This window comes from Panthera uncia (genome assembly GCF_023721935.1).
Source record: "Panthera uncia isolate 11264 chromosome A3 unlocalized genomic scaffold, Puncia_PCG_1.0 HiC_scaffold_11, whole genome shotgun sequence".
Lineage (NCBI taxonomy): Eukaryota > Metazoa > Chordata > Mammalia > Carnivora > Felidae > Panthera > Panthera uncia.
The window spans coordinates 64204437-64276525 of record NW_026057578.1 but is presented as its reverse complement, the minus strand read 5'-3'; the positions used below and the strand labels follow the sequence as shown (position 1 = coordinate 64276525).

At 45.7% G+C, this 72089-nt stretch overlaps 1 protein-coding gene across 1 annotated transcript; it reads right to left on the bottom strand.

Moving 5' to 3' along the window:
* Nucleotides 1-34666: 34666 nt before the first annotated feature.
* EPAS1 (endothelial PAS domain protein 1) lies at nucleotides 34667-70599 on the bottom strand (the record flags this gene model as incomplete). The annotated part of the gene is made up of 15 exons (XM_049649834.1): nucleotides 34667-36813; nucleotides 37370-37537; nucleotides 37852-37975; nucleotides 38186-38312; nucleotides 39196-39689; nucleotides 40679-40789; nucleotides 41305-41495; nucleotides 42618-42832; nucleotides 43499-43646; nucleotides 48767-48873; nucleotides 57601-57806; nucleotides 57901-58019; nucleotides 61409-61493; nucleotides 61913-62064; nucleotides 70389-70599. Coding segments are annotated over 15 exons (2610 nt in total), but the record flags the coding sequence as incomplete, so codon positions are not given.
* Nucleotides 70600-72089: the final 1490 nt, after the last annotated feature.

Below are 72089 nucleotides of genomic sequence, written 5' to 3'. Positions count from 1 at the left end.
CTGACGCGGGGCTCGAACTCACGGACCGCGAGATCGCGACCTGGCTGAAGTCGGACGCTTAACCAACTGCGCCACCCAGGCGCCCCATGATCACCATAATATGTCTAGTTACCATCTATCATCACACATACTTATTACAATATTAATTGGCTATGTTTTCTTTACATGCCCATGACTTATAACTGGACGTTTGTACCTCTTAACCCCCTTCACCTATTTTGCCCATCCCTCTACCACTTTCCCCTCTTGCAACCACTGGTGTGTTATCTATGTGACTCTGTTTCTGTTTTATTCATTTGTTTTGTTTTTTTTATATCCCCCATATAAGTGAAATCATATGGTGTTTGTCTTTCTCTGACTTATTTCACTTAGCATAATACCCTTCATGTCCATCCATGTTGTTGCAAATGGTAAAATTTTATTGTTTTATGGCTGAGTAATGTGTGTGTATGTATGCATATGTGTATATGTGTGTGTGTGTATATGTATATATATACATATACATGTATATATATAAAATAAATCTTTGTGTGTGTGTGTGTATAGCAAATCTTCTTTATCCATCCGTCAGTGGACACTTAAGTTACTTCCATATCTTGGTTATTGTAAATAATGCTGTAATGAATATAGGGGTGCATATATATCTTTTCCAATTGGTATTTTCACTTTGTTTTTTATTTTTATTTTTTTTAATGTTTACTTTGAGCGAGAGAGAGAGAGAGAGAGCGCGTGAGCAAGTGGGGAAGGGTCAGAGAGAGAAGGAGAAAGAAGACGGAATCCCAAGCATGTTCTATGCAATCAGCACAGAGCCTGAAGTGGGGCTCCATCTCACGAACCATGAGATCATGATCTGAGCCAAAATCAAGAGTCTGATGATGGACTGAGCCACCCTGGGGCCTCTTCACTTGACATAAATACCCAGAAGTGGAATTGTGGTGGTGTCATATGAGAGTTCCATTTTTAATTTTTTGAGGAACAGCCATACTGTTTTCACAGTGGCTGTGCCAATTTACATTCCCACTGACAGAGCACAAAGTTTCCCTTTACTCCTCATCCTCACCAACACTGGATATTTCTTGTCTTTTTGATGATAGCCATACCAACCGTGTACCGTGATATATCATTGTGATTTTCTTTTGCATTTCTCTGATGATGAGTGATGTTGGGCATCATTTCGTTATCTGTATGTCTCCTTTGGAAAATGTCTGTTCAGGCTCTCTGCCCAGTGTTTAAATTGTTTGTGGTTCTTTTGGTGTTGAGTTGTAGAAGTTCTTTATATAGTTTGCATATTAATTCCTTATTGAATGTATCATTTGCAAATATCTTCTTCCATTCAGTAGGCTGCATTTCATGTCGATGGTTTCCTTCATTGTACAAAAAGCTTTTTAGTTTAATCTAGTTCTATTTATTTATTTTTGCTTTTGCTCTTGCACGAGGAGATAGATCCAAAAAATTATTGCTAAGACTGACACTCAAGAGTTTACTGCCTATGTTTTCTTTGAGGAGTTTTATGGTTTCAGATCTTACATTCAGGTCTTTGGTCCATTTTGAGTTTATTTTTATATATGGTGTAAGAAAGTTGTCCTGTTTCATTCTTTTGCATGTACCTGTCCAGTTTTTCCAACACCATTTATTGAAGAGATGGTCTTTTCCCCATTGTATATGCTTGCCTCCTTTGTCATAGATAATTGACCATAGAAGTGTGGGTTTATTTCTGGGCTTTCTACTCTGTCCCATTGATCTATGTTTCTATTTTTGTGCCAGTATCATCCTATTTTGATTACTGTAGTTTGAGTGTAGTTTAAAATCAGGGTCCCTTGATACCTCCAGCTGTGTTCTTTTTTCTCAAGATTACTTTGGCTATTCAGAGTCTTTTGTGGTTCCATAGAAATTTTAGGATTATTTGTTATAGTTCTTTGGAGAGTGCTATTGGTATTTTGATAGGGATTTCATTGAATCTGTAGGTTGCTTTGGGTATATGGACATTTTAACAATACAAATTCTTCTACTCCATGAGCATGGAATATCTTTTCATTTATTTGTGTCATCTTCACTTTCTTTCATCAATGTCTTCTAGTTTTTAGAGTAGTGGTGTTTAACCTCCTGGATTAAATTTATTCCTAGGTATTGTATTCTTTTTGATGTAATTGAAAATGGGATTATTTTTTAATTTTAATTATTTTAATTTTAATTGTTTTTTAAATTTCTCTGTTATTGTATAACGATAATAGTAATTGTTGTATATAGAAACACAACAGATTTCTTTCTTTTTTTTTTACTGAAGTGTAGTTGATATACAAGATTACATTGGTTTCGGATGTACAACATAGTGGGTCAGCAAGTCTACACATTATGCTATGCTCACCACAAGTGCAGCTGCCATCTGTCCCCACACAATGGTATTACAGTACCATTAACTATATTCCCTATGCTGTATGTTATTCCATAACTGGAAGCCTGTATCTCCCACACCTATTTACTCATCTTGCCCATACCTGCACCCCCCGCCCCCTCTTTCTGGCAACTATCATTTGCTCTAGGTCTATTTCTGCTTTTGTTTGTTTTGCCTTTTAGATTCTACATATAAGTGAGATCATATGATACTTACCTTACTCTGTCTGACTTATGTCACTTAGCATAATACCGTTGACGTTCATTCCATGTTGTTGCAATGGCAAGATCTCATCCTTTTTTTTTAATGGTTGAATCATACTCCATTATAGAATATCTGTATATGTGTACACACACACACACACACACACACACACACACACACACTAAATCTTCATCCATTCATCTATTGAAGGATACTTGGACAGCTTCCATATCTTGATTATTGTAAATAATGTTGCAATAAACATGGGGGTGTATATATTTTTTAAATTAGTTTTGGTTTTCTTTGGATAAATCCCTAGTAGTGGCATTACTGAATCATATGCTATTTCTGTTTTGTATTTTTGAGGAAACTCCATACTGTTTCCCACATCAATTTACGCTCCCACCAACAGTGCATGCACAAGGGTTCCTTTTTCTCTACATCCTTACCAACAACTTGTTCTTTCTTGTCTTTTTGATTCTAGCTATTCTAACAGGTGTAAAGTGATATCTCTTTATGGTTTTGACTTGCATTTCCCTGATGAGTGACATTGAGCATCTTTTCATGTATCTGTTGGCCATCTGTATGTCTTCTTTGGAAAAATGTCTGTTAAATTCCTCTGCCTATTTTTTAATTGGATTATTATTATCATTATTATTTGTGTGTGTGTGTGTGTGTGTGTGTGTGTGTCTATGTGTGTGTTGAGTTGTATAAATTCTTCATATATTTTTGATATCAACCTTTTATTGGATATATCGTTTGCAATATCTTCTCTCATTCAGTAGGTTCCCTTTTCATTTTGTTGACATTCTCCTTTGCTGTGCAAAAGCTTTTATTTTGGTGTAGTCTCAGTATTTATTTTTGCTTTTGTTTGCCTCACCTGAGAAGATGTAGCCATAAATAAGTTGCGAAGGCTGATATTAAAGTGATTGCTACCTATGTTTTCTTCTAGGAATATTATGGTTTCAGGTCTTACGTTTAGGTCTTTTATCCATTCCAAGTTGACTTTTGTGTATGGTATAAGAAAGTATCCCACTTTCATTCTTTTGCATGTAGCTTACCAGTTTTTCCAAAGCCATTTGTTGAAGAACTGTCTTTTGCCCATTATATATTCTTGCCTCCTTTGTCCTAGATTAATTGACCATATAAGCTTGGATTTATTTCCAGGCTTTTTATTCTGTTCTAATGATTTAGGTATCTATTTTTGTGTTAGTAACATACTGTTTTGATATTATAGTTTTGTAGTATATCCTGAAATTTACAATTGTGATACCTTGAGCTTGTTCTTTCTCAAGATAGCTTTGGTTATTCAGGGTTTTTTGTGGTTCCATACAAATTTTAGTATTGTTTGTTCTCATTCTGTGTTTTGTATTTTTATAGGCATGACTTTGCTCTGGGTACTATGGACATTTTAGCAACAGTAATTCTTCTAATCAATGAACATAGAATATCTTTTCATTTGTTTGTGTTGTCTTCAATTTCTTTCATCAATGTTTAGAGTTATAGTTTTCAGAGTATAGGTCTCTCACCCCCTTGGTTAAGTTTACTGATAGATATTTTATTCTTTTTGGTTCATTTGTAAATTGAATTGTTTCTTATTTTCTCTTCTGATGGTTTGTTATTAGTGTATAGAAACACAACAGATTTCTGTATATTCACTGTGTATCTGGCAACTTGACTGAATTCATTTATTACTTTTAATAGTGTTTTTTGGTGGAGTCTTTAGGGTTTTCTATGTATAGTACTATTATGTTATCTATCAATAGTGACAGTTTAATTTCTTCATTGCCAATTTGGATGCTTTTTATTTCTTTTCTTTTTGTTCTCTGATTACTGTGGCTAGGACTTCCACGACTGTGTTGAATGAAAGTGGTGAGAGTAGACATCCTTGTCTTGTTCCTGATCTTAAAGGAAAAGCTCTCAGTTTTTTGCCATTGAGTATGGTGTTAGCTGTGGGTTTGTCATATAAAGCATTTATTATGTTCCTTTTATTTTCAACCATTTTGTTGAGAGTTTTTATCATGAGTGGATGTTGAATTTTGTCATGTGCTTTTTCTGCATCTATTGAGATGATCATAAGATTTTTATCCTTTATTTTTTAATGTGGTTTGATTTTTGGATATTGAAACATCTTTGCATCCCTGGAATAAATCCCACTTGATCATGGTGAGTGGTTTTTTAATGTACTGTTGAATTTGGCTTGGTGATAGTTGGTTGAGGGTTTTTGCATCTATGTTCATCAGGGATACTGACCTGTATTTCTCTTCTTTTCTTTTTTCTTCTTTTCTCTTCTTTCCTTTTCTTTCTTTCTTTCTTTCTTTCTTTCTTTCTTTCTTTCTTTCTTTCTTTTCTTCTTTCCTTCTTTCTTTCTTTCTTTCTTGTAGTATCTTTGTCTGGTTTTGGTATCCAGGGTAATGCTGGCCTCATAGAATGAGCTTGTAAGCATTCCTTTCTTTTCAGCGTTTTGGTATAGTTTGAGAAGGATAGGTGTTAATGCCTCTATAAATCTTTGATAGAATTCACCTGCAAAGCCATCTGGTCCTAGACTTTTGTTTGTTGGGAATTTTTTGATTACTGATTCAATTTTGTTAAAATAATTGGTCTGTTCAGATTTTCTAGGTCTTCCTCATTAATTTTTGGAAGATTGGATGTTTCTAGGAATTTATTAATTTCTTCTTCGAGGTTGTCCAATTTTTTGACATATAATTGTTCATAGTAGTCTCTTACAATCCTTTGTATTTCTGTGGTGTCAGTTGTTACTTCTACTCTTTCGTTTCTGATTTTATTTATTTGGGTCTTCTTTTTTTCTTTAAGTCTGGATATAGGTCTATAAATTTTGTTTATCTTTTCAAAGAACCAGCTTTTGGTTTTATTGATCTTTTGTTTTTTTAGTCTTTGTCATTTACTTCTGCTCTGAACCTTACTATTTCCTTCCTTCTAATCTTGGGCTTTGTTCTTTACTAGTTCCTTTAAGTGTAAGTTTAGATTGTTTATTCGAACTTTTTCTTGTTTCTTGAGGTAGGTCTGTATTGGTATAAATTTCCCTCTTAGAATTGTTTCTGCTGTTTTCCAAAGATTTTGGACTGTTGTGCTTTTATTTTCATTTTCATTTCATTTATTTCATTTTTTGATTTCATTGACCCATTGGTTGTTTAGTAGCATGTTGTTTAGCCTCCTTGTGTTTCCAGTTTTTTCTTGTGATTTCTAGTTTCATATCATTGTGGTTGGAAAAGATACATGATATGATTTTAGTCTTCTTAAATTTATTGAGACTTGTTTTGTAGCCTAACTTGTGATCTACCCTGGAGAATGTTCTATGTGCAGTTGGAAAGAATGTGCATTCTGTTCATGGATGGAATGTTCTATATTTACTTTTTGAGTCCATTTTGTCTAATGTGTCCTTTAAAAACACTGTGTCTGTATTGATTTTATGACTGGATGATCCATCTATTGATGTAAGTAAAGTGTTAAAGTTTCATTATTATTGTATTACTGTCAATTTCTCCTTTGATGTCTCTTAATATTTGCTTTGCATATTTAGGTGTTTCAATGTTGGGTGCATAGATATTTACAGTTGTTAATTCCTCTAATTGGATTGGTCCCTTTATCATTGTGTAGTGCCTTTCTTTGATTCTTATTTCAGTCTTTGTTTTAAAGTCTATTTTGTCTGATATAAGTATTGCTAAGCCGGCTTTTTTTCCCCCTACTTCCATTTGCATGGGATACCTTTTTCCATACTTTCATTTTACACTCTGCTTGTGCCTTTAAGTCAGAAATGAATCTCTTGCAGGCAGCATACAGATGAGTCTTGTTTTTTTTTCATCCATTCTGCCATCCTATGTCTTGTGACTAGAACATTCAGATCATTTACATTTAAAGTAATTATCAATAGGTATGTACTTATTGCCATTTTGTCATCTGTTTTCTGGTTGTTTTTGTAGTTCTATTTCTTCTCTTGCTCTTTTCCCTTGTGATTTGGTGGTATGCTTGGCTCTCCTTTTGTGTGTGCGTGTGTATGTGTGTATCTGTTATAGGTTTTGTGTTTGTGGTTACCATGAGATCATATATAATATCCTAAGTACATAGCGGTTTATATTAAGTTGATGGTCATTCTAAAAGAACCTTTTTATTCTCTGCCTCCACATTAAAATTTTTTAAATATTTATTTATTTTTGAGAGAGAGAGAGAGAGAGAGAGAGAGAGAGAGAGAGAGAGAGAATGTGAGCAGGAGAGGGGCAGAGAGAGAGGGAGACACAGAATCCGAAGCAGGCTCCAGGCTCTGAGCTGTCAGCACAGAGCCTGACGCAGGGTCTTATAAGACCAATGCAGTGGTGATGAACTCCTTTAACTTTTGTTTGCCTTGCAAACTCTTTACCTCTCCTTTATTCTGTCAGGGTTTTTTTGTTTTTGTTTTTGTTTTGGTTTTTTGTTTTTGTTTTTTTGTTGTTTGTTTGTTTGTTTGTTTTGGAGGAAGAGCGAGAGTGTGTGAGCAGGGAAGGACAGAGAGAAAATGTGGAGCCTGACTCAGGGCTCCATCTCAGGACTGGGATCATGACCTGAGCCAAAATCAAGTCAGATGCTTAACTGACTGAGCTACCCAGACACCCCTCTCCTTCATTCTGAATGATAATCTTGCTGCATAGAGTATTCTTGGTTGTAGAGTTTTTTCCTTTCTGCACTTGGAATATATCATGCCACTTCTGTATGGCCTGAAAAATTTCTGCTGAAAAAATTAGCTGATAATCTTATGGGGTTTCCTTTCTACCTAACTATTTGCTTATCTCTTGCTGCATTTAAAAATCTCTCTTTAGCTTTCTTGAGAAAAAAAAATTTTAATGTTACTTATTTTTGAGAGAGAAAGAGACAGACTGCAAGTGGGGGAGAGACAGAGAGAGAGGAAGACACAAAATCTGAAGCAGGCTCCAGGTTCTGAGGTGTCAGCACAGAGCCCGACACGGGGGCTCAAACCCATGAACTATGAGATCATGACCTGAGCCAAAGTGGGATGCTTCACCTACTGAACTACCGAGGTGCCCCTCTCTTTATCCTTAGTCTTTGGCATTTTAATTATCGTATGTTGTGGTGTGGAACTCTTTGGGTTCATCTTGTTTGGAACTCTCTGTGCTTCCTGAACCTGGATATCTGTTTCCTTCCCCAGGATAGGGACATTTTCAGCTATTATTTCTCTAAGATTTCTGTCCCTTTTTCTTTTCTCTTTCTGGGACCCCTATAATGTGAATGTTCTCTTGATGTTTTCCAAGAAATCCCTTAACCTATCCCCAGTTTTTCTTTTAGAAATTCTTTTTTTCTTTTTGATGTTCTGTGTGGGTGCTTTCCATTATCCTATGTTCCATATCACTCCATTCCTCTGCATCTGCTAATCTATTGTCAATTCTCTCTAGTGTATTTTTGTTTCATTGATTGTATTCTTCAACTCTGATTTTATTCTTTTTTAAGATTTTCTATCTCTTTGTTAAAATTCCCATTGAGTTCTTCCACTCTTCTGTTCAGTACAGTGAGCATCTTTATGGTCATTACTTTAAACTCTTTGTCAGGCACATTGCATATCTCCATTTCATGTAGTTCTTTTTCTGAGGTTTTGTCATGTTCTTTCATTTGAAACGTATTCCAATGTCTCCTCATTTTACTTGACTTTCTGTATTTGTTTCTATGAATTAGGCAGTGTTGCTACTTCTCCTAAACTTGGAAGAATAGTCTTGTGTATGGTTGTCCCCGGTAGACTGTGTATGCCCAGTGACTTTGGCTGACTGGCTGGCTTGAGCTATGGCTGGTGTAGGCTGGGGGTCCTGGGGCACTCTGTGCTGGGGATGCCCTGGTGGGTGGTTGGAGCTGAAATGGGCATAAGCCAGGGCACTCTTGGGGCTCTCCATGCAGAGTGCTCTGGCAGGACAGCTGAAGCTGAAGTAGGTACCAACCAGGGAGCCCCAAGGCTCTCTGTGCAGAGGGTGTCCTGGAAGGACAGCTAAAACTCAAGTGGGTGTGGGTTGGGTAGTGTCTGGGCTGTTCACACAGAGGGTGCCCTGGCAGGATAGCTGAGCCCAAAGTGGGTGCAAGCCAGGGTATCTTGGGGCTCTCTGCATAGGGGGCACCCTAGCAGGGCAGCTGGAGCTGACTCAGGCATAGGACAAGGGAGAATCTGTGTAGAGGGTGTCCTGGTTGGCAGCGGGGGCTGAGGTGGGGTATAGGTTCTAGGGGTCCTAGGGTGCTGCATATAGGAGGATAGCTGTAGCTATCCTGGTATAGATAGCTGGTAGGATACCTGGTAGGATAGCTGTAGCTGAAGTGGGCATGGGATGGGGTGGTCCCATGGTTCTCTTTCTGTAGGGTACCCTTGAAGGATGACTGAAGCTGAAGTGGGTGCAAGCTGAATGGTCCCGGGGTGTTTAGGCACAGGGAGCACCCTGGTGGGGTGTGGGCCAGGGGTCCCAGGGTTCTCAGTGCAGGGTTGCCCTGGTGGGGTGGTGGGAGCCAAGGTAGTGTGTAGGTCAGTGGGTTCCTGGGTGTTCCACATAAGGGGTACCCTGGTGGGATGGCCGAAACCAAGGCAGGCATGGGCCAAGTGTTCCTGTGGCCCTCTACGCAGGGGGTAGCCGGGTGCTGTGGCTGGAACTGAAGCAGGCATGAGCCAGGAGATCCTGGCGTTCCCTGCACCTGTTATGCCCCAGTAAGCCTTCTAGAGCCAAAGTGATGCAAGCCTGGAGTGTTCTGGTGTGTTTTGCACCTGTGTCACCTTGGTGAGCTGGCCAAAGCTATAGCGAATGCTGACCAGGGGTGTCCCATATGTGCCACACTGGCCCACCTTGGTGGCATCACGGGGGCTGGTGTGGGCTGGAGCCCTGAGGCTCATGAAGGTGGCAAGCCAGTGATGGGCATCGAGACCATGTTCCCGGCTGTTCTGTCAGGTTGGAGAGGGAACATGACCATGCTGCTGGCCAGTCCCTCCGATGTGGAGAGAGTTCCAACAGCTCCCCCACCTTTAGGCAGGGTTCTAAGGCTGGTTTCTTCCTATTCTAGTTGTCCTTTTAAACTGCAGCTTTTTTTTTTTTTTTCCTGTGCCCCAGGGCAGATGAATCTGCTCACAGTCCCTCAGTATTATCCCTCCCCACTGCAATTCTCAGCATTGGGGGTCCCTACCCTTCATTACTGTGTGTCTGTCTCTCTATCTTTTGTTGTGAAGAAGCTGTTCAGTCACCCCCCAGTTCTTCCTCAGGAGGAATTGGTCTATAAGTAGATTTAGATTTGGTGTTTTCATGGAGGAGCTGAGTTCAGGGTCAGCCTGTGATGCCATCTTGGGTCAGAATTCCTTTCGTTATTAATGATCTTAAGTAATTCAATTATGATATTGTTTGGTGTGGTGTTCTTGTTTCTTTTTCCTGGGATTTGTTGAGCTCTGGACTTACGGTTTGCATCATTTTTGGAAAATTTGGCCATTATTTCTTCAAACAGTACTTCGGTCTTCACTTCTCCAATTACATGTATTTTGTTCACTCAGTTCATGGATGCTCTTTTTCATTTCGATTTTTTTTCTCTAATTTTCTTAATTTTTGATACTTTCTATTTCTATGTCTTTGAGTTCACACATCTTTTCTTTGGCGTGGTCTGATTTCTTTCATGAATCTTATCTAGTGTCTATTTCAGACTTCGAAGATTTCATTTTTAGAGTTGGATTTGGTTCTCCTTTACATTTTCAATGTAAAGTATGACATGAGTTATACGTGCTTTTTTTCTTTGCATGCCTGGTAACTTTTATTGGATGCCAGACATTAAGAATTTTACCTCTTTGGGTGCTAGGTATACTGCATTGCTCTAACTATTCTTGAATTTTGTTCTGGGATGCTGCAATTTAGAGAAAGTCTGATACTGTGTGCTTGCTTTAAGTTAGCTGAGAGCATCATACCCTTTAGTCTAAGGCTACATTTCTCCACACTACTGAAGCGATGCTCTTCTGAGTCCTCCGTCTGATATATCATGAATCACAAGGCTTTCTGTTTTGCCTTATGGGAATGCAAACTTCTCCAAGTCCTGTGTGAGTTCCATTGATGGTTTTTCTCTTTTTGAGTGGTCCTTTTCCCAGCTTCAGGTTACTTTCTCAACTGAATGCCTTAATTCTTAGCTGAAGTCTCAAGGTGGTTGGGGGGGAACTGTCTGCAGGTCTTTAGATTTCCCCCTCTCCCATCTCTTTTTAAAAAAATTTTTTTTAATGTTTATTTATTTTTGAGACAGAGAGAGACAGAGCATGAACAGGGGAGGGTCAGAGAGAGGGAGACACAGAATCTGAAGCAGGCTCCAGGCTCTGAGCTGTCAGCACAGAGCCTGACGTGGGGCTCAAACTCACGGACCGTGAGGTCATGACCTGAGCCGAAGTCAGACGCTTAACCGACTGAGCCACCCAGGCGCCCCCCCCTCCCATCTCTTGTGCAGCTCTCTCCCTTCTGCTACCACCCCCCTGCAAACTCTAGCTTCTGGGGGCTCCGTAGACTCCCATCTCTGTCTCCTCAACTCAGAGACTGTCAGGCTCTGCCTGGGTCCCCCACCCTGCACGGTGCCCTGGAAGTGCTCTCCAGTAAGCTTGGGCAATAATAGGGCTCACCTCGTTTTGTTTCCCATCTCTCAGGGATCCCTGTTATGCATTGCCTGATACCTGAAAACTATTGTTTCCTTTCTTCCTCCCAGTTTTTTTCTTTTTTCTTTTCTTTTATTATTTTATTTAATTTTTTTTTAATATGAAATGTGTTGTCAAATTGGTTTCCATACAACACCCAGTGCTCTTCCCAAAAGGTGCCCTCCTCAATACCCATCACCCACCATCCCCTCCCTCCCACCCCCCATAAACCCTCAGTTTGTTCTCAGTTTTTAAGAGTCTCTTATGTTTTGGCTCCCTCCCTCTCTAACCTTTTTTTTCCTTCCCCTCCCCCATGGTCTTCTGTTAAGTTTCTCAGGATCCACATAAGAGTGAAAACATATGCTATCTGTCTTTCTCTGTATGACTTATTTCACTTAGCATAACACTCTCCAGTTCCATCCACATTGCTACAAAAGGCAAGAATTTCATTCTTTCTCATTGCCACGTAGTATTCCATAAGTGTAATAAAAGCTAGAAGCCATAGAGGGAACATTTGTAAGTTTTATTTATTTATTTATTTATTTATTTATTTATTTATTAAATTTATTGTCAAATTGGTTTCATACAATACCAAGTGCTCATCCCAAAAGGTGCCCTCCTCAATGCCCATCACCCACCCCCCATAAACCCTCAGTTTGTTCTCAGTTTTTAGGAGTCTCTTATGTTTTGGCTTCCTCCCTCTCTAACCATTTTTTTTCCTTCCCCTCCCCCATGGTCTTCTGTTAAGTTTCTCAGGATCCACATAGGAGTGAAAACATATGGAATCTGTCCTTCTCTGTATGACTTATTTCACTTAGCATAACACTCTCCAGTTCCATCCATGTTTTACAAAAGGCCATATTGATCACCAGGGTTGATTCGGCTGATCTGGCTGGCTAGGCAGGTGCCCCCTTCCTCCATTACCACTCCACGTGTGTCCCTCTGGAAGCTGCGCACTCGATCGAAGAGGATAACCTTCCCCAATAGAGGAGGACCATTCTTTGGTCAAGGGTATACGAGTAGCTGCCCTCCCCTGCTAGAACCTCCAAACAAGCTCTCCCAGTTTTTTTTTCTATTGTTGAAGCTGGGAGGATAAACCTAGTGTGTATTAATCTGGGCCAGAAACAGAAGCTCATGTAGATGTTAAGGCCTCCACACACGAACCACTGTCTTTTGAACTCAGTGGATATTTCCATTCTGCTTCCTCAAATTAATTGTCCCAAATTTAGCCCATACTGGAAACACCATACAGCAGTTTGAGCTAAAGCCGATGTTTAAATTTTCCTTGCTTTTAAAGTTGTGAGTACAGTAGATGCACACTGGACTTCCTAAATTAATCCTAAAAGATTAATTCAGTGCTGATTGCTTGCCTGCCATGCAGTAGGCCCTATTCTCAGTACTGGGAGGACAACAACGAACAAGTCATATGAGAATTTTTGCCCTTCTGGACCTTACCTTGCAGTGAAAGATGGATAGATTGGACCATGTAATAGCTAACGTTTATTGAGTGATTGCTATGTGCCAGGAGTTATCTAGGTTCTTTAGACATATAAATTTATTCTATCCTTACAACAACCCTCTGTGGTAGGTATTATTATGCCCATTTTATAAAGAAAAAGATCCATTACGTGCCCAGAATGGCCAAGTTAATAGGGATAGAGCTGACAGCAAATTCTCGCTGTCGGTTTCAGAGTCTGGCTAAGCACCGTGGTATGCTGCCTCTCGGTATATGGTAACTTGGGTGATTTCTGGGGTCGACTCACCTCAGTTATAATTTTTGAGCTCAGACCTCCATTAACACACAGCTTTGCCAAATCAAGGTCAATTGATCCAAATTATGCAAAACTCAGACCTCAGACCATTCTCTAATTGTTTTCTATTTTCTTGCTAGTAAATATGATGTTACCTTGAGAAGATGTCTTGTCCCAGAGCCAATTAAGAGCTGCTCGGAATGTTGAGGTCTAATCTCTTCTTACCTTTATCATCTCTACAGGCCGTCCTAACTGGTGCCATCTTGTCCCTTTTTAGAAAGGTAACTCTGCACCCCCTTAAAGTGTCAGGTGAGCCGAGTAGGCATTGCTTCTAAAACAAATGTGTTTTTGTGCAACAAATGATAAGCTAGGGCTTTTCTTGGTCTGGTGTTTTACAAGAGATGCAGGCAGGCTCCAGACTCGGTTCTTCCACTTGAGATCACCGTTGCCAAACCTTGGGACAAGTCAGTTCAAGAGTATTAAAAGTGGGGCTTTAGCATTCGATTCTGGACAGGAATCAGTTATGATGTTATGATGTTGGACGAAGAAAGATACCATTTGAGTTATTTAATTGACAACTTTAAAACTATGAGTCCTGTCCTGTGTTATCTTTTATTTTCCTTGGTCTACCTGATTTGGACCACAAACTTCTTGGGAGACAGATCTGATCAATGTTCAGTTATGGAGAATTCCAGGAAAGGATACCTTACGTATTGTCTGCCATGTACGTTACGATAACTGGTTCATTCTTGTTGGTTTATACTGGCTGTTTAAAAATCCTAAATCTAAAGACCTACAAATAATTAAATATTGTTTTATTATAAATTATATATAAATCACATAGTTTCAAATCCAATTAAAATAAAAAATACTAAAGATAGTAAAACTATTTGGGGCACTATTGTCGACCTGATGCAATGTGTCAGTCTGATGATTTATTTTATGAAATGTCAAAAATAACTTTTGGGCCCAGAAAGTCACTCTAAATCTGTAACTTTTGTTTGAGAGCCATAATTTTAATGGCTGTATATGACTTAGAACAGCTTTTGGCAAATAACCACAAGTCTCTCCCTTCCCAAGTGTGGATATTTTTGCCTGGATTTAAAGGAAATATCAATATTTGGCTGGGGAGTAAGGTTTGGTCTATTTATTATTTTCACGGTGAGCATATTTTTAAAAACTTAGGTTTTCAATCAGGAGCATGAGGACTCTTGGGTTTGTTTCTTCCTGCCCTCTCTGGGCTGTTCACTCTTGTGCTTAGAGGAGAGAACTTGGAGAAATTAGCCGCCCAAATGTGTGATTTTTTGGTCTGCTAGGGCTGGGCACAAAACAGGTGCTTCCAGGACACTCACGGGTTGCCCAGGGTGTTTGCAAGGGCATGGGAAGGGACCCGCCCTGTCTAGACATTTTGGTAGCATCATTTCCCAGTGTTCAGCTGGGAACCTGGGCCATTCTAGATCTTTCCAGTTCTCTGTGACAGACAGATGCTGGCTGTTGATGACATGTGGGGCTCTTACCCCTAAAACTTGGAGGTGAAGGAAACAAGGACACAGGCAGTGCTGTACAGCCTACAGAGCCCTGAGAGGGAGGAGCGAGGGGCATGTGCTCTGGGGTATGTCCAGGAATAGATGTAGACTTAGCCTCTTCTAATCCTTGTGTGGAGTCTGTGTGATGTAGGGACAAGAGCTCTACCTGCACACGGAACCTTTGGATTCTGTCCCTTGCTTGCCATTGGACAAGTAGTTTTCTCAGCTGTAAACAAGAAGGTCAGGCTAATGAGTGATCCGTAAGGTCCTTTGAGGACACACATTCTATGTTCTATGATCCCCACTTCTCTGTTTTTTTTTTTTCTTTCCTGCCCCCACTTTGGGGGCCAAACATTAGTGCTGTATGTGATTGGATGGAGTGAAGGGGGTGGATGGAGGGCAGGGAGCGGCTTCTCCTTCTCCTGGCCTTCACTCTCCCTCCTTTCCCATCATCTCCCCTTCTCCAGGGTTGAAAGCACTGCCGAAATCTCAGAATGTGGAGTTCCCCTCAGCAGTTTGTGAAGCTCGTTACATGAATTAGTAAGCTAGGCAAGGCTCTTCTCCACTGACAGCTCTTAGTAGATACCTGTCGGGGTGTTGAGGGAAGTGCCAGGCACTTGAGGTGAATTTGGCTGGGATTGCGGTGACTCAGGGAGCTGGCTTCTGGGGAGGGACTGGTGTGTGTGTATGTGTGTGTGTGGCCGCATGGTGTGTGTGTGAGCCAGTGACACAGCCTAGCGGGACCTGGGCCAGTGGCTGGCCACTGTTGGGGCCGAGGTAAACACCTTGAGACGCTTTTGTCAACAGAGCCTAAGCCCTGTCCAAATGTGGACTGGGAGACATAATTGAGCCTCACAATTGCCCAGGGAGGGTTGGCCTTTTTCCACCTACAGTACTTAGTTTTGTCTCCAAAAACTGAGCCCAATCCTTTTAGCCCTTGCCTCTCCATGCCTCCAGGGGAGGAAGGTAATGCTATCCTTGCCTCCTCAGGCTCAGTGAGGTTATGCAACTGGTTCCAGGCACCAGGAGAGGGCCAGGTCTGCCTGTGTTCTCTCTGGGCTGGTGGGAAGGGAGGGAGTTGCCTGCTGGATTCTCCTGGGGAGCTTCCTGGCTGGCTGGACATCTTCCCCCCGGCCCCTGCATGCCTGAGCCCCTCTCCACATCCAGTCTTGCCCTTCTCTTTCCTTATTCTCAGACACTCCCAGAGGATCTCATACCCTACCCCCACCCTCCCCACCATGGCTCCCAGAATACCTAGGTTCTAGCCCAGGCCTCTCTACTGGGCTCTAGACACACCACCTCCCCTCAGATGTCTCATGGTCAACGTGGAGCAGAGGGTTAAGAATGCAGACTCTGAAAACCACATCATGGCTCTTATAGTAGCTATAATGATAATTTCCAATCACTCTGCCTCATTTCTCAGCTGGAAATGGAGATGATAACTGCATCCTTCTCAAACAGTCAGTGTGAGTTTAAATGAAATAATTCCTAGAAAGCTCCTAGATCAGTTTCCAGCACCTATTATTTTATTTCTCTTCTTTACCTTCCCTCCCCTCTAGCCTACCCCTGATGGGTCTCCCCAATCCTGAGGAATGGCTCCATGGTGACCCGGTCTTCCTGGACTGTGTCTGTGCTTCTCCTGTATCTGGTCTCCTCCAGGACCCAGTGACTCCCCTCGCCTCCATTCCTGCTGCCATTATGTTAGCTGAGGACCTTTTATTTCTCTTTTCCATCGCTCAGGCTGCCCAGTGACACTTCTTATCCCCCATGTCCCTTCTTCCAGTCCAGCTGCTTCATGACACAACCACCAAATCCGATCATCCGATCATCCCAAAGAGGCATCTAGTTGCTGCCTGTCAGCTACAGGACCAAGCCCACCCTCTAAGGTGCACATGGCCTGCCAACGTCTGGCCTTCACCTGCCTTTCTGGCTGCCTTTCACCACGTGTTCCCATGGAGCAGCCATGCCAAACCACAGCCCACACTTCCACCATCCATGGCCCGTTTATGCGGTTCCTTCTTCCTGGAACACCTTCCCTATGCCCTTCCTCATCTGCTAAATGCCTGCCTTTCCTTCCAGACAGTAATAAATACATTTCTAGGACCTAATAGCTGGCACGGTTCTAAACATGCTTTATGTGTATTAGTTCACTTAATCTTTTCAACAACCTTATGGAGTAGGTACCATTTACAGAAGGAGGAAACTGAGGCACAGAGAGGTTGATAAGTTGACCAAGCCCATAGAACTGGTAGCTGGCAGAGCCTGGGTACAAACTGACTCAGCCAACTCTAGAACATGTGTCTGACCACATGCTTCATGACCCTCATGGGCATTGACCTCCCATAGAAGCCCCCACCTCTCCAGGCCTTGTTTGGTGCTCCCTCTTCTGGGCTGATGACTACTGTACTTTGTCACACCTTGGTCACATTGCTTTCTCCTTTGGACCTCTGGAGAGAGAGGACCATGTTCTATTTGTTTCCATATCCCCATTGCCTGTAGTGCCAGGGGGATGCCCATACATATTTATTAAATGAAATGAAAGAACCCTGAGTGAAGTGTTATCTGTAGGGATGCCTTCTTGTTTCCACCAGCCTTTGGCCCTCTATTTCCAAGACTTACCTGCGACTTGCCTCCCCCAAGAAGCCTCGCTCCCCCTCTCCCTCTCCTTTGGCTTGAAGCCTTCTTCGCCCTTGTCCAGGACTGTGTGCGTGGTCAGCTCTTGGTTAGATCTGTTGGCTGCAGAAGAGCCACAAGAACCGGGGAAAAACTCCGGTTCTGTTTGGTTTGGGAAGAAGAGGCTTGGTAGTTTGGGGTCAGATCATGCCTAGCTGACAGGACAGAAGAGTTAAGAAGGGTGTGTGGGGTTGAGGGCAGGAGACAGACCAGCAGTCGGTTCTGTTCGAATGACCCTCTGCCACCACAGCCACCCCAACTCAAATGAAAGAAAGAGTAACAGGGAATCCAAATGCAGAACCAGGGGCCATCCTGCCCCTACACAACTATAATTAAGGAATCTGACAGAGGGAAGGAAATGTCTTTCCCTAAAAGTAGTCATTCTGAAGCCAAAACTGTGAATCGGGTCAGGCAGGGCATTTTGAGGCTGATTCAAAGTTCTCTCAGTCTAACAGCTGTGTTTCAGGGGTACTGATGGGAGCAGTGGGGCAACAGGGCCACCACTGAACAGGATCTTTCTTTGTGCCAGGCACTGAGCTGGACACCCCACGTACTTCATCCCACACAGTCCTCACTGAGACTCTAGGAGCTGGGGGTCATGTTCTTTGTGCAGAGGAAACTGAGGAACCAGGTTGCCCACTCCCAAGTGTCTGTCTCTAAGGCCAGTCACTCGAGATTTGGACACATCTTTTCCTTACAGGCTGTCCTTCAGCTCCCGGAAGGAACTAAGTCTGTGGGCCTTCATGGTGTGGGCTCCTTCCTCCAGGAAGCCTCCCCTCTTTAAATGTGTGTTGTCTCCAGGTGCTTCCTGCAGCCTCTACCCCACACTTCCTGAGGAAGCTGAAGCTCAGAGAAGGTTTGGAACATTCTGTCAGCCACCCAGAGAGAACCATTTTGGTATGGATGTGTCAAAATGGCCCTGTCCAAATGTAAAATCACTGGTTATTTTTTTTTTTTAAGTCCCCAAGTGATGTGTCCCATAGGCCTCCTTCAGTCACTGACCGCACATTAGTCCCCATGCCCAATCCCTGACTTTCTCTCCTCCCTCAGCCCCCACTTGACCCTCAGATCTCAGATGATCAGGTTGGGGGCAGGGAGAGAATAAAGATTTACACATTAAAATTTTGTGACTTTTTAAAAGCAAAATGTTTAGTGTATGTGTGTGGCTGTGTTCGTTTTAGGTCGCCTTAAAATGTCCCCAAATGGGCCCTCTTCCAGAGTGTCGAAGCTTGAGGATTTCCCTGGGAAGTGCCCCTGCAGAGGGTGGGGCTCCCGGGTCACAACAGCCTCAGATAGGCCTGGCCACAGTTTGTCTGTAAAATCCGAGTTCTCTGCCCCTGAGACCTGTTGGCTCCCTTCTTGACAACAAGAGGGGTGCTAAGAATCCTACAGGACACAGAGCTGGGCTCCATGCACACAGTGCAGGCTACCCCTGGGGCCCAAGTGGGGACCTTAGTGAGTTTAGCCAATTCTGGCAGTGGCCATGGGGCCTGGAGGGAAGGTATTTAGCTAGGCGAGTGTGGGGTTTGGACCCAGGCCGACTGAGCTCCAGCTTTGCCACTTACCACATGGGTGACCTTGGATTGGCCCCTTAACTGCTCTGAGGCTCATGTCCTCATTCATCGTAAAGGGGGAAAATGGTGCCTTAGCCATAAGTTTGCTGCGAGGGTTAAATACTGATATATCTTTGTAGCTGTTTGCCCTTCAGTTCTCATAATTCCATTAGCCTGTGTGCTGTCCACGCTTTCCCTCACCATTGGCTCGAGAACATAGCAGAGTAGTAACAGACTCTTATTCCTGAAGGACTTCAAGAACAGTGGCTGCCTGGGGGTGGGGGTGAAGGAGAGAGGGAATGTAAAGGGAAGGATGAAACTCGGCAGATGGTGGGAATGTTCACTGTTTTTGTGGTGATGCTTTGGTAGGTGTGTGTCAAGGCTGGTCAGTCTGTGTACTTTGAGTACGTGCACTTTTTTTGAGAGAGAAGGTAAGCATGTGTTTGTGGGAAAGGAGCAGAAGGAGAGAGAGAATCTCAAGCAGGTTCCATGCTCGGCGCGGAGCCCAACGCAGGGCTCGATCCCATGACCGTGAGGTTATGATGTGAACTGAAATCAAAAGTCAGTCGCTCAACTGACTGAGCCATCCAGGCGCCTGGCATTTGTGCATTTCAATTATACCACAATAAATTTGGGGAGAAAATTTAAAAGATGTGTTTCAAATGGGCACAAAGGACGAAAATGTGCTTTAATGCTACATTTGAATTTCATTAAACTACAACGGAACGTTAAAAGCAGCTTTGGTGCACCTGGGTGGCTCAACTGGTTAAGTGCTGACTCTTGATTTCGGCTCAGGCCATGATCTCACGGTTTGTGGGTTTGAGCCTTGCGTCGGGCTCTGTGCTGACAGTGCAGAGTCTGCTTGGGATTCTGTCTCTCCTTCTCTTTGCCCCTCCCAAGCTCTATTCCTCTCAAAAGCAAACAAACAAAACAAACAAACCCAACAAAACGGCTTTGTCTGTGGCCTATCACTAGGTGGTCTCACTAGACCATCACAGTTTGTCTGTGAGCTAGGCCAGAATGTGCTGTACCTCATTCTGCCAGGATCACGTTTATGGTGATATTCCTCATGCCCAGCCCAGAGTCTAGTGCCCAGGAGGTATGCAAAAAGATTGATGGGTTATTGAATGAAAATATGAACAGATGGATGTGGAAATGAAGCCCCTGGACTTGCAACCAGCTCTTCTCTATCAAGCCTGCTTTGGAGCCGGAGAATGTTGTCAATGGTTCCCTCCTATTCCCCTCAACCTCTGGTCTGTCCAGGATGCCATGCCGGACCCTTGGTGTTGGTCTCCCTACCACCCTGTCGCCTGCACCCTCCCCCAGAGCACCTGCTTTTCCCGCACACATTTCCTGGGGCCTTAGCTGCTGTCTGATGGTTGTGTCTGCACACAGGTAGAAGAGTGATGGTGCATGGGTGTTTAACTCCCAGATCATGTATTTTCCATTTTGGAGGAATGCAGACTGTGGCTGCTTCAGTTTCCTCGTGGGCATAATGGGGGGTTGGGACTTGATGGCTTTGAAACCTGGTCCTTCTCTGGCACCCAGGTGCTATCATCCTGGACACCATTGTTTTCTCTTTGGATTGACGTATTTACCTGCTGACATGATACAAAATTCAAAAGGTAGAATAGTGGCTCTGCCTCCTAGTGCCTGGCCATAGAGGTGACCATCACTGCTGGGTCCTCAGGTGTCCCTCCAGGGACATTTTAGTATACAGAAACCTAGAATAAAGCTTGAGGACTTGGGCCACACTGGGTCAACATTTGTTTGTTTTGACACTGGAATGCTATCGTCGAGATGCCCCATAATTTATTCAGCACCCTCCCCCCAGCTTAAAAATAGTGCTGCAATGCATATCCTTATATATGTATCTCTGTGCACATGTACAAATATAACTACAAAAATCCTAGAAGTAGAATTACTGGATCAAAAGATATATATGGCATTTCAGTTTGTATAGATATGACCAAATTCCCATTCAATGATATTTACAATTTATACTTCTGCCTACAATATAAAGTGCCCATCTGCCCACAAACCAGCACCAATAATATTTATCAAATCATTAAGTGTATAGTAGATGAGTTTTCCCAGAGTGGAACATGCCTATATAACTACCTTCTAGGTTAGAAGTCGCATATTAACAGTATTCCAGAGCCCCCTCCCCCATGCTTTTTTGTCACTACTCCCTATTCTGCCCAAGGGTAATCAATATCTGACTTATTGCTTTTTTGAGAAAGTGCATGTGCAAGTGGGGGAGGGCCAAAGGGAGAGGGAAAGAGAATCTTAAACAGGTTCCATGCCCAGCAGGGAGCCCGACTTGGGACTGGATCTATGACTGTAAAATCAATAGTCTGAGGCTTAACCAACTGAGCTACCCAGGTGCCCCAATATCTTAAAATTTATTTTTAATGTTTATTTTCGAGAGAGAGACAGACAGACAGAGTGGGGTGAGCTGGGGCAGAGTGGGGTGAGCAGGGGAGGAGCAGAGAGAGGGAGACACAGAACCCGAAGCAGGCTCCAGGCTCTGAGCTGTCAGCACAGAGCCTGATGCGGGGCTCGAACTCACAAACTGTGAGATCATGACCTGAGCCGAAGTCATACACTTAACCAACTGAGCCACCCAGGTGCCCCTTAATATCTGACTTTTTTAATACCATACGTTACTTTTGCCTGTACTAAACTTTTACATGGGATTATACAGTTTGTAACCTATTGCTTCTGGTTTCTCACACTCAGCATTTATGAAACTCATCCGCGTTCTTGTGTGTGGCAGCACTCATCCGTTTTCATTGCTGTTGCATATTCCATTTAAAAAAATATAGCTTGACTTATTTGTCCATTCTTCTGGTGACAGACATTTGGGTGGATTTTAGTCTGGGGCCATTGAGAATAATGCTGTTATGTATGTTCGTGTGCCTGTCTTGCAGGACAACTGTACTAATTTTTCGGGCATTTCTATGAGCAGAGCAGCTGGGCAAGGCAGCATGCTTATGTTCAGCTGCCTGGCATTGTGTGAAAGCTCCAGCCGCTTTGTGTCCTCTCCAGGACTTGGTTTGACAGAGTTTTTTAGTCATTCTTTGGGGGTGGAAGTGGTTTCTCACTGTGGTTTTAGTTTTCATTCTCCTGATGACTGCTGCATTTGAGCTCTATTTTATATTTTTTGCCCATAAAAACTTCCATAAAGTATCTCTTCAAGTCTTTCATTAATGTTTCTATTGTTTTTAAAATTGATTTGAGGAATTCTTTATATATTCTGGACATGAGGTTTTGTTTTTTGTTTTTTGTTTTTTTGTTTTTTTTTGGTCAGATGTAAATAGTGCAAATATTGTCTCCCATTCTGTGAATTACCTTTCCGTGTACAAGAAGTCTTGTCTACTTTGAGGTGATGAAGATAGTCTCCTATGTTCTTTTCTAGAGGCTTTATATATCTTTTATGTTTAGATCTCTATTCCATCTGGAAATCACATGGTATAAAGTAGGAGTTAAGAACAGTTTTTTTCCCCATATGGATATCCTATTGATTGGGTATATTTATTGAAAAGACCATCCTTTCCTCATTGCTCTGCAGTATTATTACCTTTGTAATAGAGTGAATGTTCATGTATGAGTGGGTTGATTTCTGGGCAGTCTTTTTCTGTTTTACTGGTCTAGTTGTCTATCTTTACATGCTATCATGCTGCTATGATTTTTGTGATTTTACAATAAGTTTTGGTATCCAGGAGTATATGTCTTTCAACTTTGCTCTTCTTTAATATTGTTTTGGATACTTTTGACTCTTAGCATTTCCACGTAAAGTTCAGAATACATTTTTCAGACTACAAACACACATATACACACAAACTAAGCTCTAGTGTTCTGATGGGGATTACATTTGATACATAACTAAATTTGAGAATTGATATCTTAGACATAATGACTTTTCCAATCCATGAACAAGGGATAGCCCCTCTTTTATTTTGGTATTTAATTTTTTCTCAATATTTTTCAAGGTTCTGTATTTAGCACTCTTCTTCATCTTCTATGTCTATTTGAATATTATATTTTTCCTGATTGAGTAAATATTTTAAAATGTTATTTTTCAATTATTAGCATATAAAAATACAGTTGACTTTTATATATTTATATTCAGTAATCTGAAGATCCTTTTGCATTTTCTGCATACACAATCATGTAGACTATAAATAATGACAGGTTTTTTCCCTTTCTAATCCTTGTTCTTTTATTTATTTTTCTTATTTTATTTCACTGGCTAGGTCCTCTAACATTGTGTTGAATAGAAGTAATGAGAGTTGGCATCTTTATCTTGTTTCTCTCAAGGGGAAAGCTTTTAGTGTTACTATTAACTTCACCACTAAATATGATGTTTATTTAGGTTTTTAAATAAATATCCTTTATCAGATTGAGAGAATTACTCTCTATTCAAAGTGTACTTAGAGTTTTTTTCCTAATAATGCATTTCAAATTTTATCAAATATCTTTTCTAGATCTCTTGTGTTTATTCTGTTAATATGGTGAGTTACATTGATCATTTGTTAAATTAGCTTTGTATTCTTTAATAAACTCAGCTTTCTCATAGTGCATTTTCCTTTTTATATGTTACTGGGTTTGATTGGATCATGTTTGTTGAAGATATTGAAATTGGTGTTTGTGAAAGAGATTGACCTCCTGTAAGCTTTCTTTCTTGTTAAATGCTTGTCAGGCTTTGGCATCAAGGCTTTATTGGCCTTGTAAATGAATTCAAAGTAGTCCCTCTTTTTCTATTTGCTAAATGTGTTTGAGAAAGAGTGATTTTCCTCGAGTACTTGGGAGAATTTAGTAATGAAGCCATCTGGGACTGAAGTTTTCTTAGTGGGAAAGTTTTATTTAAGGATTCAATTTCTTTAATTAATATGGAATTATTTTCTATTCTTGAGTCAGTCTTTTGTTTTTCAAGAAGTTAGTCCATTTCATCTAGTTTAATGGCATAAAGTTGTTTTTAATATTCTTTTATAGTCTTTAACTTTATTTTGGGATATTAATAACTTGTATACTTTGTATTAATAATTTGTCTCCTTTTCTTCAGGTGTTTATCAATTTTATTGTTTTCAAAGAACTAACTTTAGCTTTGTTTATTTGTCTTTATTTTATATTTGTTTTCTATTTCATTGTTTTCCTCTCATATTTATTATTTTCTTATTTCTGCTTTCTATTAGGTTTAATTTGCTATTTATTTCCTAACTTCTTGATATAAATACTTATATCATTGGTTTTCATCCTTTATTTTTTTCTTAATGTATCTATTTAAGGCTAACTGAATCCTAGAAGTTTTGACACACTGCTTTCATTAATATTTAACGTCTGCTCTAATTTCCAATGTGATTTTTTTGGGAACAAAGTACTGTATATTCCTTACATTCAAGACTTTGTGATTCTTAAACTTCCATTTGGTTACCGACGTCTAGTTTAATTCCACTTCATTCAGGGACTATACTGTGTATCATTTAAAACCTTTGAAATACATTGATATTTGCTTGGTACTAATACTGTGGCTTAGTACAGGGCCAATTTTAGTAAATTCTCCATCTGCACTTGAAAGAATGTCTGTTCTTGGGGTGCCTGGGTGGCTCAGTTGGTTAAGTGTCCAACTCTTGATTTCAGCTCAGGTTGTGATCTCAGGGTTGTGAGACTGAGCCCTGTACCGGGCTCCACGATGAGCGTGTAGCCTGCTTAAGATTCTCCATCTCCTTCTCTCCCTGCCCACCCCTCCCACCCCCCCACCCCCCCCACACACACAGAATGTCTATTTTGTAGTTATTTGGCAAAAGTTCTACATATGCCATTAGGTCTGTTTCTTAATTGTGTGCTTCAATTTTTTATGTCATTATCTACTTTATTTTTTATTGAACTATAATTCACATGCCATAATATTCATTCACTCTTTTGAAGTTACAATTCAATAGTTTTTAGTATGTTAACAAAATTGTACAACTATCACCACTAATTCCAGAATATTTCATCACCCCCAAAAGAAACCCTGTTCACTTCTCTCTTCTTTAGTCCTTGGCAACCACTAATTTACATTCTGTATCTATGGATTTACTTATTCAGGACATTTCGTATAACTGGAGTCATATAATATGTGGCCTTTTGTGTCTGGCATCTTTTGATCCATATCATGTTTTTAAGGTTCGTCCATGTTCTAGTATGTATTCGTTATGTTATATGGCTGAATAAATAATATTCCATTGTGTAGTTATACCACATCTTGTTTATGCTTTCATCAGTTGATGGACATCTAGGTTGTTTCTCCTTTTTTGGCTATTATAAATAATGCCTCTATAAACATTTGTGTACAAATTGTTGTGTGAGCATAGGTTTTCAGTTCCTTGGGGTGTGTAGATATATGTACGTGTGTGTGTGTGTGTGTGTGTGTGTGTGTGTGTGTGTACATGTATCAATTTCAGGGTCATATAGTAATACTATGTTTAAATTTTTGAGGAACTGTCAGACTGCTATCCAAAAAGCTGCACCATTGTACATTCCCACCAGAAATTTGAGGTTTACAATTTCCCCACATCCTCACCAACATTTGTTACTGTCTATCTTTTAGATTTTAGCCATTCTAGTGGTGTGTGAAGTGGTATCTGATTGTGGTTTTCACTTGTGTTTCCCTAACAACTAAAGACATTGAGCATATTTTTATATGCTTATTGGCCATTTGTGTATCTTCTTGGAGGAATGTCTAAAATCTTTTGCCCATTTTTAATTGGTTAATTGCCCATTTTAAAAAGGTTATCTGCCTTTCACTTGTTGAGTTGTGTCCTTTATATATTCTGAATATTAGCTCCTTATCAGATATATGATTTCACAAATATGTCCCCTATTTTTTTTTAGCAAATATGTCCCCTATTTTGTGAGTCATCTTTTTACTTTCTTGATTATTATTTACAATTTTCCTGCTTGTTCTATCAGTTAAAATCTCCTACCATGATTACAGATTTTCTGTTTTTTCTTGTGGTAGTATCTATTTCTAAGGCTTATTGGGTGCATAAGTCAGAGACTTATAATATCTTTCTGTTGTGCTGACACTTTTATTATGGGATGTCTGTCTTTATTTTAGTAATGCTTCTTCCTTAAAGCCTACCTATCTGCTATTAGTGTGCTATACCAGATTTTTGGGATTTTTTCTTTTTAGTGTTTGTCTTTTTTTTTTTTTTTTTGTCCTTTTAAATTCTCCTGTCTGTATTCTTATTTAGAAGTCCTATATCCTGTAAGCAGCTAATGTTTATTTTTTACACCCAGTCTGACATTTTGCATTTAGTTGAAATATTTAACTTATTTGTATTTTATGTAATTACTGATACATTTAGATTCAAATCTATCATCTTACTTGTTTTCAATTTGTCCCACTTATTCTATGTTCATTTTTCTCTCCTTTTTTGTTTTCTTTTGGAGTCACCATGTATTTTTTAAAGTTTCTCTGCTGTATTAGCTTGTTACACATTATTTTACAATTCTTCTAGTGACTTCCCTAGTGATGACAATATGCATTCTTGGCTTATTAAAGTTGAATATAAGTTAGTACATTGACCACTTCCTAGACAATGCAGAAACTGAAAGTCACTCCATTTACCCCTTCCCAACTTTTATGCTATTGTTTGCATATGTTAATTTCACAGTTATTTAAAACTCCACAATATATTATCATTATTGCTTTAACAATCAATATTCACTTAGATTTATTCACTTACCTATCCTTTTCTTTGCTTTCCATTTTCTCCTGCATTTATTTGTCTTTATCTGACATCTTTTTAAAATTTTTTTTATTAAATACTTTCTTTTTCTTTAAAGAACAGTTTTGCATTTACAGAAAAGTCGCAAAGGAAGTACAGAGGATTGCCATTTATCGTGCGGCCACTTTCCCCTATTATCATCTTACATCAGTATAATTTATTTCTTACAATTAATGAACCAATACTGATACATTAACACTAGGTAATGTACATACTCTAGTCAAATTTCCTTATTTTTTACCTAATGTTCATTTTTTCCCCATGCAAGAAATCGCATTATATTTAATCATCCTGTCTCCATAGGCTCCCTTTGTGACATTTCTCAAGTTTATTATTTTTTTTCCCTAATGTTTGTTTATTTTGAGAGAGAAAGAGGGAAAGCATGAGCAGGGGAGGGGCAGAGAGGGAGAGAGAGAATCCCAAGTAGGCTCCATGCTGTCAGTACAGAGCCCAATGTGGGGCTCAATCTCACGAAGAGTGAGATCGTGATCTGAGCTGAAATCAAGAGTCCAACACTTAACTGATGAGCTACCCAGGCACCCCAAGGTTACTTTTTTTTTTAACTGTTTTAGTTTTAATTTTAATTTTGAGAGACAGAATGAGAGTGAACTGGGGAGGGGTGCAGAGGGAAAGAGAAAAAGAGAAATCCCAAACAGGCTCCATGCTCAGTGTGGAGCCCAGTGCGGTGCTCGATCCCATGACGCTGAGATCATGACCTGAGTCAAAATGAAGAATCAGAAGCACACGGACTAAGCCACCCCAGCACCCCTCCTCCTCCTCCTTCTTTTTTTTAAGTTTACTTATTTTTGAGGACCTTGACAGTCGTGAACAATACTAGGGAGGCATTTTGTAGAGTGTCCCTCAATTGGGATTTGCCTGATATTTTTCCTGTTACTAGATTGGTGTTACAGATTTTGGGGCGGAAGAACCACAGAGGTAAGGTGTCCTTTTTACCACATCTTGTCAAGGGTACACACAGTTAACAGGCCCCTCAAAATCAGGATCTGCCCCTGAATGTGGGTCCCCATGCCCACTGACCATTCTAGGAAATGACACATGTCCCTGAGGTAGGTTGGGGAAGTAGCTGTGGATGTTCTGTCCTCAGGGAGTCTGTCACCACTCCCTTCTCAAGGTGTGAGCATCCTGCTGTTCTGAGTGTAGTTGTGTTGAAAGACATGCCTCTGCTTTGCAACACGCTCCCTAGATGTAAGCCAACTATTTCATCTGGTGCTCATCCAGAAACACTGCGATTGTTCTGACACTGGAGGGAAAGCCGGCGGTGCTGGGCTGGCTGGGGTGCCAGTTTTCAACAGGGTCATACCTTCTGAAAAGGTTCGCAAGGGTAATTTTGGCTCAGGTGATTTTTGTTTTACTCACTGCCTTTAGATGTGACCCCACAGGGTGTGCTTGGGTGGCTCAGTCGGTTAAGCGTCCGACTTCAGCTCAGGTCATGACCTCACGGCTTGTGAGTTTGAGCCCCGCATTGGGCTCTGTGCTGGCAGCTCATAGCCTGGAGCCTGCTTTGGATTCTGTCTCTCTCTCTCTCTCTCTCTCTCTGTCCCACCCCTGCTCACACTCTGTCTCTGTGTCTCTCAAGAATGAATAAACATTAAAAAGATGTGACTCCACAGTATCTCTTAAATAGAAGCAGTAATTCTTAGAGATCATGCAGTTTAAATCTGTATAAGAAAACCATTTTATTTTATTTTACTTTTTAAAATATAACGTATTGTCAAGTTGGCTAACATACAATATATACAGTGTGCTCTTGATTTCAGGGGTAAATTCCCATGATTCATTGCTTACATACAACACCCAGTGCTCATCCCAGCAAGTGCTCTCCTCAATGCCCATCACCCATTCCCCCTCCCCTCCCTTGACCCCCCATCAACCTTCAGTTTATTCTCTATATTTAAGAGTCTCTTATGGGTTTCCCTCCCGCTCTGTAACTATTGTTTTTCCTTCCCCTCCCCCATGGCCTTCTGTTAAGTTTCTCAAGTTCCACATATGAGTGAAAACTTATGATATCTGTCCTTCTCTGACTGACTTCTTCCACTTAGCATAACATCCTCCAGTTCCATTCACATTGTTGCAAATGGCAGCATGTCATTCTTTCTCATTGCCAAGTAGTCTTTATCTTCTTTATCTATTCATCAGATGATGGACATTTGGGCTCTTTCCATGATTTGGCTATTGTTGATAGCGCTGCAATAACCATTGGGGTACATGTGCCCTGTGAATCAGCATTCCTGTATCCTTTGGATAAACTCCTAGTAGTGCTATTGCTGGGTCGTAGGGTAGTTCTATTTAAATTCAGCAAAATTTGCACTTTCTTCTGACCAGACAGGAAAGGAACACTTAAGGAGCCGTTCAAGTCCCCCTCTGCCTGTGCCAATTTCCACGGGGGCCATCGATGTCTGACGGCCAGGCCAAGACCTGAGCAAAGATTTGAAATCACAGTTTTTCTTTATCTTGACAACATCTCCTGAGATGACCTCGCTCTCCAAGTAGCTTTGTTTGGTGATCAGGGTAAAGCCCTTATTTCCCTGCTATATTGAGCAGGTGAACACTGACACATTGGGGAAAAAGTGAGGTTAACTCTTGAGTGTATTTGCACTGAGCTGAACGCTGTCTGACCTATGGGCCTGGTTCTATCATGTGGGGCCATCCAGAAAAATACACACTATGCTTCTCTGGATATTTGAAAGTGTGCTTTTGAGCTCCCCCAAATCTTATTTCTTCTGGGACAAACTGTCTCAACTTTTCTAGCCAACTGTTGTGATGTGGTTGTGAGCCCCGTCATCATTTTCGTCTTCCTTCTGTGAGTAGATTCCTGTTTACATCTCAAAGTGTGGTGTTAGGGCCATAGTGTATCGGGGTTGCTGCCTAGCTCATGGTCTTGTGGAACATAAGCTTCCAGGGCCTCAACACAGCACAGCTCAGAGCTGGTGCCTAACCTGAGGGTCCTTGGTATGTGGGCTGCCGGGAATAGCCGGTCCTCACAGCAGAGGCCACCCCAGTCAGCATAGCGGCCACTCCATGTTTTAAGAAGCAGCAGGACTGGAAGCACATTCTCTCGATTTCCCACACCCATCTGGGCCAATTTACCCCATTCTGAGTTCTCTCTCTCATCCAGATTTGAATCTTTACTTGGAGCTCTGCCTTGGCTTTTAAGCAAGGCCCCCCAAATGATGTCAATGTTCATGCTCAGCTGCCCTCGCCTCAACCGGGCTAACAAGGACAGGAGAAGGTCCCTTTGTTTCTGGCCAATGGGTCCTCCAACTACAGCCGACTTCCTCTGTTTCTGTAAGCGCTGGGCCCACCTACAGGGTGTAAAACCCAGATCCCAAGAGGCCGGGAAGCGGGGGGGGGGCGCTGGCTACCCTCACACCTACCCTAGAAAGCAACAACTCCACCTTTCATTCAGTGATAACACTCGTGTGATGGTCCCTAGGCGCTGCGGGGTATAAGGCGGGCCTAGAAAATTCTGCAGGCAGGGTGGAGAAGCCATGCAGGCTGCAGGGGGGTGGTCAGCTCCCCACCCTTTGGCTTGCCACCTCTAAGAGATGGTCAGGATGATACACCATCTCTTTACTCTCTCTACCTCAGTCAGCGGTGGCAGACCAAGGCTTCCAGGTCATCTGTCACCATTTGGCCCCTGGCCCCAGTTGGTTCTCTGCATCCATCATTCTCTCCCATCTCCCATCCTCCAGATCCTTCCACCACACTCTCTGGAATCTGACATCAGCCACCTCCTAGATCCTTCCCTCTTCTCCAAACATGCCTTCACCTTTCTCTTGAACTGGACCCTGGCTCTCTGCTGAGGCCCCTACTCCCTGCAGCCTTCGGGGAGGGGATGGTTTCTCTCCTATGGGCAGATATCAGGCAGGGCCTGGAGGGGGAGGGGGTCCTCCTAGTTTTGGGATGCTGCCTCCAAACCACTTCTCCCTTTTCCCTTTATGTCCTAGGACACTTCTTTCTCCTTGTGGCTGTCTACCTTGGCCTCTGGTCACTCCCCCTTCAGTGATTTCAGCCCACGGCTCATACCTCTCCTCCACCTCTCTGCTCAGCATCCTCGTGACCCCCACCTCATCAACCTGTCTCTCCTACTTCCTCACGTCTTCCCCTCCATGTTATTTCCACCACCTCTGAAATCTCAAAATTTGCTTTTCTTTTTAAAAGTTTTGTATTTACACAAAGTAGAATTCTTTTTCTGATGTATGGTTCTATGATTTGTGTACATGCACAGATTTGCATAACTACCACCACTGCCAGGATATAGAACAATTCTAATACTCCAAAGAACTCCTCCATGCAGCCCCTTTATTCAAGGTGCTCCCACCGCTAACTCCTGGCAACCAATGATCTGTTGTCTGTTCCTGTAGATTTTGCCTTTTTCCAGAATGTCATATAAATAGGATTATTAGAACGTACTATTTGTTATTGCCTTCTTTCACTTGACAGAATACCTTTGCGCTTCCTCTATGTCACGTGAGTCAAGTTAGTTAACTTTGGTTGCCGAGTGGTATTCCATCGTTGGGATGGATTACAGTTTTGTTTTGTTTTAAATCCATACCCCTGTGGAAAGGCATCTGGGTTGTTTCTAGTCCTTGATAAATACAGCGGGATTGTTCACAAATAATGAATATTAATGAATATCTGTGGGCAGATTTTGCATAGATCTAAAGTTTTCACTCAAGATAAATACCTATTGTATTTGTTTATGGTGGTGCTGGGTCATATGGAGTCTAAGTGAAGTTTCAATGTTAAATTTCCTCTCCTCTCTGGCGGTGACTATCTGCATGCTTCCTTTTCTCCACACCTCTCTCCAACCCCTGTCTGACCTTACTAAGGCCTCCGGTTCACTGAGCCTACCGATTTTGCATCGATCATCATCCGCCTCATCTTTTTTTCTTTCCTTCTCAGACAACTTAGTTTTCACGGTCTAGCATAATAGTCTTGGAAACATTCCTAGTTCCTTCTAACATACTGCCCCGGCTGCCCCCCAACCTGGTAACCTCAGCTATCCATCCATTCTGCCTCCACTAAGGTGGACCAATGTGGTTGGAGAAAAACAACTGTGCCAATGGGCTAATTTGTGATCCAAATCGCATTTCAGCATCTAATACTAACCATCAATCTGACCTCCTGGAATGACAGTTCCATACTTCTCTCTCCTCAAACTGATAACGCCTCCCATCCTCTCCACTGATGGTCTTGTCTCACACATCACTGAGGAAATGGAAACAATTAGATTAGAGGTTGCTCATCATCTTCCCCCCATCAATTCCGCCTGACAGGCCGCAGACTCATTCTTCTCTTTACTCCCCCCCCCCCCCCCCGCTTTAAAACGATCAACTGCCCATGCTTCCATCTATGGGTAGCCACTCCATGCTGCACTGGATCCCATCTGTGGCCACCCCACCTTCTCGGTGGTGGTATTCCTGAAAGTATCCCTTCTCTTTTCTGTCCTGATCGATTTTTCCCTCTGCCATCACCATCTAAACACTCCAAATACTATAGCTCATCTTGAAACATAACTTCCCTGAAAAAAAAATCTGTAACTTTACAGGGGGGCAACCTGACACGCAGTACCTCAGCCAACTAATTGAGATGAACATCAGCAGTGAGATGTCACATTGATTGTATGTGGCCTTGATACGAAACGATGAGAATGGCACTTTACCTCTACAGTCTTCCTCCCACAAACCCATCATCTAACTATTCTAACTATGAAGATAACGTGAGAGAAATCCAAATTGAGGGATGCTGTAATTTAAGAATATCTGAATAGCACTCCTCAAAACTGTCAAGGTCATCAACAACACGGAAAGTCTGAATGGCTCTTATGATGGACCATGAAAACTATCAGTGTAGAGAAACCTAAGGACTCATGGTAATTACGTGCAGTGTGGTATCTGGGATGGGATCCTGGAACATAAAAGAAATACTTTAGGCCAAAACTAAGAAAATTTGAATAAAGTACAGATTTTAGATAATAAGAACGTCTCCATATTGGTTCCTTTGTTGTGACATGTGTCCCATAGTAATGTTAACAAAAGAGGGAACTGGGTGCAGGAATGCTCTAGAATATTCTTGCAACTTGTTTATGATTCTAAAATTACTCTAAAACGGAAGTTCATTAAATGTTAAAAAGCAAAACCACCTGTCCTCCAGCTTTACTCCATTTCCCTGCTTCCCTTCACAGGGAAACTTCCTGAAAGAGTTGTGTGTTGCTGTGGTCTCTATCTGCCCCTGCCCCACCCAGCTCATTCCTCAATCTACTCCCATCAAGCTGCTTTTCTTAGCTCTCTACCCAAATTACTTCGGACAAGGTCAGTGATGATCTTCGATCTTCGTGTTCCCAAACCTGATGTTCCCAGAGCCAACTTTGTTTCCTTCTCTTACCTGGCCTTTCAGTCTAGGGTGTGACCCAGTTAACTGTTCCTGCTTCCTGGAACACCCTCTTCCATTAGCTTTTGGGATGTGACATTCCTGGGTTTTTCCTACTCGTGGCTGCTTCTGCTTAGCCTCTTTGCTGGCTCCTCCTCTGACTTTGACCAGCACTTACATGGCCCAAAGGCTCTACCTTAGAATGGTACTCTATGCTCTAATCTCCTGGGTAATTTAATCCAGTCTCATGAAGTATAACTTACCTGCTGTTGACTCCCAAATTTATATCTCCAGGCCTCATCTATGAAATAGGGATTTTCTACCCAGTTCACAGGGAGGCAGACACAGGCTCTCGGGCATGAAGGGGCTTCCCCGAGGTTACACAGCTAGAAGCAGCAGAGCCAGGACCTGAACTCACGTCTTTGTGACTACAGGCCTGTGCTGTGAGTGGCCAGGCTGCCCTTTCCCCCAGTCTAGCATCCTGTCTGCTCCCCAGGGTCCCCTGCATGTACTATCCATTCTGGCCTTATGCTTTCGTCCTCCTCCTACACTCCTGGAATGACCTTCCCGCCATTCCCCCCTTACTAAGCTTCTTCCCTCCCAGCTGTGGTGGGAGGTTTCTGCATTCTTGAGGCCCAGGCTGATCTTTCCTGGCCTCCCCTGAACTGCCACAGGACCTGGACTCTGCCCAAAAGCAACTGAGGGCTCATTTGCATCTATTAGTTTTGTGCTTTTTGAACCCAACATGGGCGTCCTTGGCCCAAGTACAAGTGTAGCTGGGGACACTGGAGCACAGTATTTGAGACAGGGACTATCTGGGAAAATGCGGGCCAAGGGCCTCCATCATTGTACACCAGCTCACACAGGGGAGTTGTTCAGGATTTTGTTTCCGCCACTATCTGGTAAGCTCTTGTGGAGATCATGACTTCACCAAATGAGTATAGTTAAAAAAACAACTGTGTGTAGGGGGGAATACTTTAAAACTCTTTTCTCCTGGGTCCTGCCTGGGTGGTCATGGAAGTGAAGGAATTAATTTCATTTTCACAGAGGCCACAGAGAAGCCAAGCAGTTCCCATTGGGGCCACAGAGGTCAAAGGAATATGCTGGAATGGCCGGTGCTAGGACTGATGGTTGTAAGCAGAGGCTGCTGCCGGCTGTCTCCCCAGCCCTGCATGGAGACAGCTGCCTATTCATAAGCAGGTCATGATTTAGAAAAGTAAAATCTGAACTCGAGAACGCATCACATACGGTCTCGGTCTGAGGCGGTCTTTGCCCTTCCCATCCTACCTAGGAAGGTCCCGCTGGAGCCCTGCCACCTCCAAATGGAGGTCCTTCCTGACCCTTCATGCAGCTGTCACGCTGCTTCACATAGTCTTCTGAAAGCAGGGCCGTGACTTCTGTCCTTGGGGACCCCCTAGGATATGAGAAAGGGCCCAGAGGCAGACAGAAAAATATGTGGGAAATATGGACAATGCAACATGGCGCCCGGTCTTGAGCCGCTCCTAAGTGTTAATGTTGCTCTGTTCTTCCTGTCAGCTGGCCTCCGTTGCCTCACAGAGATCAGCGCCAAGGTTCGTGGTCTGTAAACTGTTTAACAGATTCTTTGCTTTACGTCGGTGTAGCCCATGATAAGTCCCCACGGAACAAGAGTCACCGGCAGTGGTAGGATCAGAACACTTTAATAAGATATCAGTGTCAAAATACATTTCTTTATAAAGTTAAGCTCCCCTATAGTAATAATGTTGTCAGTAGGAGTTTGACAATACAATAATGTTCATGAACTCGTTACGTTGACAGGTAAGGTTACTATGAAGCTTGGAATATTTTTCAGAGTGTTTTAGTAAAACTGCAAGGGTAAAAATGCCCTTAATGCTGAGGCAACACACACAGGAAATCAAACACCAAACACCAGCGTTTACGCGTCAGTAACCCTTCAAGTTCTGCCGCCGTGCGTGGGGCAAAGCGGTGGTGCTAAAGTGTGATTTGGTCAATGCAGCGACCAGGTCATTCTTCTTAGAGATTTCTTTTGAAATTGTTTTTTTTGTTGTGTTTTTGGCAATATGTCCCTCCAGCTTTACCAAAGTCTTCACCTGCTGTGCTTTGTGTGTGTTTCTAGAAACTTCCTTGTTGTATCCAGGACAGAAAAGCTCCATGTGATTGGTATTTAAAAACCAAAAAGGTATCGTCCTTCTTACCCAGTGAGTTACAAAGTGCTCTGAGAACACTTGATTTTCAGTGCTTCCTACCTAAATAAGTCACTTCAGGTGACAGACAGAACTTGGGGAAGGCCTGAGGCTAGGGGCCACCCAGGAAGTCTGCCTGCTGTTCCTCGCTGGGCCACCTAACGGCAGGCTGAGGAAGGGGTGCGTGGCCGGTCAGGACCAGCTGTGCCCCCTTCCCATATCCTCTCTCAGGCCAGCAACATGTGCTCCCGGCTGGTAAGCTGGGAGCACCATGGCTGGATCACGACCCCCATTTCTGAATCCTGTCTTTCATGAACTCCCACCGAAACCGTCTCGTGGTAATTCTGGAAATATCCAAATGTGCCATGTGAAAGACCTTTTGGGTCCCATAGCTCAGTGCACTTGAAGGGCTGGCAAAAAATCTGAAGAAAAATTAAAGCACTTCCCCTCCCTTAGATTTGCCCCACCCTCACCCCCACCCCATGACATGCCATCAGACCCTCTTGGCAGCAATAATATACATACATACATACATACATAATACATATAGAACATGAGAAGACAGCTCACAGTGCTCCCACACTTTATGATTCCACGTCTTGGATTGTCTGTCATGCCCAGGGCATATCCCCGAAGCAAAAAGCCACCAGCAAGAGGCCTTGAGCAGTGCTGGTACAGGCCCGTGGGAGTTCTGTACAATCTGCAGTGTCAGCAACACCAGGGGAGAGAAAATGGACAGCTTCAAAAAGATCTTAAAGTGATTTCGTGAGCAGGATTCCATTTCCAAGTTTTTAGATATTACAAAGTACCCATATATATGATAAACACTTAACCCAGATATAACTTTTCTTTTTAAAGAACTCTTATATTTTTGAATAATAATTACCAAACAAATCCACTGAATGCGGGAGAAAAACCACACTGGGGGAAAAGCCACACTACACAACCTTCACAGTTAACCCCATATGCTGGAGCCCACCCTTTGCATTTTCCTTTTCCCCAACGGTTGTGTCAAAATTAGAGCCGAGAGTCAGCTGAAGAAAAGAAGAAAAGATGGAAATTATATGGTGATTAGTTTTAAAAAAGAAAGAAGGGCTTTGAGAGGGAAGAGGCCATGAAAATCAAGCTTGGAAAGCAAAATTATTTTGTTTCTCTTTGGCAACAACAACAACAAGACCTTTTTAGTTAAATGAAGCCAAAGCTTTCCCTACAAGAGAACAAATGTACACAAAACTCGTTAGTATGGATATCGTGTGTGTGAGAGAGACAGAGGGACCCATGAATAATATAAATTAGAAGTAATCAAAGTCGGGGGAAGAAAAATCTTACAAAATTTAAGAACGTTTCATTGACAGAATAAAACACAGCAGGTAAAACAACTGTGCATCTTAAAAATACACTAAAGTGAGCATCTTTAGAAAAAGGCCACCACGTGGGGACGTGGGCGAGTTCACCAGGTAGGTACATCTTGTAAAAAGTGTGTTGGTGTTAGAAATACCTAGTTGCAAAAACAGACGTAGAGAGTGAAGCTGGTGGGGCGGCGCGGGCAGGGGGGCGGGGGGCCTGCCCAGTGGAGGGCCCTGGCTCAGGTGGCCTGGTCCAGGGCTCTGAGGAGGTCCCCTCCTTGCAGGAGCGTGGAGCTTCCTGGCACAGGAACATTCACCTCACAGTCATATCTGGTCAATTCGGGCAGCAGGTAGGGCTCAAAGGAGGGCCCAAGCAGCCGACTCGCCATGCCTGAAAGAATGAGAGTTTTAAAAACATGGTACCAAATGTGCCAAAAGGGTCTCTTCCATAAGAGGGGTTCTGGCGTGTTTCCCCCAAACAGTACCCTTTTCGTGATGGTATCTATGTTTTGTAAATGGCAGCACCTCAGGCAGCCCAGGGAGGAAGACGGGCATCAGGTGCCTAACCCAGAGAACAAGGTCCAGGAGGGTGGCCCCTGCAGAGCTCTCTGGGCACGTCCTCCGCTCAATTCCTGCCTGAAGGCAGAGCGGCACTCCTGCTATGGGAGTGAGCAGCAGGCAGTATGGTAACATGAAACCCTGAGCAAAAGACATGGGTTCGGGGACTCGTAGGTCCAAAGGGCCCTGGATGTCCCTTCTAGAGCCCTGTGGGCACACGGCACCCAGCCCCTGCTGTAGTAAAAATCTGGAAAGGTCGCTGCCTTCCAGGGCGTCAGTCTCATTCTCGTGCCCTGCTGAGCTCTGTGGCCTTGTGAGATCCAGCTCCTGGCGCTCTCTGTCCCCCGTCAGACCCTAGCATGGCGGGTCCACTTCCTGAACGCACTCACCTGACACCTTGGGAGCTGACGGCAGGCTGTAGTCTTGGTACTGGGGTGCGTAGCACTGTGGGGGGAACCCACTCTTGGTGTTCTCCCTGGGGCTCATGGCAGACGGCGGCGGTGGCAGATGTCTCAGAGGCTGTCCCGCACCCCTCATGGGAAGTTGGGTGAACTCATCTGAAAGACCAATGCCGGCGAGTGAGGGCGGTGCCGGGCCGAGGGAAGGGAGAGGCTGTCAGCCCCCAGCATCCCCCTTCCTTCACAAAAGGTGCTCGGAACTAGAGCCAGCTCCTGGGGCAGCAGAGCCCAGAGCTTTCTGACTGTATCGGCTGAGCCAGAGTGGAAAGGGGGTGCTGGGTGTGTGGAAGGCAGGGCAGAGGACACCACCCTGTTCTACCACGGCTCAGAGGTGCAGGCGGTGAGACGGTGGGGGATCCCGGGTGGGCCCCTGCAAACACTGTCCCCCCAGGAGGCCTGGGCCTGCTGCTTACCACTGGGGGCGCTTGCGCTCAGCAACTTGTCGGGCACCAAAGGGCAGTTCACGCTGCCCCTGAGGCTCTTCATCCTTTTCCACATCTGATGTGAAGTGCTGCTGCCTGATGGGTCCCCCTGGATCTAGAGGGGAGAAGGCCAGATACCTGGTCCTCAAACTGAGTCGGGGGTGGGCTGCTCTCTATGCAAGGCTGTATCCCTCCCTGCTGCCCGTCATAGGCTCTCTGAGCCCTCACAGCCATGGTGAGAGTTTCTGCCCGGGCCGGACCTCTGCTCTCAGGCTGTTTCCACCCCCAGCCAGCGTCCCTAGGCCACACCAGGCAGATGGCTCACCCCGCTCAGGTCCTGGAAGGCCTGCTCCTCATATTCTCGCTGTCGCTTCAGCTTCAGCTTGTTGGACAGGGCTACCATGGCCGGGCTCATCACATCCGGGCCCTGGGGCCCAAAGCCTTTTGCAGACCTGCCAAGCCCGAGAGAGTGAGCTGTGAAGAAGTGGGGAGCCCCATACCCCCCAGGGCCTTCCCCCTGCTCCAGGGGACCTCCCAGAACCAGTAGTTGACCATGCTGGCTCTAAGGCCCAAAGGGCAGAGTCCCAGAGGAGGGGCAGGAGCTTGAGATACCGATGGCTCAGATCACCTGTACCTCCCTCCACATCTGCCTGCTGGCCCAGCTGTACCCAGACAGCCTTTAGGCCTGACCTCATTCCATCTGTCCTTAAGACCACTGTCTCCTGCCCTGTCTCTCCCCTGTACCACTGCCCGGAACCATTCCCCACTGAGGACCAGTGATGGGCAAGTGCCCCAGGGAAGCATAACCAGTAGGTCCTGGGAGCTAGAAGTCACATCCCAACCATGTGACTCCGCCCAGTGAGCACCCTGCTGGTTGGCATGAGGCTTATTGGGGAGATTTAAAGGAGCCCTAAGATGTTGCTGCACTAGGACCTTGGGAAGCCAAAAGGCAGGGTGAATCAAGGGCATCTTTTTGCTTTTCTCAATCAGGGTTCTAGGAGAGAACTAAGAAAATAGTCACTCAAATCATTCTTTGCATTCTGTGGCTCAGCTGATGAATCCTGGTCTGAAGAGAGAGACGGTGGGGCTCAAGGCCCTCAACACCCCCCTTCTCTTCCTTCTCTGGGCCTCAGTCCCCTCTTGGTCTCCAGCCCTGATAGAAATATGTCCTGCTTGAGGCCTCACATACCTTGGGGTGATTCCCTCAACGCATCCAGACTCTGAGTACAGAGAAGGCTGTGGTAGGGGGGAAGGGGAGGAGGCAGGGAGCCTTTCTGGGGCCCCAGAGATTACAGTGGGAGTCTGCTGCTTCAGCCAAGGGGCTCTGCCACTTACTTTTTCTTGAAGACGGAGAGATGGGGCGAGTTGACGGGGGGCCCCAACGGTGATGGCCCCAAGGACTCCGTGTGCTGATCCACAACAGGCCACTTCGTGGGCCCAAAATGTAATGGCGGATCAGGGGGCCACTGTGTGCTGCTGGACCTGCCTCCCAGGGAGGAGAGAGGGGTGCCGGCTTGGCCACAGCACGCGGGCAGGGACACTTTACTGCCGCCATCAAAGAAGATGGAGGACAGGGGCCGGTGCTCAGGCTCTATCTTCTTGCTTCCCAGCTGCTGTTGATACTTGTCCAGGAGGAAAGGGCTGTGGGAGGCCACAGGTGCCAGCGGCTGGAAGATGTTCGTCATGGTGCTGAAGCAGTGCTGGGGAGTCGACTGGGGCTTCTCCTGCAGAAGCCTCTCCTCGGGGCAGATGGGACTGAGCTGGAAGTCTTCCCCGTCCATGGGGATGTAGGGGGCCAGGGTCTCCAAGTCCAGCTCACTGAAGTCCGTCTGGGGGCAGGGCAGCGGGAGAGGAGCGGTGAGGCTGGTGCCTCCTGAGAACGCTGGTCCAGCCGCCGTCTGCCCCTCACAGCCCTGCCCCTGTCCCCCATCTCTCGTGCCCCTCCCGGCGTCCCTCCCTTGCTTCAGCACCTCTGGCCGTTGCCCACCAAAAGGAAACCCAGGTTTGTCTACCCATGTACGCGTCTCCCCGCATGTGATGCTAGCCTTTCCAGGGGTCCACCCCTCTTCAGCCTGTGCCCCACACTGCTGTCACTGCCTCACCCACCCCGAAATGCCCTCCTCTCTCCAGTCTACCTGTCCAACCCCTGCCCCCTTCTCTCCTGTGGCCCCAGTAAGACTTCTCTGCCTGTGGTGACTGCCCCTGGGGCCAGAGCATACACAGGGGCTCCTGGAAAGCCAGAAACAGCTTTATATGCCCCAGCACAAAGGACGTTTTACAGAATTGCAGGAGCTTGTGCGAGGCAGGGCAAAGAGACCAGCTGAGCAGCAAGGTGGGATTTGTTTTATAACTGGGACTGAGACAAAGGGGGATTAATAATTCTTCTTGGGGCTTTGTGAAATATCCACCCACCTCCTGTTTTTATAATGTTTCGAGAACAGTGGCCCTTCTGTTAAGAAGTGCGTTCCTAAAAAGTTGTGCGTAAGTGAAAATTTGTCAGACGCCTATTTTTAAATCCATTTCAAATAAAAATTGTTCTTACAGAATCCTAAGGTGAAGGTGTTTGTGAGGAGAGTAATTGCTCCTTATTGCTTCTAAACATCTCACAAATCTGGAGATGCTCTTTAAACATAGGGCCTCTTTAAAGAATGCAAGAGCTGGATTTGGCACACAAAGCAGAGGGCAGAAGGGGGAGAAGGGGCTACCCACCGGCCCCATTTCCCAGTTAAGACCAGGGCCTTGGCCAAGTGTTCCCACTGGTCTCCGCCAAAAGGAACGGGGCTGCAAGAATGGGCGTGAGCCTTCACGGTCCACCTACCTGGGTGCTGCCCTGGTCCTTTGCCTCTGTATCTATGGTGAAGAGCTTCTCGATCACTTCAATCTTCAGATCATCATTCAGAGATGTGTAATAGTCTCCGGGGCTGCTGGGCTGGGGGCCAGGAAGGAGGGTGACCAAGTCAAGAGTAGGACACTGGTCTTCCCAGAAGTCCAAGGTGAAAGGAGAAATCTATTTCTGGACCCACAGAGTCAACGCCAATCCATGGAACAAGCATGTGTAGAGGGAACAATCCTTACAAGAAGGCTATGGCCAGGGGCCAGTGGTGGGGAGGGGAGTGCTCCAGAAACTGTACAGCTGTCTGCCTCGAGCAGGATGGTTACTGCCCTGCACAGGGAATGAGCCACGGGCTCCAAGCTGTGTGTAACTTAGCCCCCATTTTCAAGGATCTTATCACATAGATGGGGGGGGGGGGTGCGGACAGATATTAATAGCAAACGGCTGGAACAGCCGGCAGGTAAGGGTTACCACTGCCCTAGGGGACTCTGGGATAGCTTGAGGGGCATGCGGGCAGTATTCTTGTCTGGGCGGTCTACTCAGCCATCCTGCAGCAGCCAGAAAGAGCAGCCCACCCTTTCAGTGTCCTCACCCCAAGACGGGGTGCTCACCGTGGAGCAGCTGCTGCTGCTGGTGGCACTTGGGGTGGCGCTCCCGGAGGCAGCCGCTTGGGGCACGGTGAAGGCGGGCAGGCTCCCGGCCTCGCTCTGGGTGCTGTGGCTCCTCAGCTCTCTGGACCACGGCTGGCTCGGGGGCAGAAGGGCACTGCTGTAGGCTGAGGACTTCTCAAAGTTCTGGCTCCCTGTGGAGACAAGGGCCTGGCCGCTTAACCCCCACAAGCACTAGGCCCACCCCTGGGCAGAGAAAACCCAAAGGAAGCACAGAGCGTCCGAGGAGGCTCTGAAGGTGTACCTGGGAGCTCAGCCCTCCATGCTCCGAGGTCTGGCTGTGACCAAGAGGCCATTACTGGGTCTGTGAGTCAATGAACAGGCTCCCTTTGAAGCGAACACCTTCCGGGAGCATCTCATTTTCAGAGACCTCATGTCAGATCCTAGCACCCACTTCCTTGACAGGCGATTGGGAATGTTGAGGAGGAGGAGGTTGCAAAAGGACAAGTGGACAATTTGCCTCAGTTCTGCCACAAAATAAGGAAGCTGCAAGACCTCTTGTCCTGGGGCTGCTGCCCTTTATAGTTTCTGAGGTTGCAATCCTCACATGGCCTTCCAGAGCACTTCTGAAGGGGCCAAGACAGTTGTAGGGTGAGCACGGGGAGGTGCTGCTGGCCCTGGGGCAGCTGTGCAAGGCTGGGGGAGGAAGATGGGGGTCACGACCTGGGAGCATGGGGCTCCCCGGGTGCACACTTGGGGTGCCTCCAGCACGGGAGGGGGACCAGGGCTGAAAATTTTGCCTGGGGCCATAGGACAGGCATCTCCACTGGACTGGCATACATTTTTAAGAAATAGTGCATATGAGGGCTTCATGCTGGGCCAGAATCTTTTCTCCATCCACATTTCTGGAATTATTTCTGACACTATTTCAGCCTGGCCCTCCACCTAAACAGTCAATCTGTCCTTCAAGGCCCAGGTGGAGATTTATCCTCTATGAAAATGTACCAGTGGCCTCAGGGTATCTCTCCTGCTGCCCCCTCCCTCGTCTCAGACTCTCTGCTGCCTGGACCAGAAAATCAGTAGACGTCTCAGGAGGGAGTCCCCCATAACCCCGCCCCACTCGGCACCGTGCAAGGTCAGAAGCAGGACTGTCTTAGTGGCAAGAGCATGCGTTGTGTTTTGGGGCTGAGCACAGTCTGGCCAAATTCACAAGACGCAGGGGTTAAGAAAAAGCTGAAGCCAGGGAAGCCTGCTACAGTCAGAACTGCCTCACCCAGAGAGGCTCAGCAGGCCCCTTTGAGCTAAGAAGCACCCACCAAAATCCAGGGCAATGATGGCATCCCCCGCAGTGGGGGCCAGCTGGGCCAGCTCCTCCGGCTCCTCCTTCAGCTTGGTGAACAGGTAGTCACTCTGCTCAGACACAGCCACCTCACTGCTGCTGTCAAAGATGCTGCTCATGGCCGTCAGGTGCGGCTTGAACAGGGATTCCGTCTGGTCCATGGAGAACACCACATCGTTCTTCTCAATCTCGCTGATGGGACGAGAGGTGTGTCAGACTTTCCGGGTTTTCCAGCAAAATCCTTTTACACCCCCGGACCCGTGGAATACCAGGTAGCCAAGCCTTTCAGCCAAAAACATGGGTTCGGCCCCCATGCCAGCGCTTTGTAAGGAACCACACGATGACGTCTGGAGTCATGGCAGCAGCAATCCTGAAGAGTGCCCTCTGAGTATGGATGGATCTTGGATGCTTTTTATTATTGTGTGTGGGCTGCACTGTGTACGTAGGTTTGAGGGCTTTTGTTTTTCTACTCTAGCAGTGTGACCACCTCCAGCTCTCTTCCCAGACACTATGGAGTGAAGGTGTTACATCTTCTCCCGGAAAGAACGAGCAATCCTCTTTCCTTGTCCCCCATTTAGAAAATATTAAGTGACAACTATGCTTTCTGCCTCCCCACGTGGGTCAGAGGCATGACACAGAGGACAAGCAGGGAGAAAGATGCAGGAAAAAAAAAAAAAACACTGTGAAGGGGAAATGCCAGGTGTCCTATAATTCCTGAGGCAGCCATAGAAATCCTGTGGGTCATAAGGATCAGCACTGCAAAGAGCTTGTGGAAGTAGTGCCCAGGTTCTGGCAGGTCTGGGTTCCCCGGGTCTGCTGCCCTCAGTCCAGGGAGAACCGTGGCCCTCATAGGCTTACCTCAGGACATAGTTCACACACATGATGCACTGGGGCTGCAGGTTGCGAGGGTTGTAGATGACCGTCCCCTGGGTCTCCAGCCACACGTAGCCCCCATGCTTTGCAAGCATCCGGTACTGGCCACTCACCACCTGACCTTTGGTGCACACTGGGGGAGGAGAAACGGAGCCTGAGGTCAGGGAGGTTGGAAAGGGAGACCTCACAGGGAAGGCAGTCTGCAGGGAAACAGACAAGACTGGCCCCTAAGGCAGCAAGGACCTGCTTATGGCTTCTTTCCTCCTCCAGATTGTTCTAAATGCTCATGTAGCATTTGTTTACTGTATGAAAGCCCTGGGAAGGCGTCTCACATTCCCTACTCCGGAATTCTTCATCTGCTCCCAGTAAAAAGGAATCAATAAATCTCCTTAAATTAAAGTCTAATGTTAGAATTTCTGGTAGTTTTCCAACCTGGACATATACATTTTTATTCCTTGGGAATTCATTCTTCAGAATCCTAGCTCAGAACTCAAATCACAGAGAACTGGAAGAGGCACAGTGTAAGCATTAGAAAATCTTGCTTCATGGGGACTTTGGGAAAAGAACAATCCCCCTGAGATTTGGTTTCCTTATCTGCAAAATGAGGTACTGATAAAAATAATAGTAATGATGATAATCATTCTTAACTACCCGTATACCACAGCTATTTGTACTGGGCACAACGTCTGCCTGTCTGGCTTATCAGGTGCAGAAGTGTTGACTGAATATCCTGGACAAATGCTGTATAGGAAAAGCCACCTCTTCCCCAGGGCTGCAGGTAACGTTGTGAGGGACCCCACGGAGAAGACCCAGATTCTCTGTAAATGCAGAGAATTGCCCCCCGTTCTCTGGGTACGCTCACGGGCCACCTCCCCATTCACCAGCCCTGTGTGGTGGAGGAAGGCAGCGTGGTTCACGCTAACGCCACTTGTGGTCTTTTACATTAATGTTTTTCTAGGCACAGTTACCGTCTTCAAAAATTGAACAAGCACCACCTCCAGGGTGCAGGAAATACTAACTTACGGGTGTGCAGTGCTTTGCAGCGGTCAAACCCATCTCAAGATGAACGCACTGCTGCAAAGCAACTAGAAATGCCCGCACGTAAGTGATCAGTGAGGATGAGTGTTATCAGCAGCTCATGTGACACATGGTGACACCATGAAGTGTCTCCTGTGATTCCTGTTTTACATCTGAAGAAACGGAGGCTTCGAACTATTGAGTGACTTACTGAAAGGTCCCCTCGGTGGAAACAGTAGACGGGATCACAGCCTAAATTAAAGACTCCTAATCTAGGCTTTCGTGGTTCGGTTTTCATTTTTAAAATCAACTGGAGTGAGGTTTAATTTACCTTCAATAGAAAATGCACCTGCTTTAAGCACACAGTTCAGTGAGTTTGGACTAACGTACACACTCTTGCAGCTATCACCCCACAATCAAAGGTAAATGCCCTTCCCGTCACCCCTCCCCCACACCACCAAATTCTTTATGCCTCCTGATGGTTAATCCCCATCGCCACCCCTGGTCCCAGGCCACCCCTGATCTATTTTCTGTCACTGCATGTTGCTCTTCTCTCCATCTGCATGTAAGTGGAGCCATACAAGAGTGTGTACTCATTTGTGTCTGGCTTCTTGTCACTCAGCATGTTTTCCAGATTCCTCATGGTGCTGCAGGTATTCATGGTTTGTTCCTTTTTATAGCTGAGTAGTATTCCATTGTATGGAGGTACCATAATTGGTTTATCCATTCACCTGTAGATGGATGTGTAAGTTGTTTTCAGTTTCTTTGCTTATTACCAATAAAGCTGCTATAAACATTTGTGTACAGATCTTGGTACGGACACGCATTGTGGGTGCAGCTAGGAGTGCAATGGCCAGATCACACGCTAAGAACACACTTCCCTTATAAGAAGCGGCCACGTTACTTTCCAAAGTGGTGTATCAGCCTCATCTAATCTTTTTAACAAAATCCTGGGCCATAGAGAGGACAGATACGATCTTCTTTTAACAGGAAGAAACTAAAGCCGGGGGGATGGTGACCTGCTTGACATGATGCAGGACAACAGTGACACAGTCTGGGCTGGACAACAGCACTCCAGGCACCACGCTCTCTTCCTATATCCCCCAAGCCACCATTCACTGGGAAGACTTGATTTGCTATTGCTGTGGTCTGAAATCATCAGGGACTCCTTGGCCAAAGAAATCACTTCCTCCCTGATGTCCCTTTATGTGCCCTGCTGAGGATCCCTTGCTGCAAAGAAACGATTCTTGCACAATTTCAAGTGCCTGGAGTTAACTTATTTAGTGGGATCTTAATGCAGACAAAGTTCAGGGCTCTTACTCTTTTTGATTAAACAGTACAGTGAGCAAAGGTCTTAACTACATTTCTAGTGATTGCAGGCGAGGGCCTGCTCTGTCAGTAGAATATAATTACGCCTGCTTTCTAACCATCTGCTCATTAATGCCAGCCTTGGTGAGGGGCCTGCTCCCTGGTAGATAGGCCTTTTATGGCCTTTAATCTTGTTTTCTTAAGAGCACATAATGTCCTCACACAACAAAGAGAAACCGACCCCCCCACCTTCCCGCCTAGCTCTTCCCACCCCTACCTCCAAGAGTAACAATGTATAAATTACTAATCCATTTGGAAATGATGGCTTTCAATTATCTAAATCTGGTTTGGGGACAGAGCTTCCCCAGTAATTTCAATGGTAAACTTTCACAGGCTAAAACACACATAGATGCGGAAACTCAGGATGCTGGTGTAAAAACCTGGACCAGCCTCAAAGTTGGGCCTCCAATTATTCCACAGCATTGGTGTGAATCTGTGCTACAACTTTATTTGCACAAACCCAATCTCTCTCTCTCTCTCTCTCTCTCTCACACACACACACACACACACACACAGAAATAGATGCTTCCGTTTTAGCTGGCATTAACACGATTTCCAACCCATGCAGATTTCCCTTTGTTGGATTTGGGTTTGCTGGCTGGGTACAAGGCCTCTGAGCTCAGAGCAGCTTCACTTGGCTTCATCAGGAGAAGAAGGGAGCCTGTGATTTCTATTTGGGTCATGAATTACCTTTAAGTGTGCCTAATGCTTAAATATACAGATTCAATAAAAAGCACCATATTTTCCCTGGAGTCAGCAGGAAACTGATATGACAAATTTTTACCCCAGCTCTGTTTTAAGGATCCAGGATTTTCTAAGAAGAAAGAAAAAATCTTTTTTATATGCCTTGTGAGAAGTCATCATTTTTGTTCCCTTTGATAGTAGTGACCTCCACTTTCCCACCCCAGAAGACAAAGTACAATACTGTCCTCCAGGAATTCCCAGAACCTTCTAGTACCTTCTAGTCTACTTGTAGAATCCTAATTTGACTTCACCCTTGGCTCATTAAAAAAAAAAGCTGGACTTTTCCCCAATTTTACGTCTAAAGGAGCAAAGGCCCAGAAAGCCAGGCCCTGGGCCAGAGCTGGGCCAGAGCCCAGGTCCCTGAGTCGCATTGTTGGGATAACTTTGGGAGCGAGAACCATCATGTAACAGAAAAGCATGGGGAATCCTACCACGAAGGCTAGAACCACATCCTACAATTTCAAAGCTGGGGGAGGCTAGGGCTGGGTCACATCCATGGGCACCCATCTCTGGGTCTCTAAGTGGGACTGAATCTAGGTTGGTTTTTTTGCCAGAGAGCAGAGTGATAAACTTCTCTGAGATATCCTCAGGGGCCCTTCTGCACTGTCAGCTCAAACCCCAAAGCCATGAGGAATAAACAGAGAGACCAATTAGAAAGAGAAGATCCCACTCCATAAGAGAATATTAACTGTGCTCACGTACAGCTTATAGGGGTTGCTAATCTGTTAGCTGCTCTGAACTCAGCTGGCCTAGCCTTAGGACAGACAATGGATTTAAGAACAATGGACACACAGCAGCACCGCCATTTTCTTCACTGCTGCCCCAAGCCACAGCTAATCCTGGAGGCCCAAGAGCAGCAGGGCCCCAGGGAATCTTGTTAGACTTACCCATTTTTAATCCTCCTATAATCCTCTCAGCACCTTGGTCTGCACCACTATCACCACTTATTTTGAAGCATTCTTTCCCAAATATGTGTTTTGCCCTTGGGTTTATCACTCAGTGCCTGCATTTTGCCAAACACTGTGCTAGATATTGAGGCTAAAGGTAAGAGCCACCTTGCTCCCACAGAGCCCACAACCCTCCTTTTCCTTCAGAAATGAGATCCCTTAAGTCGGGCAGTAATCCCATAAATTTCTCTGTCCCCCAGTGGGCCAATATAGGGTTATAGGCCCAGAGTCCTTGCATGTTGACGGGCTGTATGGATTTAAGGAAGTTGTCTTGGATCACCTGCAAATAGGATGTCTGAATTAGGAAAATGGCTAAGTGAATGCATTAGAGTTGCCCTGTCCCATACGGTAGCTACTAGCCAGGTGTGGCTATTTAAATTTAATTAAATTAAACAAAAAATTCAGTTCCTCAGGTGTACTAGACATTTCATATGGACTATGCAGGTATAGAACAGTTCCACTGCAGAAAGTTCTATTGGACAGTCCTGTTCCAGAATCTCTTTTAGAATTCAGGTTTTCGTTCAAGGGGCAAAGCACAGTGTCCATATGCCATCACTAGTATGCCTGGGATAGCCTCCAACTGACTTCTCTGATCCAGCAAGATCTCTTGGGAGAACCACAGCCTACCTCAACACATCTTTTGAGTTGTGCCCTATGACTTTCACCCATGTAGCCCCATCCTCCCCCATCCTTCAAGGTGCATCTCAAGTGCTCTGTCCTCTCCTTTTCCTGAACTCTCCCAGGCCTCCTCTTCTCAGGATGTGTGGACTTCCTTCAATAGCATACAACCCAGTTGACTGTGTGTTGTCTCGTACTGCTCTCTACAGAGCTGTCCCACAGGGTTGTACAGACTGCTGACTGCATGTGGGTGTTGGGTGGAGGTGGCCAGTGGGGACTGAGATTCAGCCTGCCTTCCACTCGCCAAGCTGTGTGCCTTGGCATGGGTGTGTCCCCCCCTGAGGAAGGGTGTGTGCCCTCTTCCTAATTTGTGTGAAGTTGTCATCTGGGCTGGTGGCAGCCTCAGTTTCTGACCATCCTGAGGGCACGGGGCTCGTCTGCCACAGAAGATGTGACGTCTGTGAAGGAGGTAAGCAGGTCTTATCTCACTGGTCACACCTCACTCAAGGCCATATTCCACAGATACAAGGGAGCCACATAGGGCACTCCAGGAACTTACGGTTCTGGTGACTTTTGGTCATGTTCTCTGAGTCCAGGGCATGGTAGAACTCGTAGGCTGAGCGGCCGAGCAGCTCCTCAGGGTGGTAACCAATCAGTTCTGTGATTCTGAATTTAAAAAAAAAAAAAAAAATCACGTGGGAAGAGACACTGCATGAATGTGGGCGGGGGCTCAAGGAGCTAAATCCAGAAGGTAAATCAAATACACGCATTCTGATGAAAACACTCCAGGCTTCCTGGTCACACCATTCATCCAAGTTAAAAAACAAAACAAAACATGTGGTCAACCTGCAACTGTGGCTCCACCCAACCTCCGCTCTTCCTGCCCTTCCCGGACTCATGTTTGGAGGGTCAGGATTCCTATCCCCCAGCCCCAATATACACGTACACCTAGTCTCCAACAACCACTGGACGGGGCTCTCCCACCCTCCACCTCCCGATTTCTGCAGGCGAGGGAGCAGAGATCCAGGGAGAGCAGACAATTTTGCTTGATGCCCACACAAGCATCCAGGGACAGACCAAGAATGAAAACCAGGGATCCGATCGCCAGCTCAAGCTTATGCTAGTACAGGGTGATATAAACACAAGTGAAGACGATGTGGTGTCAAGTTGGGAAAAAGCACAGAGTCGGCCTTCGTCTGTGTGTTAAGTCGTGACTGAGGAGGAGAGTGGGCAGGAGATCCCCGTGTGTGTCTGATATTCACTTCTCTGAGTGCTTTTCCTTAGGCCCTGCCTGGTGACTTCGGGTACCTCTTGGACATCAGGCTTGCCTTCCATGGAACTTTAACCTGCCCCTCCCTACTTCAAGGGAAGGGGGCAGGTGGGAAGTGCTGAGGGGAAGAAATATAAAAGTAAGGTGGTGGAAAAGTGTCTCCTCATTCTACTCTGATAAAGGGGCAGCTCTGAAATGACAGGGCTTAGCTGTCCCAAGCGTCCCTGTCTTCACCCTGTAAGGTGTCTGGGTTTGATGGAAAGTGGGCAGAGAGCAGACAAATGTGGAGAACTGTGAAGGGTCATGTAACACTCTTAGGACTCTTTGCTCTGTACCAGAACCATTGAAATCAAGAAGACCTGCCCAAGAACCACCAGATTAGCCGCTTTCCCACATCATATCTAAATATTATTTCTTGTCTTTCTTATCTCACAGCTTTCCTAATGGGCTCATTGTCTTGTTTACCTGGCCTACCACAAGTCAGAGTGGGGCTATGTTCTTATGATTACGAGCTCTATTTCAGAACGCATGACTTCTGAGTAAAGCCCTGTCATCGATCCATTTTGGGAATTAATAACAGAGGAGAAAGCACAAGCAGAGAGTAGACGCAAGGGCCCCCTGATTTCCTGTCCCTATTCTCTCCCCCCTCCAAAGGGCCTTTGCACGTGTCTTCCAGAGCAAATCACCCTAAAATATTATTTCCATCTTGTCACTCCCCTATTTAAGCACTGACAGCTTTCTGTATTGTCAACCACTATCATCACCATGATCAAGAGTAAATATACTCTGCCTAACTTCAAAGACCCCCTGGAATCTGGTCCCCAACTTCCCCAGCAATTTGATTTTCAACTAACCTGCAGCGTGTCTTACATGCTGTGCCCTGGCAGATAGCTCTCCTCAAAGTGCCCCACACCCAGAAAACCCATTCTTGCTGCAGAGCCTTGACACTTTCTCCTTCCCCCTCTTCTCCAGGCCCTGATGACTGCAAAGCCAGCTCAAGGCCTGGCCCTCGCCACGGAGCCCTAATTCCCTCACCCCTCACCCATGTCTCCTTCTCATGGAGTCCTGCAGGTGGATATAACATCACAGAGAATTACCCACATCCTAGGCTGCCAACCCCTGAACTTAGGGACCACTTTCTCCTTTGGCCTTCCCTCCAATGGACACTTGATAAATACTTGAGTGACTGACCAGTGGATTGATTCTGTCTTAGGACCTAAAGTACAACAAGAGCCCTGTCTCCTCCAGCACTGCTAAGGGATCTGGGCAATAAAACTCGACTTTTTCTCCCAGAACATGAGTAACTTGTCTCAATGCATGTCAGTGAGTGCGCGCGCGCGCACACACACACACACACACACACACACAATTCTCAGCAGAACCCCTCGTGATATTCAATACATCCTGTCTTCATTCTGGAAGCTGTGGCTGGTGTGGTCAGAGAAGAGAAAAATTCTCTGCCTAGGTGAGACTTTGGGGTTAAACGCTTGGTCAGACAAGGAGCAGCCCAACGGGGCTGAGCAGCTTAGGCCTCAGATGATTTAGCCCCAATGGAGACTTCTTCAGAAAGATTCTCAGCAGTTCACTTTTGCCAGCCAGCTGCTCTCCCACCAGGAGGATCTGTCCCCTCACTTGGCCAGGAGCAGAGAGGCCTTTAAACTCATCGGCAACAGACATGTTCCTTGGCAGCCTGATTCTGGGGGTGGTGCCCAACAGCACCTTAGCAAGGTGAAGCCTGGGGGAGAACATGGAGACAGCGGAACAGTGCTGGCCTTTTCTTCCTTCTCTACAACCAAATAACTTTCTTGTTGGATCCGGGGCTTTTGAGCGTAAGCCTGGGAATAGGAATTATGCCAGTGGGCCCTGCTGACAGTGGACCGGCCATTAACAGGCTTGCCGGTTTGCCAGATAAATTGCTTCTGTTTCTGGACAGGGCTAGCATTTTCTAGAGACCCTCAAAAATGAGGCCATCCTGTAAAAGATAGGATACCACTCCCTGAAGAAATTAAATTTTCTTTCAAGATTAGAATCTTTAAAATGTTCAAAGTAAATGTTTATGATAATCAGCCTCATAATAAAACATTTAAAAAATCTAATTACTTTACCATGCATTCAAAGGCACACAATGGGCATATTTTGGAAGGAGACAAACAAACCTAGATTTCAGAATTGCCAGCTAACTTCCCAGGAGTGGCCTTCATTTATCTTGTCAACTAAAATAAATATTTAATGTCTCCTTCTTCATTCCTTTAAACAGACTACTATAAAAACTGGGAAATACACATACCCCAAACACAATTGAAGAACATTCGAGTTGTCAAACTTCACAAAGCCAGGAAACCCCAACTTCAAGCTAATGGTCATTCCCCTCCATCTGCAGGCATGCAGACGCCAGTGGGGAGGTTAATGAACCCAGCTTGTTTATAGGGTCAGCTATGACAGCACAGAAGGGCCTTCGCTGCTAATTTCCCCGGGTCCCAGAGAAGCCTGTGGAGCTGGGCTGTGATAACGCTTTCATCTGCTCTCTCCATCAGGGGCAGGGAAAACTATTTTTTTTTCTTTCTTTCTAATTAAGGGCCCTGACTCACTGGAAAAAAAAAATCAGTCTGGGGTCACCCATAAATTTAAAAAGTCAACTCAGTAGGGCTGTTCTGTTTTAGAGAAGAGGGAAATGTAAAAGGGCCTAATTTACCAGATTTCAGAAATGAGAAGAGTAGAGCTCACTCTTTAACAATAAAGTAGAAGAAACAGATCAAGGGTGAGGCACAGAGAGAGAGATAGACACAGATGGGCAGCCACAGGAGGCAGAGATAGAAGGCAGAAAGAAAACAGAAAATACAGAGGAAAAAAGGTCACTAGATTCTGAAGTGTTATGCCAAGTTAAGATGTGGGTCAGACCGCCTGGCTTTGGGATTCAGAATCAGATATGTCTTCATAATGTAAAATGACAGTTACTCATTGTCCTTCAACTGTTCTTTACCTGTAAATGCCCACAGGTTCTTTTCAACACGGATTACCTGTGCCTCTCTTGGCTACAGTATCCATGCCACTGCCTCAGTGGGCAGCGGAAACCCAGCAAAAGGCCTAAGATGGCTCGTTCCTCCTCCAGGTGACACCGCTAAGCACACGTGCACGCGGGACACGGCAGCAAGCTCCCTGACTCTAGACACCACTGCCTGGAGGCAAACAAGGTCTGGCCATGGCTTTTACCCCTGCTTCCTAGGCGGGTAAAGGGTTTGCTAAATCAATTCGTCATGTAAACAAGCTGTTTAGAGGGTATTTTAAACTATTCAAGAGGATAAAAGTTTTAAGGACTTTGTAAACCGCGTATTTGTTTTCCAAAGAATGCATGTGCTAATAAACCATACTTCTGTTGAAGTCTGTTTTCTTTCCTTCCACCCTTTCTGGCCGTGGCCTGTCTCCAGCAACAACCTGATTCACCTCAGTTTGGTTTCTATAATGGGCTTAGAAGCTTTGGAACTTCATTTCCTTAATAATAGCCAGACTGCTCACAGACTCAGATTTCAATGCCTTCTGTTTTAATATACTTTTACCCAGATTTTGTTTGCTTTAAACAGTAGTCCTTAAGCTTTGCGTTTTCCTCAAATATTATGTGGCCTTGTGAAATCTATACAAACAGCTCTGTAGTTAAGGGACAGTTTTCATCTTGTCGGTGTGATGTGCAACGGGTGTGGTGACTTTATACCTAGGAAGACCGCCCTAGCTCAGTCCCGGACTGACCCTGCTCTGAGTACCACCAAATGCCACAGCTGCCTTCGGTTACCTTGGGACCCCCAAGCAGTAAGAAGAAATCTGCCTTGAATTGTTGCAAGAGAGGAGCAGATCGTGTAGAAGAAATAATCTTTGAATTAGGACGTTGATTCAACTTCGAAATATATTGCAAAGAGAATTTGTAGAGCTGTCTCTTCTAGGGGAGTATCTCAAGCAGACCAGGCAGGATAATATATAAGCATTTCTCATATGTATGTTCAAACTCTGGCTGATTTCAGGACACTGTCATTTGGAGGAGACATAGATGTCAAGGAGAGCACTTAAAACTTCTTCTAATTCAAAGATTTAAAGAGAGTCACTACACCCTCTTCTATTAGATGTGAGCAGAAAGGCTAATAATGTGTAGGGCTGCAAAAATATTTAGAATACACTAGGTATGGTACTAAAAAGCTACATGTATTAATTTGAAAGGCCACTCTGAGTTTTCAAATGCCACCCACCCTCTAAAAAAAGTACAATAATTTATTAAGTGTATCTCATGATGCAATGAAAGTATATAATCTTTTACTACTAATTTGCCTAAAATTAATGTATTTTATTCTCAGATTTCAATACTCCTGCCTCCCAAGTATTTTGATGTGTATGTATTTCATGACTCATGGCTCTTTATAGTTTTCTTCACTGACATTCTCTTTATGATCCCCAATTCTTCTCTCACTACTATTATTTTTATTATTCCAGACTTTTTTTTAATGCTTATTTATTTTAGAGAGAGAGAGAGAGTGCATGCAAGAGCAAGGGAAGGACAGAGAAAGGGGGACAGAGGATTCAAAGAGGGCTCTGTGCTGACAGCAGCCCTCCCATTGGGGGGCTTGAACTCACGAATCATGAGATCACGACCTGAGCCAAAGTCGAACGCTCAACCGACTGAGCCACCCAGGCGCCCCCCTCTTCTGTGTATAAAGAGAATTCGTCATAAATTTGATCCACAGAATTTGAAACACAGACATCTTAACTTACCCAATTATGCCTCATGTTGCCTTAATCCAATGGCAAAACAGGGTTGCCTTCAAATTCTTTAACTGTAGACTATACGATCCTCTTTGTTAATCTGAAATTTTCACTGTAACTCTGATACCGTATTCTCCCTATTGATATGGAGCCTACCCACAATCTGCTTTTATAATTTATTTCTCAGAGACAGGAACACTCACACACAAATCACAGTAGGATTATGTGAATTAGAGTTGGCCCTCTCCCTGGATGCCTGGCTCCCTTCGCAGTTACTCCCTGTCACCACTAGGTGGCACCTCCACATGAATTTAAGAACCACCCCATTTTAGAGTTAAACTATTTGTGAATAACCTCTATCTCCCTTTTCAGTGAACGGAATGCTCTATTTTGTGCCATCTACTGCAGTTCATTAAGTTGCTGGTGTCTCAATATCTAAACTCTTGGAGATCAGGAGCCATTTCTTTTACTTATTTGCTAGAATAGTCTCCAGCACAGGGCTAGATACACAGTACATGCTCAGTAAATAACAGCTGGCTCACTGGTTGCTCAGTATTTTAGGAAACGGAGTAGAACGGCTCTGTGGGAGTCCTAAATGGAGACAGATCATCGGTCACAGTGATAGTCAGGACATCCTTCCTTAACCTTGCCACCATGGTGCTCCCCTTGTCAGGAGCAGTCAACCACATATACGCAAATGTAACTGACATGAAGTGTCACAGAATTTACTTTGTAAAATGTTTACTTTTTAGATGATTAATGCGAGACCTAATAACGGTCCTCTAACCCTTTATGATGAGGCACGGGACCAGCGCATTCTGAGCTGTTTTCCTTTATTCTGCTGTGGCTGCCTCAGAACCCCGTTGCCTGGATTCCATGGACTGTGGGAACCCGAAAGTTAAATGTGAGATTACAGCCTGATTTTCTCTCTTCTTTCTGCTTTATTTCTCTCCCCTCTCCCTTTATTTCTTCTCCAACACCCTTTTTTTTTTTTTTTTTTATTATCATCAGTCTGTGGTTTCTATACACGGAAGAAAAAGTACTCAGCCCTCTTTAAAAAGTGATTTTGTGGATTCCAATTGCCTTATATTTTCATCAGATTCTTTCAGTTTTCCTTATGGTAAAGTAGTCCCCTGGGTGGGAAATTACAGCCCCTCAATGTAGTTAGATGTCATCAAATCTAGTGAATTCCTAGATTAAATGGGAAATGGAAAGCAGTCCCCCGCCCCATTAGCTATCATATGTAAGTGTTGGTTTTTGAAACATTGATCTCGGAAGGGTATTAAGGAGGCAGAGTGAGTGAGAGAGAGAGAGAGAGAGAGAGAGGAAGAGAGAGTGTGTGTCTGTGTACATGTGTGTTCATGTACACCTTTCCCCATTCTAATGAAAGAGTGAAAACAAAACAAGCTACCAAACCCAAAAAACTCCAGTTCTCATCAAAGCAATAGAGAAATAGCACTTAAGGATTAAGGACTTAAAATAGTCACTTTATAAACCGTCTAAGCCATGTCTGTGCCCTTGTTAACTAATCTGCTAATCGGTTAAACACAACTTCCGTGAGGCACAGCATTCTGTATACGTAAAGCACCTCTGTATTCATCCCTCCAGCCCACTGAACTCAGAGTTCGGGCCATGTAATTAGGTTTATTGAAAGGCAAGATTTTGCTGAAAATGCAATGTGTCCAGCAGAACTTAGAAGCACTATCACCCTCCATACTCTGAGTCACAAAGCCCTAAATCACAGGTTCCTTCAAGCCAGTATCGACTCTGCCTGTAAGCCCTGAGCCAGACTAAGCAGTCGGCACCAGGGATCTCTCTCTGCTCTGTGTCCGTTCCCTCCTCGACCACTGTTAGGCCAATTCCTGCTACGTGTGTCCCCTCTTCTTTTATCCAAAGCAAAGCTGCTTTCAGGAAATGACCTGAGACCCATTCAAATAAGGTAATGAAAGGAGGACAACCTCAGATTACTCTTTCCAGAGGATTTTTTTCTTCACTTTAACAAGGATCAAAGTCTTAAGCTTAAAAAAAATCCCTGTCTTCTATTAACTAGAGATGCTGAGTTATTTTCTTGGACTGTAGGGTTTTCCCAGAGCTTGTGGGGTCACATGAGGGATGGCTTCACTCACAGGGGCTACATGCAGCTTGCAGAGTCCCAGGCACGACAGCGGCTGCTCCGGGCTGTATGGCTAAGGCATCCAGAGCACAACCCCATCCTGGAGCCAGACATGTGGGCCACGCAGTGGGAATTCCCATGTCATCTGGAGAGTCTATGTTATAGATCTGTGTCTTCTGCCAAGAATGTTCCTTTGAATGCAAAGGCTTCATCTGACAGATGACCCCTTACACACAACATGGATTTCTCCAATGCCTGCCTTTGGGACAACCTTTATCTCCAATCTTCATCCCGATCACAATAATGACACTATTAACCACGGTAATCAACATCGACTGTGTCAGAGTTCTAGGACAAAAGTCTTCATATGTGCATTTTCTCCCTATGAGGTTAGAGTACTTCTTACTACTTAGAGAATTAGCTGCTGCCTGGGTCCTGGTGCCATGGTGGTCAGAACAGGGGGCCAGGAATGACTCAAGGATCCTTTCACAAAAGTCCTTTAATTGTGCCTCGAGTGGAGACCAATTCTAAGAAGGGACATATGCAATCTTAGGCACTCTTTCAACAACTTATAATAAAGAACAATTTAGCATGAGAATAACAGCCCACACTGAACATTTCCTATTGGACTTGAACCCGGGCCATCCCGCCAGAGCCAACACTGAAGCACGTCACTCTCCCATAGGAGAGCTGTCAGTGGGGCCTGGTTTGGGGGGTTAGAGTCTAGCTTAGCTTCCTTCATCAAAAAGTCTTTGAAATTAGCCTGGACTGTAGCTGGGATGGAGGTGACACAGAAGGAACAAAGGCTGAGGGAAGAGCTCATTAATGGAAGAGAACAGGTGGAAGGCTTGCAGCCATGGGGCAGTTTCAGACCCCAAAGCTCCTGGCTGGTCTCTGAATTGGGAGTGCTGATGGAGATCTCTAGACCCTGGTCTCCTGGGAATGAGACTCCTGGAAATTTGCTCAGGAGCCTGACACATATGTGGAGGACTATGTACACACTCAACAAGGACAACGGGGCCACAGAGCAGAATGGCTCTGCCTTTGGCCCCTGACATCGCATCAATGGGGAACCACCAAATAGGGTACCCAGAGCCCCTCAGCCGCACTGATGGGATGAAACAGTGACACACGCCCACAGACTTGTACCTGGCAATGCAACGTTCTCGCCTCAGACCCACACCTTTCCCACAGGCACAGCCACACACGCACGCCCGTGCAGGTGAGACACAGCCCTGCCACGGCACACGCGCTCCGGGGCCCCCACCTGTCGTCACAGTAGGTGAACTTCATGTCCATGCTGTGGCGGCTCAGGAAGGTCTTGCTGTCCAGGGGGATGTCCATGTGGGATGGGTGCTGGATGGGTTCGCACATGATGATGAGGCAGGAGAGCAGGGGCTCCTTGAAGCTGCACAGACTACTGTGAGGGGGGCAACTGTTGTACACCTTCACCTGGCCGGTGCAGTGCAAGACCTGGAGACCAGCCACGGGGGGATCAGCTGTGGGGCCAGCGGCACACACGGGGGTCGGGGTGGGGGACTCCAGCCCAGGCCTGCTGTCATCCTACCTTCCAGGTGGCTGACTTGAGGTTGACGGTCCGGCCTCTGTTGGTGACGGTGCACTTCATCCTCATGAAGAAGTCCCGCTCTGTGGACATGTCTTTGCCTTTCTTCCCAAAACCAGAGCCTGGATGGGGGCGAGCAGAGGGACCCGGTTGACTTTTAGTTTCATGCTTATATTCAGAAGAGGGGCCCCGATGCAGTTTTTCTGGGCAATGTATTGTGCGTATTTCCCGAGAATCTGCTCCCTTAGCACCTGTGGCCTGCCATGAACGCTCAGTACCATATTGGCCCACGGACTAACGTTGTCTCATCTCCAGCTGGTCTCTCCAACTGGAGTAGAAGCTCCTGAAGGCTGTTCCACTGTTTTGTTTCCCACTGCACCTAGTACATAGTCAGTGCTCACTTCAGGGTTGCAAGGCAAGGAGTGACCAGTAGCCATGATCTTGGCATGCCTCTCCTGGGTCAGGCCCATGTCCCCTAGAAGGAATTCCAAGGGACGGTCTGGGCGAGACCCAATCTCCTCAAAGGGATAAACCTCTCGGATTAGAAATGTCCCTCAGACACCCCCGTTTTTTTCTCATCCCTGGCCCTCAGTAATTTGATCCCTCCAGGGCCCTATTTTCAACCTGCGGTAGCTGCATTCAGGATACCAAGCCATCAGCTTTCTCCCTAAAGCGACATGTGTCAGGGCTCTGGTCCAAGCCTCCTGGGTTTAGTGAGCAAGTTCACTTTGAAGATTAACTCAACATGGATCATATCCTTTCTCAGCCAGAATTAAATAAATCGCCACGACAAACACCACAGCCTCCTTTCTGATAGTCTTCAGATGCCTGCCCATTCAGAACTTTTCCCACTTTCCACAGAACAGTGATGAATGTGGTGAGTGCCAGCTGAGTCCCCCTCATCAGTGCCTAAATTCTGCCTCCACCACCACCACCTCTTGGACCTTCCTGGGTGCACTCCTGCTCCCCTGCCCAGCATCACAGAACAATCCAGAGCCTTTTTTCCCCAAATAGTCACAGCCCTCCATAAACCTCTAGAGGGCCATGATATATCAGACTGATGTATCCTCAAAGGGCTGTATCAAATGAATTTTGGCATCTCTGAATCTATCTTAAACTTCCCTAGGAGCTGTTTAGCCCATGAAATAAGAGAACAAAAGTGAATCTCTTTTTTTTTTTTTTTTTTTAAGAGAGAACATTCCTTCAACACGATTATAAAATCATCTCTCCCAAAACTTAATGATGGTCCCTACAATTTTCATTTTCATCAGTGGGGTCTACATATCATGAGATATTCTTCTATCCTGGGGCCTGGATCCACTATTAGGATCAGTTCAGGTGCTGTTGATAAGTGGACTGGAGGGACTCATTTGTGGCTGTGGCATACGTTACTATTGTGGCCTCCTAACTTTGCTAACCTCTAGATTCTCCCCATTCTGCCATTTAATTAATCTTTCTAAACATAGCTCCAATCAGATTACCCCACCCCTGCTCAAAAACTTTCAAAAGCTCCCGTCTGTCTACAGGATAAAGTTCGAGGCCCTCTACCTGGCCTTCAAAGCCTTCCACAATCTGCCTCATGTCCTTATCTCCTTCTCGGTGTTCACACTAACCCTTTGCTTCCAGATTGTGAGTCCACGCAGGCCGGCACCTTCAATGAGGATTTGCTGATTCATACAGTTTGATCCCAAGTCCTTGACACATGGACCAAGCGACCTAAAGTTCTACTTAGATAAATAGAGTAGAATCATGCTATGAATCATGGTACTTGCGAGCAGAAGGTCCCGCCTAGACTTTGCCTGGTCCAATACCATCAGTCTGAAAGGAGAGGCTCTGAGGAACAGAGCAATGGAGTGGCCTGGCTCAGGTCTCACGGTCAGACTGAGACTAGGTCAGTGGCTGAGCTCCGACTGAGAACCTAAGGGCTGAAAAGTTTCTGGAGTCCAGAACAAGAGACTTTTCCATTTTCCCAGGCTCCCAACACCTCCCTTAGAAAGAGATTCAGAAAGTCTGGTAGCCCCTTCCTCAGAGAAGCAGACAAGATCTTTCAGCAGCACAGATAAGGCACTGAACGGCCTGCGGAATGCTCTCCAGCCTGTGCACTCTAGGAGCCAGGTGGCCCGAGGTCCTGAGGTGGGAGAGCGCGGGGGCTGGGTGAGAACTTTAGTGGGGGAGGGGGTTATAATTCCACACTTTGCGGGCTCCGACTGTAGCAAGGGTGGAGGTGGGCCTGTGAAGCACCTGTTTCTGCAGTTGTGTGCAGGAACAGAAGCCCAACCCTGCAGGCTTGGTGCCACTGCCTCTGTCATTCAGGCTGGCCAAGCACCCCATGGCCGTGATGTTACCCCATGGTAAGAGATGTTACAGGGGATGGACAGCCATGGGCACAATCTGCCCAGGACAGTGATGGAATCTCTGATTCAGAAGGGACCTGGAAAGTCACTGAGCCCTGCTTCCGCTCAAAGCTTCAGTCTTCTTGACAATATCTTCATTTGTGCCTGTGCCTGGAGGTCCCCAGCTCTGACTGTCCTTGCAAAGTGATTTCAGCTTATGTGGGCCCTTCCATCCGCTGGTATGTGCTGGATAACCCCCATAAGTAGGATACAATATATGAGAGCTTTTCAATCTCTTCTCCATCAAAAACTACGTGTTGTGCGTCTTATCACCCGGGGACCAGATTCATTCCTTATCTAGTCTTCAAAGTTGGCCCCCATGAGCCATGCCTCCTGATATCCGTGGCCTTGTGTACTCACCTCCCACCCTGAGCAGGGACTGGCTTATAACTCCCTCTAATAACAGAATGGGGCAAGGTGATGCAGTGCCAGTTTCAGGGCTAAGCCTTCAGAAACTCTGGCAGCTTCCGCTTTTGTACTTTGGGAGCCCTGAGCTGCTGTGTCAGAAGTCTGGAGAGGGAGGGGCTCTGAGACTCCACAGAGTGAGAGAGAGGTCCAGCACTGCTGGCAGCCCAGCAGAGTCCCAGCCTCAGCTATTGGTCACAAGGTCCCAGACGTGTGGGGGAGCCATCCTGGTCATTCCACTCAGTCCAGCCCCCAGACAACAGTAGCCCAGCTGATGTCATGTGGAGCAAAAGAACCAGTCACAGAACCCACAGAATATGACAGGTAATAAAATGATCGTTCAAGCCACAATGCACTGTGTGGTTTGTTACACAACAGGTAAAAGCAATAGGTTCCACGAACATCTGCGCACAGACGAGTGTACTGGTTTGGGTGGCCCCATTTGGCAGAGGCGCTGGCCTCACAGGTGGTGAAACCTGCTGGAGACAATGTCCTAACCTAAAGGACTGCCTTACTAGCATGGCATCAGGTGCCATGAAGGGCCGGCCAGACACAGTTCTGAGTACAATGTTCTGGGTATTTTAGGGATGCCAGTTTTTTTCTGGATCATAATGACCATGATCCATCAGCCCTACATTCGTAGACAGAGGGAATACAGATCCCCTCCCAAGTGATGTAAGAAGGAATGAAACATAGAGTGAAGAATACTTTACCATTTTTGAGACTCAGGTTCTCACGAATCTCCTCGTGGTCACAGGGATGAGTGAAGTCAAAGATACTGTGTCCTGTTAGCTCCACCTGTTTCAAAAACAAGGTTGGGCTTCATTACTCCTAATTCTGAAGAAGAGGTCTCCAAGAGACATTTGAGCCACCTTCCAGGTCGGGAGACAGAGAGTAGGCTGAATTGGGTCTTCCCATATTCCAGTCTGGCTTCCCACAGACACGTGGACATAATACATAAAAGACTGCCATTGATGACAGAGAATTGATTCACAGGGTTGGTCTGTTAATCTAGTCAGTAGAACTGTCCATCAGCAATGTCAAACTCAACACGAGGGCCTGGGAGTGTGCTCCTGAGGCTTGTAGCCTGAGATCAGAGAGAGTGGGGGAGGGCACAGGTAGGGAGAAGTCAGGATGGATGTGAACAGAACCTTCCACTCATTTCTACCCAAAAGCAAACGTCTTCCCTTTTTGAAAGAGCCAGAGGAGGGTGTCACCTGTGTGAGTCCCATGAACTTGCTGATGTTTTCCGATAGAAAGATCATGTCGCCATCTTGGGTCACCACGGCAATGAAACCCTCCAACGCTTTCAGGTACAAGTTGTCCATCTGTTGGTTAGCCTCAGCTTCAGACTCATTTTCAGAGCAAACTGGAAAGAGAGGTGGGGGGGTTGGGTGGCTTACACGAATGTGGTCCTAAAACAGATGTGACTGGCACAAACGAACACCAGCCAGGGATGGCTCAAAGGCATTAGGTGGACTTTTCTGGAACTCACACTGCCAACCATCTAAGTGTCACCACATGCCTAAAACGTGGGTATTTGATAAGCACTACACAGAGGACACCCTGATGGGGCTCTGCAGGAGTGTGGCTGTAGTGGCAGCATACTTGAAGGACCAGGGGTAACGGTGGCAGCAGGCGTCATAGATATGATGGCAGTCACAGTGGTACTAGAAACCGTAACCTTCACCACTAACACATACTGAGCAATGACTATATGTATTAGGTACTGCACTGAATAAACTGTCTTATCTTTACAACGCCTGTGACGTAGGTACTATTCTTTGTCTCACCTTACAGACGAGGCTTAGAGAGACGTAGTCAGTCATTTGCCCTAGGTTATAAGGACTGTGGTTAGTGGGCTCAGGCAGCTGAATTCAACAGCTACACTCCTATTTATAGGCTTTGGAGTCAAATAAATGCAGGTTCCATTCCTCCCATTAGGCTATGACTTTGGCTAACACCTTCTCTGAATATCCGTCTCCTCATCAGCCAAATGGAAAGAATAATTTCCATCTTTTGAGTAGCAAGGATTAAATGAGTGTCTAAAATGCCTAAAACACCACCTATCATTGTGATTTCCCCCCTCTTCTGCTCCGTCTAGGATAGTGCCGCTTTCCCCAAATTGCTCAAAGCCTAGATAGGGGACGTGTAGCACACGATGGTACAAATCTAAGTAAGAATGCAGGAGCAACAGAACTGGGTGACCAAAGACGAATATAGACAGTAAGTGCTCAAGGGTTCAGGGGAAGAGGGGGTCACTTTGTGGTGGTCAGAGACAACTGTTCCAGAAAAGGGCATTTGAGGCAGCTCATAAAAAACAGGGATTCACTCTGTTAGGTAAAAGAACTTTCTGGGCCCGGTCGAGGTGGGCAGACACTGGGCAAACAGGGAGGTGGTACGGCCTGGAACAAGCTCCCACCCGGGGACCGAGGAGACACTGCTGAGGGGAGCCCAGCATCCTGGAGCGGTGGCATCCCAGAGCACTGCTCTAGGGAGAATCACCTGGCAATGGTACTCTGAATGGTTTGGAGACAGACTGTGAAGACCAGAGGTGCAGAGATCACACGAGGAGGCCATGAATCAGGTTGCAGAAGTAGTCGCTAGGGGCAACCCGGGGAAGAGCCCACCCCACAACCACCACTCTGAGTAGCGCCAGCTTTTCAAGGGCACCCCTGCCGCCTGCGGAACAGCAGACGAGATGTAGGCTCAGCTCTTGTCCCAAACAAAGCTTTCAGGCCCCGGGCCCTTGGCTGTTGTCCTCGGACCAAGGACTTTCTTTTGGCCCTGCTTCTCCTACCTCATCATTGAACTCCAAACATACATGTACTTACAAAAATTTGTATTCATCCAGTACAAACATTAGGCCATGTAGACCTCCTTTAACTTAACAGAACAAGGGGGTTAGAGAGTAATTTGTCCCTTATAAAAAGTGAATACTCACTTAACTAAAAGGAGTCTTCCAACACGAGGCTGTTCTGGGGAATGTGAAATGCAGTTAGATTTATGGCCCACTTGATAAGGAACGCATGGATACTGTGACATGAGGTCCAAGGCCCTCTCCATGAGGGCACTGGATTTATTTAGTTTTCTTTTCCCTGGAGCCCCTAAATTTAAGCTCTGGGCTATATGCTGTCATTCCTCAAGAACAAATCCAAATTAGGAGATGTTTCTACCATGGGGCTTCGGTGGCACCCCTGGGGACCAGCCACCTTCAGGACATGGGACCAGCACACGTGCCCGAGGCACCAAGAGAGCAGGCAGTCCAGGGACAGGCTAGCAGCCTTTAAAGCTAAGGGCTGGGCTGCAGACAGTAGTAGCCTGGTGGCTTCCCTTCTGTTTTGCAAAAATGGTGAAAACAATGAGAGAAATTCTTTCCCCTTCACACCCTAGCTAGCCTCTGGGAGGGGAGACCATCTGGGGACAGCCTGGTGCCACACACATACCCACACTCGATCCCTGCGTTGGGTTTCTGCCCACCAACTAGTCAGCTGAACTGATGATAATGAGCCAAAGTTCTAGGTGTGGATGCCATTACTGCTAATGTTGTGGTTCCAGTCAACAGCCATATTTAACCTGGGGCTTTAGGAGAGATGGTGATAGAACTCAGTACTTTCAAAGTTGAGTGTGCACCAGAGTCCCCTGCAGGGCTTGCTAAAGCCAAGGATTTGGGGGCCCAGACTACTACATAACTCAAAGCAAAAATGTGAGACCTCTCGTTGAAAACTTAAGCCACGTCCAGGGCCCCTCTCAATGTGCCTTGGGGGACCACACAGGGCACACACTCATGAAGCTGGCCTTGGATGGTCCCTTCCCCAGGGTTCCTGATTCAGTAGGGCTCAGGTGGGGCTGAGAATATGCTTTTGTCACAAGTTCCCAGGTAATGTGGACATGCTGGACCTACGGCTACAGGTTGAGAATCACTGCCTTAACTCAAGGTCCTATGAGTGACCCTTAGTGCTGGGAAAATCAAACTGTTTTGGCAGGTGGTGACCTATTTTGGGGATGGGTGAGGAGAGGTTTCCAGCACCATTAAATCACACCAGATAGGTGACTACCCTCTCCAGACAGCAAAGGCCAGCTCTGTGATTCCTGGCCTATTGAGACAATTTTTTTCTCCTCAATTTCTTTGATCTCAGTGGCAACACTGACATCAAAATCTGGTGTAATCCCAAGACAGCTCTATTTGGGTTAGCTAGGCCCAGAGGAAATAGTTCTGCTTAAAATTTCCTGTTTTTAACAGTTCCAACCTAGCCAAACTGGTTTCCATCCATGCCTAGTACACTTGCTTCCAGGAGGTGGTGAATTGGCTATAGCAGCTGGCCAGCCGGCCTCTGGGAGGAAGGCAAAGGGGCACTCAGGGACCACGAATGGAAATAGAACATCTTGGGACTGAAGTCACAATGGCTGCAGGGCCAGGAAGCCAGCAGGCCGGCCCCGAGGGACCCCTGGGACAAGCTGGCCTCTTGCCTTTGTGGTACTATTTGCTCCAGCACCTGCTTTTCCTCCTAGGGGATTCTGAAGGAACCTGGCCAGCTCACTGTCAGCTTGGGCTGACGCTGAAAACTGCAGGGCTGGAGGCGGACCTTCACCCTACGGGCCAGGGGTACGCGTCTATCACTCTCTGCTATCACATCCCTACGATGTGTCCGCCCTGTGCTAGGCACTGGGCAGGAAATCAGTCAGGACATCTGTAAAGAAGTGTCACTATGTACTCAATCCCGTCTTAGGGAGAATCAGGGATACTGAAAGGTGTAAGAGCAATCTTTTTTTTTTTTTTTTTTTTAATTTATTGAGAGAGACCGTGTGCACACATGCACATGAGTGAGTTGGGGAGGGGCAGAGAAAGAGGAGAGAGAGAATCCCAAGCAGGTTCCGTGCTGGCAGCCCAGAGCCCAACACGGGGCTCGATCCCACAAAGCATGAAATCATTCTGAGCTGAAATCAAGAGTCAGACACTTAACTGACTGAGCCACCCAGGTGCCCTTAAAAGCAATCTTTTTGCTGAGGGAATCTACAGATGGGTGGGGAGGACAAAGATAAACCACCATAAAGTTTCACGATGATCCAGAAGAAATCTTCGGTGCTAAATAAAGAGGAGCCCACTAGTAGATGCTTTAAGTTGCCTTGGGTTCTTTAAGGGGTCTTTAAGTTGCCTTGGGTTCGGTCTCAGTTACTCGCTTCCCAGGACCCTTCAGGCTCTGACCCCCAGAAGAGAGAGGAGGGTCATCAGAATCAGAGGCAATCTGCTGAGGCGATGCATGCTCAGCGTGGGGAGCACAACAAGATTCTTTAATGCTAAAAATAGCCCTAGTAAACAGGCTTTGATGACGACTCCCCACAGCCAGGATATGCGTGGGCTGAGGTTTCGGAGCACTTTTTCCGGAGCACTGCTCATTTCCTTCAGGCAGCACCACCCATGTGGGGCGGGACCCCATGGGCAGCAGGAGCTGGGCATCTGGGGTGAGCGGGCAGGGTGGCAGGGCAGACATTCCTGACCAGGTCTCTGAGACCAGACTGTTACAAGGTACTGTCAGTCAGGATGCATTTTTATTCCACCAGGGTCATCTTCCCTCTTTATTTCCTACCCTGAAAAGTTCCAGGACTGCTCTGACCATTCTTAAAACCATGCTGATGTGATCTTCCCAGTTCACATGTGCTCGGCAGTCACCATTTAGTTATTATTACAGGGGTCTCCTTTTTCAATCCAATTCCTCCCCTCCAACTTTCCCAGGCCCATTGACCCACCACTGCCATCACCAGGTAGTGGGCCTGGGCTATCCTTACATCTTTAGCAGAAGGCACTGTGTTTTACCTGATCTTGCTGGCCTCCCAATGGGCCTTAAACATCCACCATGTGAGATTCATTCCTTTGTTCTTTACATAGCTTATTATCCTATCTTACGTCTTTGTAGTACCCTTCGTAAGATGTACAGGGCCGGGGTCACCAAATACCTTTTTACCAGACTTTTTTGGTTTAAGTTAAGGGAGTGATCTGAACAAGGTCAGTATCTCTAGAAGAGACTGTGTATTAGCTGCTTTTAGCCATTTACATTTCGGCACGAATCAGCTTCTCAGCTCCTCTCCAAATAGGACAGACAAAAGGCTCGAAGTAGAAGGTGAGTGGGCAAGACATGAATCAATCGATTCATTCATGCCAATGAATTGATAATAAACCTAACATTTCTCTTTTGAAACCTTGCTACATAATGACCTCTAGCAATCATGTAAAATCAATTTGATTTCACCTCGTATGAGTGTGGGAAGCCAAAAATCAATTTTACGGTGGAAAGCCAATTTTGCATATTTGCTGCTGTTTGATGCCCCCCGAATGCAGGAGCAACCCTCATTTGGTCACGGTTTGCGGGGCTCATCTTGAAAGAGGATTTCAGACAATCAAGCGGTACTTCCACTGATGTTCCCGTCAGAGTGTGTTCTGTTCTCGGCCCAGCGTGGAAGCTAATATCATAAAGCTATTGTTTCAGTTTGTTTCCTGTGATATGGATCTCATTCGGCCGTCCCGACTCCCAGGCTGAATTTCTCAGAGCTGAGGTTTTCCTCTCCAACATTCCCACACAGAACAGCCTACTGTGAAAATCAAAGGGAAGCGTGTTACTAAGTAAAGCAGAAACTTTTCTAAAGCAAAACCTGGTCTTTTTTAGCCTTTTGAACTCTGAGCTAGGCAACCGGCTATTTCCTATTTTAAAGTGAGCCAACACAAGTGTTCACCTTTGTTAAAAAGGCTTCAATAATGAATCTGTGGTTTGTTTTGACTTGGAAAACCCTGGCTGTTCGGCATTTTGATAGGCGTTGCTGGAAGGTGGGTATAAGAGGACAGTAAGAGTTTCTGCCGGGTTTCCGTCTATGCGATTTCTCCAGAAGCCTATACTTAGTCTAAATCCATTTGCTTCTTCGTAATGACTTTTATTTCTAAGCTGTAACTCGTGAAGAACCTCCTATGTGGCAGCAGAGAGGATAGGGCTTTTCTATCCACTTAGATCAATCCTCAGATAGCACTGCAAAAGAACTCCTGTCATCCCACTCGTACAGATGAGACAGGAAAGTTCAAAGGCAGTGAAGAGATTCTCACAAACTTGTAAAGAAGGCTCCAGGGTGGGTCTGTGTGCCCACAAGTCCCATTCTCCTTTTTACTGTATGGCATGTTTTTAAAAAGCAAAATGTGATTTAAAAAAAAAAAAATCCTGTCTCACATGCAATTCCTGAAGATGATTTCAACAACTGGTCTAAAGAATGTGCAGCTGGAGCCTGGAAGAGAAGGCAGAGAAAGGGGACGTTGAAAAGCCATCCACTGCCTCCTCCCCACCGTGGGTAATGCGTGTTTTATGAGAACTGCTCTGTCAAGGACAGCAGGACCCGACGGCCAAATGTAGACACTCTTATCATTTTCCGTCATTTCTTTCCTCAGGACGGAGAGGACCAGAGCTGACGTGCTGAGGGCTCTGGTCCATCTGGGGCCAAGACCAGCCAGAGGGCAGGCAGTTTGTGTCCACAACTTGCAACAGCTCCTGAGCGGGATGTGTGCGGTCTCACCGTGGTCCCGTCTCCCAGGGCGTGGCTGGCACACGGAGGCTCATGCCAGCACATAGGCAGGCAGATGTGCTCAGGGGACCCAGCCTCTGGTTCACGGCTTTCACCAAGCCAACCTCTGAACCACTGAGAAGAATGATTGCATGTGGGGGAGCATGGAAATCAAAGCTGTCTATCAGAAGAAAGAACAGAAACAACTCACTGAATGTGTGAGGGCCATCGCTGCACCCCCTACTCAGGGCTGGCCCCCAGGTGCTTCTGCTCAACCTTGGTTCTCCCACCAAGGAAGAACCTGCCCCCCACACCTAGCTCTCATCAACGTCTTTGCCTGACCAGGTTTGCACAATGCTCCTGCCCTCCCATGTCTGCCCTTCTCACAAAGACAGACTCCAAAGGACTTGCATAGCAGGTGCAGATTCACCAAGTGCTAAGCGTGTGGCTCTGAGCAACCTTTTTTGTACCTCACTTCTTCTCATCATTCTACAAGTTCTATGACATTCTACAAGTCCAAATTCAATCAGAGAGGTGTCCCAGGATGAATACAGTATTCCTTTCGGGGTCTCTGGTGGTGGTGGGACGGGGCTTGTGGTGGAAGGAAGCAATAATTTACCCAATGAAATTAATGTCTAAGAGTAGGATTTCAAGCATCATAACAGGGGAGTTGAGGAGATGCTTCTGGGTGTGGAGGAAGCGTCTGTCTGGTCATGAAATCCTCCAGTGCAGACTCTTTGTGTGTGTAAAGATGATTTCAATGGTACCAGACACTGCCCTCACCTGTCCAGAAAGAGAAGCCTCTTTAAAAGAGAGAGGTACACACGTGCCCTCTGATGGTATCTCCCGGCCACTGTCCCCTCTCTCACTAGCATCTGTGACAAAACTGCCATTCCTTGGCATTGTTTCTTTGTAAGTATTTATAGAGCATGTCTTTGCCCTTGGTTCTCCCCCCTGTCTACTCTTTTCGGAGACTCTTTAGATTTGCAGGACAGGGTTAGCCCTCCGACCCTTGGACCCACTGAGCTGTCATCCTATTTTCTGAAGGTTTTTCTTTCCCCATATCCTTCCTGTGCTTCAGGCCCAGAATAGCACATGCTGGTCTGGCCTCCCTGCCTCGCGCTGGATTCCCTCTGCTCTGGGTTTCCTTCCCAGAATAGCCACTTCATAACAGGATGGCAGAGTCAACCAGCTCCCAGGCACCAGGCTCACTCAGGAAAACTGAAAGCCAGCCACAAAAGAACCTTCCCTTGCCCGCCTCCCGGCCGCTCACCGGCTGGGACGCTGCCCACCCGTGGTGCCTCAGCCGCCGTGTGGGGAGAGGTGCTACCTGCTGCCCAGTTTCCTCACGAAACTGACAGACCGGATGGGACTGTCACATAGGATCTGAAACTGGAAAACTAATTCCCCAGGCTGCTTCTTTCTGGCCAGGGCTAACAGGAAAAGGTTTCTCTGAAGATTGTGAATTCGGAGGGGGAAAAAAAAAAAAAGATTGTGAACTGGAGACTCACAGTGATAGCAGGGAGGGTGAGTGAGCTCTGGGGAAGCTGTTATCCACCCAGGACTCCGTGGTGGGAATGAGTGTGGCTGGCTCAGGGGCCTCACACACGCTTCACCTCCTCTCATTCCCACAGACACCCTGTGTGGTAGGCATTTTACAGGCGAGCAAACCAAGAGTGGAGACACCATACAATCGGTATGGTGTACGGGCTGGTAGGAGGGAAAAGACTGCACGGGCACACCAGCTGCCCTTCTGGAGAAGGTAGCTGGAAGATAAGCGCAGAAATGCTTCCTAAAGACGCGCTCTGGAGTGGAGTGTGGGTCTGATGGCCGGGCACCTGGGAAGCTGGTGAAAGCCACTCCTGATGCCCCAGACCTTTCTCTCCTCCTCAGCTTCCGGGTGCCCATGTGCTTCCTTGGTCCTGTCCCTGCTCTTCACCCCATGGCGGTATTCACTGTAAAGGTCACTGCTGGACAGGAGGTGTTCAACACCAAGAAAGGAAGCACCAGTGATGGTGTCTGTGTGGGCGGGGGTCCTGCAGAGGAAGACCTTCCCAGGAGCCTCCTGACCCCGGCACGACAGAGCCTGCTGTGTGTAAGCACATGCTGGTAAGGACTCCAGCCCTACCAGCCTGGGGAGACTGCCAGCCTCACCTGAGGACAGGAGCTTGTGTGTGCGCAGGAAGCTGATGGCCAGCCGCATGATGGAGGCTTTGTCCAGGTGGGAGCTCACGCTGTGAGGCAGGGGCAGCTCGTGGGCCAGCTCGTAGAAGACCTCCGTCTCCTTGCTCCGTCGGCACCGGGCAGCATCCCGGGACTTCTCCTTCCTCCTCTCCGAGCTGCTCCTAAATTGAGAGAGAAGGGGTTAGTTCCTGATATGTCACGGTCATCCTATCACGCTTCTGGTCAAGACATCCCCAGGGCCACAAACCATGGGGCAGCCAGACTCTTCCCCTGAACGGATGTGGGTCCATACCTGTCGTCCAAGCACACACAGCCTCAGCTGTACATTATCAGCTCTATTTTCGTGTGTGTGTGTTTGTGTATGTGTGTGTGCCTCTAACCGCCTCCCTCCTCTTGTGCACCTACAGTGTCCAGACTGGGGGCTTCACATGCAGGGGCTTGGAGCAAAGACTTGCCAATTAATCAACTGGCAATGACTGGGACTGGTCCCACATTATCTGGGGACTGAGGTGAGTGCCCGGGAATGGTGGGGGCAGAGTGAGGAAGCCGTGGCCACTGGCCCAGAGGGCTGTGTCAAAGGATCTGCAGAACAAGATGAAAAACCACTTCAAGGCCCTCTTTCTGGATAAAATGCACTTTGAAAAAATTAAGCCCAGGACTGGACCTTAGATCCCATTTTGTATCAAAGAGTGATTTCCTCAGTAAACATTGAAAATGCCATGAGAGCCCAAGAAGAAACAGTCGGCCTGACATCTGTCAGGCTGGTGTCCCAAAGTGCATGCCTGGCAAGGGTTAAAAAGGAGTGTGCACAAACACTCCTCCTCTCTCATCCTGCCAGCATTAGGTTAGCAGCCTGTCTCACACTCACTTTCCTCTTCTTTGCAGGACAGAAGGAAAGATGACACACAGTCAAACCTGCCTCTTTCAGGAAATCCTAAAGAAATCCTGTATCTTACAAAGCCTATGTTAGGTCCTAATGTGGGCAAGTTCAAAAGCCAGCCTGCCTGGGTTGAAATTCGAATTTCTCCATGTGCCACCTCTGTACACTTAAATTATTTAAACCGCTCAGAGTCCTTTTTCTCATCTGCAAAATGGGACTAATAGAACTTATCCCACCAAGTTACTGTGAGGATTGGATATGATAATGTATGTGAAACCTTTACAACAGGTTTATCACAACTATAAGCAATCAATGTTAGCTTATATTAATAACAAATCTGAAAAAACAAGATCCTGAGAGTAAAAATGTTACACAAGAGTACAGTTCAACCTATTTTCATAGAAAGGGAGGTATTATACATAATACTTCTTATACATTACATAGGAAAAAAATCTAGAAATATAACAAAAATAACTATTATTCTTTTTGTAAAAAAAACTTTTAATGTTTATTTATTTTTGAGAGAGAGAAAGAGAGAGACAGAATGTAACCAGGGGAGGGGCGGAGAGACAGGGAGACACAGAATCCAAAGCAGGCTCCAGGCTCTAAGCTATCGGCCCAGAGCCTAATGTGGGGCTCAAACTCCAAACTGTGTGATCATGACCTGAGCTGAAATTGGACGCTTAACCGACTGAGCCACCCAGGCACCCCCCAAAATAAATATTATTCTTATAGTTGTAACATATATAGTGCTTACTATATTCCAGGAGCGGTTTTAAGCACTCCTACAT